A 72,089-nucleotide genomic window follows, 5' to 3' on the forward strand; every position below is an offset into this window, starting at 1 on the left:
GCACATATTTATGTCAAACCACCACCAAAGACACAGCTAATTTGAATTAGCCACGTTGAACAAAATATGCAATCAACAACCGCAGGATTAAAAGAAAAATAATTCACTAACCTTTTGAAAATCTTCATCAGATGACAGTAATAGGACATGTTACACAGTACATTTATGTTTTTTTTTCAATAATATGCCATTTATATCCATAAATCTCTGTTTACAATGACGCCATGTTCAAAAATGCTACTCAAATGTCCGGAGAAATGATGATATCTGCCGGAGCTAACGTCAGATAACAAGCAATACACATCATAAACTTTGACTAAATATACATGTTCTACATATAGTTAGAAAGATACACTTCTTCTTAATGCAACCGCTGTGTTACATTTATTTTTAACGTTACAGAATTCGTTCACTAGGCTATAATATGAGACGGCGCTCAGAAATTAGCATTATGTCTCCTCTATCTCGGAGTCCACAGAAACCCATAATTAACACATAAATATTCCCTTACCTTTGATGCTCTTCGATCAGAAGACGTGGAAGGAGTTATACTTACCAAAAACTGCGTTTGGTTTTCAAGTCTGTGTCTTTAGGTTATCAAACACGACAAATTCCGGTCGAAATGCAGGCAAAATTCGAGTGGATGCGCATCAAAACTTCAAAATTACATATTATATGTCGACTAAACTGGTCACTAACTAAGTGCAGAATCGAGCTTTAGCATGTTCTAAACATAGAAAACAATCCTTAGCGTGAACAGACAAACCTACATCGTTTGGTGAATCTTGGAACAAAGAGAGCTCCGGACCCGACGTGCGCATGAAAGTGCATGTATTTTCGTGTGACCCGGAGGTTTCAGCCCGCCAAAACTCGAGGGAGCACGCGATTCTCACAATGGCAGGCCCCACTGAAAGGGGACATCGCGCTGAAGAGATAGAAACTGTTCCCAGATCTGTAGCTGGTTGGGAAGGGTGGGGGCGATGACGTCAAAGTTGTCCCAACTTTTCTGTTGCCAAGAGAGAGTTTGGGAGAATGGCTGCCCTGAGAGTTCTGCTTTACATAGAGACATAATTTGAACGGTTTTAGAAGCTTTAGAGTGTTTTCTATTCAATATTCTTTATGGAACAAAAGGAACATTTGTTGTGTAACTGGGAGTCTCGTGAGTGAAAACATATGAAGATCATCAAAGGTAAACGATTAATTTGATTGCTTTTCTGATTTTAGTGACTGAGCTACCTGATGCTAAGTGTACTTAATGTTTTATCGTGTGATCGATAAACTTACACAAACGCTTGTATTGTTTTCGCTGTAAAGCATAATTTCAAAATCTGAGACGACAGGGTGATTAACAAAAGGCTGTGCTGTGTTTTGTTATATTTCACTTGTGATTTCATGAATATGAATATTTACTAGTAAGATTATTTGACCGTTGCGCTATGCTATTTAGCGTAGTTGATGACAATTATCACGGATCCGGGGGGGGTTCCAAGAGGTTAAGTCTGTCTTCTGTCTGTGAAAGCGTGTGTGATTTCTTCTTTATCCGTCTCTCTCTGTGTGCTCTCTCTCCCTCTTTCCCTGTGCTCTCTATTAGCTCTCTTTCATTTTTGTATACCTGTTCTAGTGTTAGTCTATTCACACTCCCTCCTTCCATCTCGCTATTTTTTATTTAAATTTTATTTATTTATTTTTTGTATTTTTTACTCTACGTGGGTGATGGTACTACATCAGTGACCTTGCTAGCAGCTGAGTTTCTAAAGCAGTTGAAGCCGTACGTGGAGGAGGGTCTCCATCCTCAGACCATTATCAGGGCCTTTCGCAATGCTATGCACCTGGCCGTCAAGAAGATCAAAGACATATCTGTCACCGTCAAGAAGGACGACAAGAATTGAGTTTGAGTGTGTTGTTGCTGGTGTGTGTGTGTGTGTAAGAGGGAGAGATCTTCATTAATGTCAATAAGGATGACAAGCATTAAGTTGGAGGGTTGGTCATCACTCTCATTTTCCTCTCTTCTAACTATCCTCACACTCTCCCTATAAATCCTCCCTCTGTATGTATGTTTTTCTGAGGGGATGGAATAAAGTGGAAGACAAGTTCTGTTGGGCATCAATGCACATTGAAGAATAACGTCTTCATCTTATTTTTCTTCTTCTGGAGAACAGAGGGAACTCCTTGTGAAGTGTGCAGCCACAGCCATGAACTCCAAGCTGATTGCAGGGCAGAAATGTATTTTTATTTTTAATAAAAACAAGGTGATGCAATTAGCTAAACTAAACGGGCACTTACAAAATTACACTAATTGGCCCAAAGGGGGCACTATAGTAATCAACTGAAATTCCAGACCTGGGAGAGGCTATACGTACACCTCTGGTGCCCATATTTATGACGTACAGTACCAGCCAAAGGTTTGTACACCTACTCATTCAAGGTTTATTTTTATTTTTATACTATTTTATGTGCTTAACAAGTTGCATGGACTCTGTGTGCAATAATAGTGTTTAACCTCTAGTGACACCTCATCCCGGGTCCGGGAGCGTAATCATCGACTGACACTAATTGGCATAACGCAACGGACATAAATATTACGAGAAAATATTCCTATTCATGAAAATCACAAGTGAAATATATTGAGACACAGCTTAGCCTTTTGTTAATCACCCTGTCATCTCAGATTGTCAAAATATGCTTTACAGCCAAAGCAAGACAAGCATTTGTGTAAGTTTATTGATAGCCTAGCAAAGCATTATGTCCAGCTAGCAGCAGGTAACTTGGTCACGAAAATCAGAAAATCAATCAAATTAAATCGTTTACCTTTGATGAGCTTCGGATGTTTTCACTCACAAGACTCCCAGTTAGATAGTAAATGCTCCTTTTTTCCAAAAATATTATTTTTGTATAGCTCCGTTTGTTCTTCACATTTGGCTGAGAAATCGACCGGAAATTGCGGTCACGAAAAAGCCGAAAAATATTCCATATTAGCTCCATAATATTGACAGAAACATGGCAAACGTTGTTTATAATCAATCCTCAAGGTGTTTTTCAAATATCTATTCGATAATATATCCACCGGGACAATTGTTTTTTCAGTAGGACCGATTGGAAAAATGTCTACCTCTGTATTTTACGTGAGAATCACTCTGAGAACCATCAGGTGACCACTTACACAATGTAGCCGCTTACGGGCTTCAACATAAATGTGTAAAACTACGTCACAATGCTGTAGACACCTTGGGGAATACGTAGAAAAAGTAATCTGGTTGATAGACCATTCACTGCTCAATAGGGACGCATTGGAATGCAGAGCTTTCAAAACGTGGCACTTCTGGATTGGATTTTTCTCAGGCTTTCGCCTGCAATATCTGTTCTGTTATACTCACAGACAATATTTTTACAGTTTTGGAAACTTTAGAGTGTTTTCCTAAGCTGTCAATTATATGGATATTCTAGCATCTTGTCCTGACAAAATATCCTGTTAACTTTGGGAACGTTATTTTTCCAAAAATGAAAATACTGCCCCCTAGTCACAAGAGGTTAACATAATTATTTTTATGACTATCTCATCTCTGTACCCCACACATACAATGATCTGTAAGGTCCCTCAGTTGAGCAGTGAATTTCAAACAGAGATTCAACTACAAAGACCAGGGAGGTTTTCCAAGGCCTCGCATAGAGATTTATGGTTCCAACCTCCATGTTTCGACTGGTCTAATGTCCATTGCTCGTGTTTCTTGGCCCAAGCAAGTCTACTCTTATTATTAGTGTCCTTTAGTAGTGGTTTCTTCGCAGCAATTCGACCATGAAGGCCTGATTCACGCAGTCTCCTCTGAACAGTTGATGTTGATGTCTGTTACTTGAACTCTGAATCATTTATTTGGGCTGCAATTTCTGAGGCTGGTAACTCTAATGTACTTATCCTCTGCAGAGATAACTCTGGGTCTTTCTTTCCTGTGGCGGTCCTCATGAGAGCCAGTTTCATTATAGTGCTTGAAGATTTTTGCGACTGCAGTGAAATGTTCAAAGTTATTGAAATTGTCCGTATTGACTGACGACAGACTCTTGTTTCTCTTCGCTTATTTGAGCTGTTTTTGCCGTAATATGAACTTAGCCCTATTTGGTAAAGGACCATCTTCTGTACACCAACCCTACCTTGTCACAACACAACTGATTTGGATCAAATGCATTAATAAGGAACGAAATTGCACACTAACTTTTTACAAGGCACATCTGCAGAGGGGAAGGAGGACAACCTGTGCAGCAAGCAGGCACACAAGGTAGCCCACAAGTGATGGTACTCCCCTGTGGTACACATCAGGGTCTACCAACAACCAACCGTGGAATGAACAAACATGAGGAGGAGGATCACCTGGGTGATCCCTGATGTTCCTTGTCTCCCACAGGTCTGGTGTTTGGTCCCCCAGGGGTGATCCTCCTCCTCATGGTTGTTTGTTCCATGGTTGGTTGTTGATAGACCCTGATGTTCCTTGTCTCCCACAGGACCTACTTGACAGTGCCGATGATCCTCCACTGCTGGCGGAGCTGTGTGGTGCTACATCCGCCGGGAGGACCGTTGAGAATATTCTCTGCCGTCAAGCAAGGTAGGGTTAGCAACCTGTTTGGTGGAAACGAGGGAACAAACAAGGCCCAGACCCGCCTGGCCATGGTGCACTCAGAAAACAGGTGATAGATATTTTCAGTGTCAGTGCATCCGTGGGGGCATCATTCTGTACGTGCTATGTGCCGTCTATACGTTAATTCCATAATGGGGAGGCAACCATGAACAGCCATCCATGAGACATCTTTCTGTTTGTTTGTGATGCCGTGGTGTTTGACGTTTAACCATAGCTGTTAGTTGTACGGCTGATCTGGCTCTCAGGTGGGCAATGGTGTTCTTGGAGCAGATGTGGGCCATGATGTCCTTGTACTTTCAGGATGCCTGCCCAACCTGTCCAGCCGTTAGGACACAGTGTGGTCAATGGTGCTGAGTCTGAGGGTTCTGAGGATGGGGGTGGCAAAGTACCGTTCGAAGTACCTGGCTTTCCTGTCTGTCTTGTGGATGTTGGTGACCAAGTTGGATAGTCCCTTTGCCCTAATGATGTTAAGGATGTCTGGGACCCCTTTCCTCCTGTTCTCAACTGCTTTTTACATGGTGCAATGCTTGAGTCGCTCCATCTGGCTCCCCCAGACAAACGTAAACATCATGCATTCTATCTTCTTGCTGGTCGCGCTGTCTGGGGGAAACACTCTGCTTAGGTACAGGAGAATGGGGAGAATGATGGCCTTCAGGACCAGGAGAGGGGCGGCAGGGTAGCCTAGTGGTTAGAGCGTTGAACTAGTAACCAATAGGTTGCAAGTTCAAATCCCTGAGCTGACAAGGTACACATTTGTCATTCTGCCCCTGAACAGGCAGTTAACCCACTGTTCCTTGGCCATCAATGAAAATAAGAATTTACTCTTAACTGACTTGCCTAGTTAAATAAAAGTTAAAATTTTTAAAAAAGCATGTGTAGATTGTGAGAGTCTCCCCTTTCAAAATTTATGAGATATTAGTTTGTAGCTCACACAGTTCTGGTTTTACAGACGATTATGTGATGACTTTGTTGTCCGGAGCCTCTCATGTGTACAAAAAGGTCTCTTTCACAAGCCCCATGTTATGGAAAAGGCACAAACTTTATATTGGCAGATTACGCTGCAGCCACAACGGTAAGTCTCTAGCATAAACACATAGGGAGATATTCAATATACAAAATGACATCACCATGTGACGCATGGGTGCGTCAATCGACTCTAGGGGGTTTTAAGTCATGGATCAAATTCACTGCAAAACACTTGTCTCAAATATAGAGTGCCTTGCGAAAGTATTCGGCCTCCTTGAACTTTGCGACCTTTTGCCACATTTCAGGCTTCAAACATAAAGATATAAAACTGTATTTTTTTGTGAAGAATCAACAACAAGTGGGACACAATCATGAAGTGGAACGACATTTATTGGATATTTCAAACTTTTTTAACAAATCAAAAACTGAAAAATTGGGCGTGCAAAATTATTCAGCCCCCTTAAGTTAATACTTTGTAGCGCCACCTTTTGCTGCGATTACAGCTGTAAGTCGCTTGGGGTATGTCTCTATCAGTTTTGCACATCGAGAGACTGACATTTTTCCCCATTCCTCCTTGCAAAACAGCTCGAGCTCAGTGAGGTTGGATGGAGAGCATTTGTGAACAGCAGTTTTCAGTTCTTTCCACAGATTCTCGATTGGATTCAGGTCTAGACTTTGACTTGGCCATTCTAACACCTGGATATGTTTATTTTTGAACCATTCCATTGTAGATTTTGCTTTATGTTTTGGATCATTGTCTTGTTGGAAGACAAATCTCCGTCCCAGTCTCAGGTCTTTTGCAGACTCCATCAGGTTTTCTTCCAGAATGATCCTGTATTTGGCTCCATCCATCTTCCCATCAATTTTAACCATCTTCCCTGTCCCTGCTGAAGAAAAGCAGGCCCAAACCATGATGCTGCCACCACCATGTTTGACAGTGGGGATGGTGTGTTCAGGGTGATGAGCTGTGTTGCTTTTACGCCAAACATAACGTTTTGCATTGTTGCCAAAAAGTTCAATTTTGGTTTCATCTGACCAGAGCACCTTCTTCCACATGTTTGGTGAGTCTCCCAGGTGGCTTGTGGCAAACTTTAAACAACACTTTTTATGGATATCTTTAAGAAATGGCTTTCTTCTTGCCACTCTTCCATAAAGGCCAGATTTGTGCAATATACGACTGATTGTTGTCCTATGGACAGAGTCTCCCACCTCAGCTGTAGATCTCTGCAGTTCATCCAGAGTGATCATGGGCCTCTTGGCTGCATCTCTGATCAGTCTTCTCCTTGTATGAGCTGAAAGTTTAGAGGGACGGCCAGGTCTTGGTAGATTTGCAGTGGTCTGATACTCCTTCCATTTCAATATTATTGCTTGCACAGTGCTCCTTGGGATGTTTAAAGCTTGGGAAATCTTTTTGTATCCAAATCCGGCTTTAAACTTCTTCACAACAGTATCTCGGACCTGCCTGGTGTGTCTCCTTGTTCTTCATGATGCTCTCTGCGCTTTTAACGGACCTCTGAGACTATCACAGTGCAGGTGCATTTATACGGAGACTTGATTACACACAGGTGGATTATATTTATCATCATTAGTCATTTAGGTCAACATTGGATCATTCAGAGATCCTCACTGAACTTCTGGAGAGAGTTTGCTGCACTGAAAGTAAAGGGGCTGAATAATTTTGCACGCCCAATTTTTTAGTTTTTGATTTGTTAAAAAAGTTTGAAATATCCAATAAATGTCGTTCCACTTCATTATTGTGTCCCACTTGTTGTTGATTCTTCACAAAAAAATACAGTTTTATATCTTTATGTTTGAAGCCTGAAATGTGGCAAAAGGTCGCAAAGTTCAAGGGGGCCGAATACTTTCGCAAGGCACTGTATTAGCATAACTACACAGAACTGCCCCAGTGAACAAGCAACAAGCCTCTGCCCACTGGGGCATGGTTTACAAAGCGCTCTTTGCAATGGACGCTTTATCTTATCACACTGCATCAACCACTGTATTATATCGACTGTCTGAAAGCGTCTTCAGCTAAATGTGACCCTTTGCTAAAGTCTGGGTACAGATTGGTTGTTTTAGATAACATTCCACTCCTTGCCACTCCATTTGCCAAAAAGATTAGCCTTTCAGTAATCTCAACATTCAATATGCAGTAGTGATGTGCAGTTCGCGTTTTAAATCACTCTTTTTACAGACTCAAGAGTCATGATGTTTTTTTGAGTGACTCATTTAATTTTAAGCTTACTGAATGCGCAAATATATATACAGTACCAGTCAAAAGTTTGGACACACCTACTCGTTCCAGGAGTTTTCTTTACTTTCACTATTTTCTACATTGTAGTGAAGAAATCAAAACTATGAAATAACACATATGGAATCATGTAGTAATCAAAAAAGTGTTAACAAATCTAAATATATTTCATATTTAAGATTCTTCAAAGTAGCCACCCTTTGCCTTGATGACAGCTTTGCACACTGTTGGCACTTTCTCAACCAGCTTAACCTGGAATGCTTTTCCTTCACTCTGCGGTCCAATTCATCCCAAACCATCTCAATCAGGTTAAGGTCGGGTGATTGTGGAGGCCAGGTCATCTGATGCAGCACTTCATCACTCTCCTTCTTGGTAAAATATATCTTACACAGCCTGGAGGTGTGTTGGGTCATTGTCCTGTTGAAAAAACAAATGACAGTCCCATGCTCTCATTCAACACCATAGAAGTCTCATTCAAATTTCTATTATTGGTTGACATATAGTAGAACCCCTAGGCAGTGCAACATCATTAATATCTCAATGGGATTTCATTGGGGACTCTGGTGAATACATACAAAGCTCAGATTTCTCACTTCCTGTTTTGATTTCAACTCAGGATTTGCCTGCCATATGAGTTCTGTTATACTCACAGACATCATTCAAACAGTTTTAGAAACTTTAGAGTGTTTTCTATCCAGTGCTAATAATAATATGCATATATTAGCAACTGAGACTGAGGTGCAGGCTGTTTACTTTGGGCAACTTATTCATCCAAGCTACTCTATACTGCCCCCCAGCCATAAGAAGTAAAAATGGGTTCTACTGATAATTGAGATGTACAAACTATGGAATAAGGGGACGATTAGCGGATAAGAGATAAGAGGCAATCCAGTCATTTTGATTAAGACATTAATGAACGAGCTAAGACGGACATAGTTAATATAACTATTTGTTCAGCACTTTTGAAATGTACATTAACAGAATTCAGAACATAGGCTGTTCTTACAGTATTATCCCTGTACACCAAGTCAGAACACTAGGATAAATAAAGGGGGCATATAAGCAGACAATAAATGCTCATGTACATACAATGATGACATTGATCTAAAATCAGTTATAGGCTACATGTGCACCACCAACTTAGAACGGTAGACTAAGTTATGAGGGGGAAAAGGACCAAATTATTAGGGTGAGGCACATGGGCTACTAAAAGCTTTTTACACACCATACACTTAGTATTACATTCTTAACTACAGTATGTGAAAGATGGCGCCGGAGAAGATTGCTGCCGTTTTATTGGCTCTTAACCAACCGTGCTATTTTTTTTTTTTTCGCATTGTTTGTAACTTATATTGTACATAATGTTGCTGCTACCACCTCTTATGACCGAAAAGAGCTTCTGGACATCAGAACAGCGATTACTCACCTCAAATTGGATGAATCATTTTTCTTTAATGAGTTGGACGGGAAGGATATACTCCAAACACCCGAACAGGCCCTCATCCCCGTCATTCGTTGGAGAAAGAAACAGAGATTTTGTGAGGTTCAGGCGACAAGTGGCTAATCTGCCTTTGCCGTCTGTACTGTTAGCCAACGTTCAATAGCTGGAAAATAAATGGGACGAACTGAAAGCACGTATATACTACCAACGGGACATTAAAAACTGTAATATCTTATGTTTCACAGAGTCGTGGCTGAACAACGACATTAATAACATACAGCTGGTGGGTTATACACTCTATCGGCAGGATAGTACAGCAGCCTCTGGTAAGACATGGGGTGGGGGCCTATGTATATTTGTAAACAACAGCTGGTGCATGATACCTAAGGAAGTCTCAAGGTTTTGCTTGCCTGAGGTAGAGTATCTCAGGATAAGCTGTAGACCACACTATCTATCTTGAGAGTTTTCATCTGTATTTTCCATAGCTGTCTACATACCACCACAGACTGATGCTGGAACTAAAACCACACTCAATGAGCTGTATACCACCATAAGCAAACAGGAAAATGCTCATCCAGAGGCAACACTCCAAGTGGGCTGGGACTTTAATACAGGGAAACTTAAATCCGTTTTACCTAATTTCTATCAGCATGTTAAATGTGCAACAAGGGGGAAAAAACTCTTCATTTACTCCACACACAGAGACGTGTACAAAGCTCTCCCTCGCCCTCCATTTGGCAAATCTGACCATAATTCTATCCTCCTGATTCCTGCTTACAAGCAAAAATGAAAGCAGGAAGCACAAGTGTGTCAGTCTATAAAAAAGTGGTTATATGAAGCAGATGCTAAACTACAGGACTGTTTGTTCTGGGAATCTTCTGATGGCATTGAGGAGTAGACCACAATAGTCACTGGCTTCATCAATAAGTGCATCGATAACGTTGGCCCCACAGTGACTGTATGTACATACCCCAACCAGAAGCCATGGATGACAGCTGGATGACAGCTGCCGCTTTCAAGGAGCGGAAGATTACAAGAAATCTCGCTATGCCATCCGACGAACCATAAAACAGGCAAAGACTACAAAGGGAAGCACAGCTGAGAGCTGCCCAGTGACACGAGCCTACCAGACGAGCTAAAAAACTTCTATGCTCGCGTCGATTCAAGTAACACTGAAACATGCATGAGAGCATCAACTATTCCGGACGACTGTGTGATCACGGTCTCCGCAGCCGATGCGAGTAAGACCTTTAAACAAGTCAACATTTACAGGGCCGCAGGGCCAGACGGATTACCAGGACCTGTACTCCGAGCATGCGCTGACCAACTGTCAAGTGTCTTCACTGACATTTTCAACCTCTCCCTGTCTGAGTCTGTAATACCAACATGTTTCAAGCAGACTACCATAGTCCCTGTTCCCAATAACACCAAGGTAACCTGCCTAAATGACGACAGACCCGTAGCACTCACATCTGTAGCCATGAAATGCTTTGAAAGACTGGTTGTGGCTCAAATCAACACCATTATCCCAGAAACCCTAGACCCACTCCAATTTGCATACCGCCCCGACAGATCCACAGATGATGCCATCTCTATTGCACTCCACACTGCCCTTTCACACCTGGACGGAAAGGAACACCTATGTGAGAATGCTATTCATTGACTACAGCTCAGCGTTCAACACCATAGTGCCCTCAAAGCTCATCAATAAGCTAAGGACCTTGGGACTAAACACCTCCCTCTGCAACTGGATCCTGGTCTTCCTGACGGGCCGCCCCCAGGTGGTAAGGGTAGGTAACAATCCACCACGTTGATCCTCAACACTGTGGCCCCTCAGGGGTGTGTGCTCAGTCCCCTCCTATTCTCCTTGTTCACTCATGACTGCACGGCCAGGCACGAATCCAACACCATCATTAAGTCTGCCGATGACACAACAGTGGTAGGCCTGATCACCAACAACAATGAGACAGCCTATAGGGAGGAGGTCAGAGACCTGACCGTGTGGTCAAGGACAACAACATCTCCCTCAACGTGATCAAGACAAAGGAGATGATTGTGAACTACAGTAAAAGGAGAACCGAGCACGCCCCCATTCTCATCGACGGGGCTGTAGTGAAGCTGGTTGAGAGCTTCAAGTTCCTTGGTGTACACATCACCAACAAACTAACATGGTCCAAGCACACCAAGACAGTCATGAAGAGGGTACGACAAAAGCTATCCCCCTCCCCAGGAGACTGAAAAGATTTGGCATGGGTCCTCAGATCCTCAAAAGGGTTTACAGCTGCACCATTGAGAGCATCCTGACAGGTTGCATCCGTGCCTGGTATGGCAACTGCTCGGCCTCCCATCAGTCTATTCTTGTTCTAAGAAATGAAGGCTAAACCGTGCGAGAAATTGCCATGAAACTTAAGATCTCGTACAACGATGTGTACTACTCCCTTCACAGAACAGCGTAAACGGGCTCTAACCAGAATAGAAAGAGAAGTGGGAGGCCCCGATGCACAACTGAGCAAGAGGACAAGTACATTAGAGTGTCTAGTTTGAGAAACAGATGCCTCACAAGTCCTCAATTGTCAGCTTCATTAAATAGTACCTGCAAAACAGAGATCTCAATGTCAACAGTGAAGAGGCGACTCCGGGATGCTGGCCTTCTAGGCAGAGTTGCAAAGAAAAAGACATATCTCAGACTGGCCAATAAAAAGAAAAGATTAAGATGGGCAAAAGAACTCCGAGATGGGACAGAGGAAGATTAGAAAAAAGTGTTATGGACAGACAAATCTAAGTTTGAGGTGTTCGGATCACAAAGAAGAACATTCGTGAGATGCAGAAAAAATGAAAAGATGCTAGAGGAGTGCTGACACCATCTGTCAAGCATGGTAGTTGCAATGTGATGGTCTGGGGGTGCTTTGGTGGTGGTGAAGTGGGACATTTGTACAGGGTCCAAAAGGCACTCACACATCTTATTTGCAGGTGCATGGCAACAATTGAACACGATGAAGGAAAACGGAAGCCGCACACTGCTCTTGGTAGTATCACTGATCTTTAATAAGCTTACGTATCGGCCTCACGGCCTTCGTCAAAAGCTCTGATGAAGGCCGTGAGGCCGATACATAAGCTTATTAAAGATCAGTGATACTACCAAGAGTAGTGTGCGGTTTCCTTTTTCCTACATTTGTACATGGTAAAAGGGATCTTGAAGAAGGAAGGCGATCACTCCATTTTGCAACCCCATACCATACCCTGTGGACAGCGCTTAATTGGAGCCAATTTCCTCCTACAAACAGGTCAATGACCCAAAGCACAGCACCAAACTATGCAATAACTATTTAAGGAAGAACTAATCAGCTGGTATTCTGTCTATAATGGAGTGGCCAGTACAGTCCCCGGATCTCAAGCCTATTGAGCTGTTGTGAGCTGTGGCCCATCTTCGGATGGGACCGCAGTGTCTCCTGACCCCTCCTGTCTCAGCCTCCAGTATCTATGCTGCAGTAGTTTATGTGTCGGGGGGCTAGAGTCAGTTTGTTACATCTGGAGTACTTCTCCTGTCTTATCCGGTGTCCTGTATGAATTGAAGTATACTCTCTCTAATTCTCTCTCTCGGAGGACCTGAGCCCTAGGACCATGCCTCAGGACTCCCTGGCATTGATGACTCCTTGCTGTCCCCAGTCCACCTGGCCGTGCTGCTGCTCCAGTTTCAACTGTTCTGCCTGCGGCTATGGAACCCCGACCTGTTCACCGGATGTGCTCTCTAGAGACAGCAGGAGCGGTAGAGATACTCTTAATGATCGGCTATGAAAAGCCAACTGACATTTACTCCTAAGGTGCTGACTTGCTGCACCCTCGACAACTACTGTGATTATTATTATTTGACCATGCTGGTCATTTATGAACATTTGAACATCTTGGTCATGTTCTGTTATAATCTCCACCCGGCACAGCCAGAAGAGGACTGGCCACCCCTCATAGCCTGGTTCCTCTCTAGGTTTCTTCCTAGGTTTTGGCCTTTCTAGGGAGTTTTTCCTAGCCATGCTTCTACACCTGCATTGCATGCTGTTTGGGGTTTTAGGCTGGGTTTCTGTACAGCAATTTGAGATATTAGCTGATGTAAGAAGGGCTATATAAATACATTTGATTTATTTGATTTGTGGGAGCAGCTTGACCGTATGGTACGTAAGAAGTGTCCATCAAGCCAATCCAATTTGTGGGAGGTGCTTCCGGAAGCATGGGTGAAATCTCTTAAGATTACTTCAACAAATTGACAACTAGAATACCAAAGGTCTGCAAGGCTGTAATTGTTGCAAATGGAGGATTCTTTGACGAAAGCAAAGTTTGAAGGACACAATTATTATTTCAATTAAAAATCATTATTTATAACCTTGTCAACGTCTTGACTATATTTCCTATTCAATTTGCAACTCAGTTCATGTATGTTTTCATTGAAAACAAGGACATTTCTATCTGACCGCAATCTTTTGAACGGTAGCATATATATAATATATATATATATAATATTTATATATCGATTGATTCTTGAAGAATATAACTTATAAATGCCTCATGAGCTTAGTTCAACTGTCATACTCCATGAGAACCCAAAATATAAGCTTGTTTTACTCCAATGTTTGCAAACAAACACTGTATAGCCTCATAACATGGTTAACGCAACAATTTTTATATCATGGATGTAAAAAAAAATCTGTTAACCATGTTATGAGGCAGTCCTTACATCCATAGCTCTGTCTATTAATCTGAGAGTGGTTACATTTCTCCAGGCCCATCCCTCAGCTTTTTACCAAAGTGCCTGTACAGAGTGCCTGTACAGATCCACTACTGCCCTAAATGTTTACATTAAGAATCACAGAGAACATCATATCAAAAAATTATTTTGCTTTCTTGTTGGGCAACCGTTTTGTTATTGTTTCATGAATTTGCCCTTCAAACAGCTACATATTAGAAAGACATCAAAGTGTCACCAACTAAAAGGTAAACAATAGGCCTGTAGCAAATGCAGCATATGGCATTCATTTTTCACATGTAAATAGCACTTTTCAGTAGTGCTCAAAGCATGCCATTCCATGAGCGCAGCATTTATTTTTCAACTTCAATCAATGAGTCAATTTGAGTAGAGTAGGGCTGGCTAATAAGTCCTTAGTTTTTGGGTCATGCTCAGGTAAAACAATTTGGTTAATCTATACTTCCATATTTCCAAGTCCTATTCTTGAAGATCAAGGGGTATAACATGAATTGGAATGACTGGAATTCTGATATACTTTGGTTTCTAATGTAAATATATAATTTAATCGTATTATTATATGTAGTAGAAAGCAATTGGGTTAGAAGAAGCCTACAAAACCAACCCATAAAGTAAAATGTAACATCCATATATGGCCAGCTATGTAAACTTTAACGTTGATTTATCCTGCAATAGATGTTGTTCAATTGGTAACATACATCGATGTCTTCTTCTAATGCCTCTTAAGGGGGAAAGTAATTTAAAAGTAACGGAATGTAATTAGTTTACGTTACTGAGTTTGGGGTAATCCAAAAGGTACGTTACTGATTACAATTTTTGGACATGTAAGAGTAACGGATTACACTTAGAAAGTAACAAACCCAACACTGTCAGCACCCCTACTTCCCAAGGCTATGGAAATTTAGCTTCCCAGGAAAATGTTGTCTGAGGTTGCAACAGTAACAAAGGAGGCGGGGCTTATCGAAGGTTCTGTGTGTACAGTTGGACAATCGGTACCACGTGACCGTTTTCCTGGCTCGCCTTTGTGGCACAAATCGTGATTTTCGAGTCTCTCTATGGACAATAATGGGAGAAAACTGACAAAGACGCATATTTTACGAGGCTTAAACGGATGTATACCATTGTTTTGTGGTGTGGTTCTTTCGCATTTCCGGGAAGATAGGAGACGCCGCCGTTGTTCAGTTTTTAGGACGGGTTTTGTTTATCACGTCTCAATTTGGTTGGTGAGTAGTTATTGGTAAGTCGCTATGTTGCTAAGTTAATTGCTGTGCCTGTTTATTTTTATTCAGAATGCTCGTATTGTTCGTTTTGCTTGACAGTTGAATATAAAAACAAAGTTAAGTAGGTAACTATAAAGGATATAACGTTAGTGATTTTCAGAAAACACACTTTGCATTGTCCGTTAGCTAGCTAACATAACTTTGTTTACTCTGCTAGCCAACAAAGTGCTCTTTTTTTAAATACTAGCATTGCTTTGAACTAGAGCTATCCACTGTGTCACAAGCAACAACTGTTTAGTAACAGTCTGGTATACTTTTGTTTCTATTCCAATATTCAACAAATAAAGCCCATAGACCCACCTTTTCTTACCACTCCGCTACACGCGCGTGTGTTTTTGGTGAAAGAGACTGGAGGGGGCGCGTGTTTGATGTTTGTTCAAGCATACAGGCCACTGTGTTTCTAATGTCGTTTAGCTAGCCTCGCCAGGAAAGTGTTGTTGGAAATACGTTATTTGTCTGCTTGAAGTAACGCGAAAGCACGAGATGCCAGGTACTACTTTCGAACACCCACGGTCAGTTATTACATGGATTTCACAGCCACGCACTTGAACGCTGAGTCTTGCGTTTTGAACGGATTCCTTTCTAAAATCCCATTCACTTAACTAGCCATGCTAGTTTTCCTAACTAGTTGCGTCTCTGACGCATCAATCCATTGTGCCATGTGAATGGAATCCGACTGGTTGTTACATTGCTTTGTGGAGTTCTATAATTTAATATTGCTGTTCCATTTTCCAAAACATGTTCACTGTCGATGTTTTGTGAAATTTAGCTTGCTAGTTAACTCCTTTAGCTAGCGTTCCGTTATGTTTTCCTTGTAGGCCCATCCGTGGTAGTGGTCGCATGGTTATGGTGTTTGTTGCCAGTTAGTATTACCTAGCTAAATCCTCTATTTTAACTAACACTTCGCTAATGTCATGTAACTATTGTTATGTTATAACTTAATGTACAGGTCCTGTGTGTTGTAACCAACCTTGATGTTAGCTAACTAGCCTTTTTGACAAGCTGTGACACTGGTCTATTATAAACTAGCATTTAATCCACCACCACGAATTTAGAAGATTTAGCCAAAGTCTTAGTCGAGAATTAAGCATTTCACAAGGCAGAGAAGAACCCGTGGTGTATTAATTCCGCCGATTGGGCAGGGGTCTAAATACATTTGTCCAATAGAAACCTAAAGTTTTGGTTCTTAAATCGTAAACTGTTATCCTAATGAATACACCAGACTAGTAAAAAAATTAAGGATAATCAGATCGAAAGCCAGTAGCAACCTACAGGTGTAATCCTGGCATTGTGGATTGTAAACACGTGGTTTCATTTGTGACGTTAGATAGCTCTAGCTCATTGTCCAACACTTCATTAGCATGATTTTACTAAGTCACGAGAACAGAAAATGTAACCGTCTGTTAGGACTGATGTTGATGTATTCAACATCACCAAGCAAACGTTGGGTGGGTGTCATGACTAGCATATAAACTTGCCCGTGTTGTAGCTGAGTAGCCTAGCTACTGTAGCACGCTAGATCTCTATATAGCTACAACTGCCTCTTTTATATACACTGCTCAAATAAAGGGAACACTAAAATAACACATCCTAGATCTGAATGAATGAAATATTCTTATTAAATACTTTTTTCTTTACATAGTTGAATGTGCTGACAACAAAATCACACAAAAATTATCAATGGAAATCAAATATATCAACCCATGGAGGTCTGGATTTGGAGTCACACTCAAAATTAAAGTGGAAAACCACACTACAGGCTGATCCAACTTTGATGTAATGTCCTTAAAACAAGTCAAAATGAGGCTCAGTAGTGTGTGTGGCCTCCATGTGCCTGTATGACCTCCCTACAACGCCTGGGCATGCTCCTGATGAGGTGGCGGATAGTCTCCTGGGGGATCTCCTCCCAGACCTGGACTAAAGCATCTGCCAACTCCTGGACAGTCTGTGGTGCAATCAGGTCTGGGGAACGGGCGGGCCAGTCCATAGCATCAATGCCTTCCTCTTGCAGGAACTGCTGACACACTCCAGCCACATGAGGTCCAGCATTGTCTTGCATTAGGAAGAACCCAGGGCCAACCGCACCAGCATATGGTCTCACAAGGGGTCTGAGGATCTCATCTCGGTACCTAATGGCAGTCAGGCTACCTGTGGTGAGCACATGGATGGCTGTGCGGCCCCCCAAAGACATGCCACCCCACACCATGACTGACCCACCGCCAAACCGGTCATGCTGGAGGATGTTGCAGGCAGCAGAACGTTCTCCACGGCATCTCCAGACTCTGTCACGTCTGTCACACGTGCTCAGTGTGAACCTGCTTTCATCTGTGAAGAGCACAGGGCGCCAGTGGCGAATTTGCCAATCTTGGTGTTCTCTGGCAAAAGCCAAACGTCCTGCACGGTGTTGGGCTGTAAGCACAACCCCCCCCCTGTGGACGTCGGGCCCTCATGCAGACACATGCACATTTGTGGCCTGCTGGGGGTCATTTTGCAGGGCTCTGGCAGTGCTCCTCCTTGCACAAAGGCGGAGGTAGCGGTCCTGCTGCTGGGTTGTTGCCCTCCTACGGCCTCCTCCACGTCTCCTGATGTACTGGCCTGTCTCCTGGTAGTGCCTCCATGCTCTGGACACTACGCTGACAGACACAGGAAACCTTCTCGCCACAGCTCGCATTGATGTGGCATCCTGGATGAGCTACTCTACCTGAGCCATTCAAAAGTGACCAATACATCAGCCAGGAAGCTGAGAAGTGGTCTGTGGTCCCCACCTGCAGAACCACTCCTTTATTGGGGGTGTCTTGCTAATTGCCTATAATTTCCACCTGTTGTCTATTCCATTTGCACAATAGCATGTGAAATTTATTGTCAATCAGTGTTGCTTCCTAAGTGGACAGTTTGATTTCACAGAAGTGTGATTGACTTGGAGTTACATTGTGTTTAAGTGTATTTTTTTTGAGCATGTATGTATGTGTGTGTATGTATATATCACACCAGTTTCATTTACTTAGATTTGTGTGTATTGGGTACATGTTGTGAAATTGATAGATATTACTGCACTGTCGTCGCTAGAAACACAGGCATTTCGCTACACCTGCAATAACATCTGTATGTGACCAATACTTTTGATTTGAATGCAATCTTATGCGATTGCTACACTCCCATGCAAGTCTCTAGCTGGCTAGCTATGGGGAACACACTTTTCATGCCACTTCGATACTGAAGTTACTTTTTTGTAGAAGGTTAGGAGACTAAGGTTAGGGTTAGAAAAATTCTCTCCTAACCTGCCAAGAAAATCACTTTGTATTGAGGTGGTGTGAAAAGTGTGTCCCAGCTAGCTACATTGGACTAGTAACTGAAGGTTGCAAGACCGACTCCCTCGAGCTGACACAGTAAAAATCTGTCGTTCTGCCCCTGAACAAGGCACTTAACCCACTGTTCCTAGGCCGTCATTGAAAATAAGAATGTGTTCATAACTGAGTTGCCTAGTTAAATAAAGGTCGAATCAAATTACATAAGCACCATTACATGGCCCGTTGTGTTGACATCATAGACCAGATGTTTTTCCTTGGGCCATGTCACTTAATTATAACGCCAGAGTTTCCTTTAGCAGATAGGTGGCTTTTTGCCATAGTTGTTAAAAAAATAAAAATAAAAAAAAAATTCGTTTTTTTTGAAAACCTAATTAATACAATTTTCCCCATCATCCAGTTGTCTGGGAGAAAAACACATCTCATTTGCAAAATAGGCGAAAGGAAACTATTTATCCTCTGTGGCTATATTATGCTCTCTGGTGTATTTTGAACATTGAGAGCGGGCTCCTGTGGTTGGAATGTTTGGCCTCCTGGGCCCAGGGGTTCGTGGGAGTCTCACCTTTCCACAGAGGGGTCATAATAGTTTGTAGCCCAAACCGTTCGGACTCTACAGGCGATTTTGTGAGAAGACCTAATGTCTCATTGTTCTGCCCTCACAATGTGTAGGCTACAAAGCTTGGCAGACAGTTTACACTCTTCCAGTAAAGAATCAGGGAGGCACTGGTACCGTTAAGTATCTTTAGTAAAATATATTTGGTTTTTAACAGATACAGAAAGGAGAATGTATTCAAAAAAAATCACTATATACTTTCATACAAATAAAGAACAGCGTTTCTATCATGAGCTAGCAACAAGAAAATAAGCCTAGTTAGCCAACATGACTACAGAAATTAGGACAATTTACATCACAGGGAAGGTGCCACAAAACATATACACACACAACATATACACACAAACTAAGTGTCCATACAACTGAATAACTAATACTTTAGCTCTGTCACGAGGAATCTGAACACATTATTTTCGTCCAAAACCCCAAAAAGCTCAATTCTGTCACAAAACATTAGCTAGCATGCTAACACATAATGTTAAGTGAATGGACGATAGTTAGCGCAATTAGCTTAGCAATTTCGGAACATAGAAAACATGTAAATAACATAAATTATAGAAACACAATTTGAATTAGCAAACGCATGTCCTATTAACTCAAAGTACTTAGACGTATCTTTAACCAAGGCCTAGTAAGAGACTATCTCTGTTGTTCTGACAGGAAATAGCTCTGCACCAAGAGTTAGAAAATGTAAAGCTACAGTACTAAACTTCTCCACTAGATGACAACACAGCTGTACAAAGTCTTATTGTCCAATCAGAACACTCATGGTCTGACAAACACCACTCTCTCCGTCTTGCTCTGTCACCTTTCACCGCATTTAATCTGTATATACTGTTCTATACTATGCAACGGTTTCTCATTCACTTAATAGTTATCTTGCATTACTCATCTCATATGTATATACAGTATTCTATACTATTCTACTGTATCTTAGTCCGTTCTGCTCTGACATCGCTCGTCATATGTATATAGTCGTAATTCATTCCTACTTAGATTTGTGTGTATTGGCTATATGTGCAATTTGTTAGCTATTACTGCACTGTTGGAGCTAGAAACACAAGCATTTCGCTACACCTGCAATAAATAACATCTGCTAATCATGTGTATGTGACAAATACAATTTGATTTGATGGAGAAGTGCGACATTAGCTGATGTGGTGGAGAAAAATGGATGTGTCGAACTGCTTTGCTTTATCTTGGCCAGGTCGCAATTGTAAATGAGAACTTGTTCTCAACTTGACTACCTGGTTAAATAAAGGTGAAAAAAAAACAGATCTGTATTTTAAACTGACAGTTTGATGGAGATGTTTTATTATGGTAGTTAGATTTCCACAGGGGCGCGGACATCTGCTCTTAATCCGGCCTTGCACAGGGTCTTAATCCGGCCTTGCACAGGTGTTACCTCCCTCTAAACTAGTACGCTGCTAAAAGGCTAGTGCACTACTTTTGACTTGTGTGTAGCCCTTTATGATTGGAATGATCTTAAACAAAATACATTTATGGAATTGTATTCAATTTGTCATTATCGGGGTTAATGGAACTCTTACAACAACATTGACAAAGCTATACACACATTGCACCCATGTTTATCTAGTTTCATCAGTGAATGGGAGAATCTCCATCACACGATTTTCATTTAACAATTTTGATTGGATTTTTTTCTAGCTCATGGCTGAAAGAAGCACAAACAACAATTTCAGAGGGAAAAATGCTGATGAAATCTGTGTTGCAGATGGAATCCAGACATGTTAAAATCATAAAACAGTTCTGCATTAACTTTTCATGCACACTGGGAACAAACAACACAAGCTTTGCTGTGAAGTCTGGAGTTCATCAAGGTTGTGTGTTATCTGCCTTACTCTTCAACCTGGCAATAGACTCGGTCATCCGGTGAACAACAGAAGATCAGGCGAGACCTTGGCTTCGCCGATGGCCTGGCTCTTTTATCACACATACCAACATCTAGGCCTACAAGAAAAAAACGGACAAGACTCCACTCCAGTGGTTATCAACTGCAGCGAAGCAAAGGTCATGCCCAGGGCTGTTACGGTGACCGTGTGACCGCCTGTGTGGCGGTAATGAGTCATGGCCGCAGTCGAATTCTATGTGACCATTTAATCACTGTAATTAGGCTTCTCTGAGCTCTGATGCTGCCGATGGTCATTTAGTGGACTATCAAACTTGCTAACTGCCTTGTACTCAGCACTATTGTCCCTTTAATCACTCTGACATCAATGTTTTGAAAATCAAATCAAACGCTTAATGAGCTCATGTTCTGCAACATTTCTATGGGCTATGGATTTGCGTGAGAAGTGTTTTGATCGCCTATTAAAAAGCAGATCCCAACAGTTTCCTATAGGCTTGGCCTACTTATTTATGAACCTTCCTAATATTAAGTTATTTGCAACAGCAATATAGCCTACCAGGCTGGCATGAAAATGAACCACGGGAAAAGCGTCATCCGTTCGCCATTTAAGTGCATAGATTACATATTGTTTTCCCCTACACCCCTGTTCCGAGACAGGTGCATGATAACGGTCCATTCTAAATCAAAACTAAGTTCACACATATTATTTAGTATATAAAGACCATATTAAATGTGAGTAGTCAGATGGGTGACAATATTAACTTGTGAATGATGCCCACTGTTGACAAGCAACAGCGCATTTAAAAAAAAAACTTTTTCAAATCAGTCAAACATCTCATGTAGCCTAGCCCATAGGCGTATATCATTTTTTAATGTATTTTTTTGTATTTTACCTTTTTTTCTTTCTCCAAATTACGATCTTGTCTCACCGCTGCAACTCTTCAATGGGGGAGGCAAAGGTTAAGTCATAAACAATCTCTCAAGCACAAGCCCACATGCTAGTGAGTAGCCAGCAAAAAAACACAAAAACATTAATCTATCTATCCCGCCCAATCAGAGCCGTCGGAGATGAGTGGTCCCGAGGTAGCGAAGACGCCGGGGGGCAGGGCGCCGGGGAAGGAAGGCATGGAGGCTGTAGCCAATGGCCATGCAGGAGAGGGTGAACAGGGAGGAGACGATCCCTTCGCTGAGTACATGTGGATGGAGAACGAGGATGCGTACAACAGACAGGTTGGTACACACACAGTAAAATATAATTGTTGCATAAGTATTCACCCCTTTAGGCAATCCTAAATTAAAATGTGGTGACAAGTCACGGGTTACATGGACTCGCTCTGTTTGAAATGAATGACTTCCCCTTCCTCTGTCCCCCATAGACATCTGTAATCTCCCTCAGTCAAGTATTGAGTGTGAAACTTGTTAGGGAGAGGGGGAAGTATTTGGAATTTTGGATGACTGAGGTCCAAAGTAAACTACCTGTTACTCAGGCCCAGAAGCTAGGATTTGCATATGCATGGTAGTATTGGGTAGAAAACACTAAAGTTTCTAAAACTGTTATAATTATGTCTGTGAGTATAACAGAAATGATTTGGCAGGTGCAAACCCAAGGACAATTTTTTTTTTCTGTTGACCTGCCAGCCAATTCCAAGTTGAAGTTATTGAAACCAAAGACTTCTGCCTCCCAAATTGCAGTTCCTATGGCTTCCACTATATGTCCACAGTCTTTATACATGGTTTCAGGCTTGTATTCTGAAGAACCAAAGGGGAATAGTTGTTTATCCTCAGGAAGACCTATGGCAAAACTAGTCTAATTGAGCACGTGACCGAGGGCGTGCGCTGCATTCTTTTCCATTCCTATTGAAAATGGTTTGCTCCGTATGAAATATTGTTTATTTAGATTGGAGTACCTAATAATGAATTAGAAACGTTGTTTGGATAAACTTTACTGGTAACTTTTGGAACTCCTATGTCTGCATTCTGAACGGGTGGATTACTGAACTCAATGACGCCCACTAAACGCACTATTTGGGATATAAAGAAGGAATTTATCAAACAAAACGACCATTCATTGTGTTCCTGGGATTCTTGTGATTGCGATCAGAGGAAGATCTTCAAAGGTAAGTGACTTTATTTTATCGCTGTTTGGGATTTTGTGACCCTTGTTTGGATAATATGCTGTTGTGGGGCGCTGACCTCAGATAATCGAATGTTGTGCTTTCGCCGTAAAGCCTTTTTGAAATCCAACTATGCGGTTAGATTGCCAAGATTCTAAGCTAAAGAATCATGTATGACACTTGTATTATCATGAAGGTTTAATATTACGTTTTCTGTATTTTGAATTTGGCGCTCTGCAATTTCACCGGATGTTGTCGAGGTGGGTCGCTAGCGGGACCCCTGTGCCAGAAAGGTTCAATCACAGATAAAATTCCAAAGGCCAGGGAGCTTTTCGAAAGCCACAAAGAAGGGCAGTGATTGGTAGATGGGTAACGTAATGTCTTTTAACTTCTTATGGTATAGGGGACGCTTGCGTCCCACTTGGGCAAAAAACTGGGAAAATGCAGCGTGGGAAAAAGAAAAAAAAAAGATATAAAAATCAAACTTTCATTAAATCACATGTAAGCTACTCTACACTCGTTGTGAATCCAGCCAACATGTAAGATTTTAAAAAGGCTTTTCGACGAAAGCATAAGAAGCTATTATCTGATGACGGCACAATAGTAAACAAAGAAGGTAGCATATTTCAACCCTGCAGGCGCTACACAGAAATAAAATATAAAACATGCATTACCTTTGACGAGCTTCTTTTGTTGGTACTCCAATATGTCCCATAAACATCACAATTGGTCCTTTTTGTTTGATTAATTCCGTCCATATATATCCAAATGTCCATTTATTTGACTCGTTTGATCCAGAAAAAAACAGCTGCAACGTCACTACAAAACTTAAGTTGCCTATAAACTTTGCCAAAATATTTCAAACTTTTTTTGTAATACAACTTTAGGTATTTTTAAACGTTAATAATCGATCAAATTGTATCGGGTCTATCTGTGTTCAATACAGGAAGAAAACAAACCATGCTACTTTTCACGTCTTGCGCACTCAACAGTGTTACGTTGCTCCTAGATGACCTACTTCTTCATTGCACAAATGAATAATCTCAACCAAATTCCACAGACTGGTGACATCCAGTGGAAGCGGTAGGAACTGAAAACGGCTTCCAAAGAAATATAATTTGCCAATGAGAACTCTGAACAGAGAGAGACCAAAAATAAATAGATTCTGAACTGTTAGTCCTCGGGGTTTTGCCTGCTACATAAGTTCTGTTATACTCAGACATGATTCAAACAGTTTTAGAAACTTCAGTGTTTTCTATCCAAATCTACTAATAATATGCATATCTTATATTCCTGGCATGAGTAGCAGAAAGTTGAAATTGGGCACACTATTTATCCAAAAGTGAAAATGCTGCCCCCTATACCTTAACCTGTAGTGACGCCCAGCCCGTGAACGGGACCGTTATCATCATCTGACACTAATTAGCATAGCGCTACAGACGTAAATCTTCCTAGAAAATATTCCTATTCATGAAAATCACAAGTGAAATATATTGGAACACAGCTTAGCCTTTTGTTAATCACCCTGTCATCTCAGATTTTCAAAATATGCTTTACAGCCAACGCTAGACAAGCATTTGTGTAAGTTTATCATAGCATAGCATTATGCCTTGCTAGCAGCAGGCAAACTTGTCACGGAAATCAGAAAAGCAATCCAATTAAATCGTTCACCTTTGAACTTCGGATGTTTTCACTCACGAGACTCCCAGGTAGACAGCCAAAGTTAATTTTTCCCAAAATGTAATTTTTGTAGGCAAAATAGCTCAGTTTGTTCTTCACGTTTGGCTGAGAAATCGCCCGGAAATTGCGGTCACCACAACACTGAATAATATTCCAAATTAGCTCCAAAATATTGACAAACATGGCAAAAATTGTTTAGAATCCATCCTCAAGGTGTTTTTCTAATATCTATTCGATTAATATATCCGTCGGGACAATTCCTTTTTCTCTAGGACCGATTGGAGTAATGGGTACCTCTGCACTTTACGTGAGAATCTCTCTCGGAGCCACCATGTGACCACGCAATGTGCCCCCATACGGCTATTCTTCAACGGAAATGCGTAAAACTACGTCACAATGCTGTAGACACCTTGTGGAATATGTAGAAAGCGTAAGCTCGTTGATTGTACATTCACAGCCATATAGGGAGTCATTGGAATGCAGCGCTTTCAAAACCTGGGGCACTTCCGGATTGGATTTTTCTCAGGCTTTCGCCTGCAACATCAGTTCTGTTATACACAGACAATATCTTTACAGTTTTGGAAACGTTAGTGTTTTCTATCCAAAGCTGTCAATTATATGCATATTCTAGCGTCTTTTCCTGACAAAATATCCCGTTTAAAACGGGAAAGTTTTTTTTTCTCCAAAAATGAAAATTACTGCCCCCTAACACCAAGGGGTTAAGAAGTTAAGCATGCTCAAGTTAATAATTATCCTGTGGATTATTGTCGTCCTCCTGAACTGAGCTGCAGGACAGGAAGGAAACTGCTCAGGGATGTCACCATGAGGCCATTGGGGATTTTTTTTAAAGGCTACGCAGTCAAATGGCTGTGATGGGAGAGAGCTGCGGAAGGATCAACATTGTAGTTACTCCATAATAATGAGTTTAAAGAATAATACTAATATTCCAAAACGTGCATGTATGCAACAGGGTACTGTTATACTGTAAGAATGTACTTTTTGGCCTAAATGCAAAGCCTTGTTTGGGGCAAATGACGCATAACTGACTCCTTATTTTCATGCATGGCCGCATCATGGTATGGGTATGCTTGACATTGTCAAAGATTAGTTTTTTTGGAATAAACAAGATGTAGCTAAGCACAGGCAAAATCCTAGAGGAAAACCTGCTTCAGTCTGCTTTAAGTGGCCAAGTTTAGTTTGGACATAAATTGCATGAAAATCTATGGCTAGCCATAGATGATCTATATTATATATATTTATTGCTGCCAAAGGTGTTTCTAACATGTCCTGACTAGGGGGTGAATATTTTTCTAATGCAGGTGTATTAGTGTTTTAGTTTTTCATAACTTTTAAAGAAATTGTGGATTTCCCCCAATACTTTGACATTAGTATTTTGTGTAGATTGTTGCCAAATGCATTTTAATCCCACTTTGTAACACTGTAAAATGTGAAGAAATCCAAGGGGAGGTGAATACTTACACACAATATTAATGCTAGGCCAATGCTTCTGACAGCGGTATGAGACAAACTGTTTCTCATTGTTTGGGGGAGGCTAGATTAGCTTCAATATTGTGGTTTCAATCAATGTAATTGTCTGCATTTCCAATCCCCCATATATTTGTGTGTGTATTACATACGCACAGTGCATTTGGAAAGTAATCGGACCCCCTGACATTTTCCACAATTTAAGATACAGCCTTATTCTAAAATGTATTTAAATAAATATTTTTCCTCACACAATACCCCATAATGACAAATCGAAAATATATATATATAATTTTTTTAGAAATGTTTGTGAATGTATTATATAAACTGATACCTTATTTACGTACAGTACTAGTCAAACGTTTGGACACCTACTCATTTATATTTTACTATTTCCTACATTGTAGAATAATAGTGAAGTCAAACTGAAATAACACAATCATGTACTAACAGTGTAAAACAAATCAAAATATATTTGAGCTTCTTCAAAGTAGCCACCCTTTGCCTTGATGACAGGTTTGCACATGTGTGGCATTTTCTCAAACAGCTTCACCTGGAATTATTTTCCAACTGTCTTGAAAGAGTTCCCACATATGCTGAGCACTTGTTGGCTGCTTTTCCTTCCCTCTGCGGTCCATCTCATCCCAAACCATCTGTTGGGAAGAGGTCGGGTGATTGTGGAGGCCAGGTCATCTGATGCAGCACTCCACCAAGCTCCTGCTTGGTCAAATAGCCCTTACACAGCCTGGTAGTAGTGGATTCTTTGCAGTAATTTGACCACGAAGGCCTGATTCACACAGTCTCCTCTGAACAGTTGATATTGAGATGTCTGTTACTTGAATTCTGTGAAGCATTTATTTGGGCTGCAATTTCTGAGGCTGGTAACTCTAATGAACTTATCCTCTGCAGCAGAGGCGACTCTGGGTCTTCCCTCTTTTGCACACCAGTATTTCTAATTGCACATCTATCACTCCAGTGTTAATTGCTAAGTTGTAAGTAATTTGCCACAATGGCCTATTTATTACCTTACTTCATTTGCACACACTGTATACAGATTTTTCTATTGTGTTAATGACTGTACGTTTGTTTAACTCTGTTTTTGTCACACTGCTTTGCTTTATCTTGGCCAGGTCGCAGTTGTAAATGAGAACTTGTTCTCAACTGGCCTACCTGGTTAAATAAAGTCGATCAACCAAACTTCTAAAATATGTATTTTTTTTTTTGCACCATTCTCTAAACCCTGTGTGTGTGTGTGAGCGTGTGAAGCCCAGGAGGCCGTCCGTTTTCTGAGATACTGGAACTAGCGCGCCTGGCATCGACAATCCTACCACGCTCAGTCTCTTTGGTCACTCGTTTTGCCCATTCTGACGTTCAATCAAACAGCAACTGAATGCCTGCTTTATATAGCAATCCATGGCCACGTGACTCACTGTCTGTAGGAGCGAACCATTTTCGTGAACAGGGTGGCTTACCCAATAAACAGGTCTCTGACTGCATATTAACTATTTCCTCCTCTCTTGGAGGAATTTTCAGAGCAGGGGTTCCTAGAGCATTGCTTCTCAGTCTCCCTCCATATACAGTGGGGAGAACAAGTATTTGATACACTGCTGATTTTGCAGGTTTTCCTACTTACAAAGCATGTAGAGGTCTGTCATTTTTATCATAGGTACACTTCAACTGTGAGAGACGGAATCTAAAACAAAAATCCAGAAAATCACATTTGTATGATTTTTAAGTAATGTCATGCAATAAAATGCAAATTAATATGTATTTGATCACCTACCAACCAGTAAGAATTCCGGCTCTCACAGACCTGTTAGTTTTTCTTTAACCTCTCTGCGCACGGAACCCGCTAGCAGGCTGAAATTCCACAACATACGGTGATCGCTACATAAATAATCATATTAAACATTCATGAAAATACAAGTGTCTCACATGTATCGAAAGCCTAGAATCTTGCTAATCCAACTGCGTTGTCAGATTTAAAAAAGGATTTACTGCAAAAGAATGCGATGCGATTTATCTGACCATAGAGCCCCATTAAAAAAAAATATATATATATATATATATTTTAACCAGCACAGGCGTAACAATCACAAACTGCATTAAAATAAATCGTTTACCTTTGACGATCTTCGCCTGTTTGCAATTCCAATGCTCATTGTTACACAATGAATGATCTTTTGTTTGATAAAATCCGTTTTTAGCCTAACACGAAACATTTTGTGAACCGCTTGTGTCGTGAATTCCATCTCGTTCCATTTTCGACGACACATTCCAGGTAAATAACCCACACAGAACGTGACTTTTCCAGTCATGTTTGGTTTCACTGCAATCAACTGGTTTGTTTGTAACACAATCAAACGTGATGGGCCATTTCGCGGGACGTATTGACTGAAAGAAACCGATTTGAAGACAACAAGTCATGACATCATTGTGCACCAATGATTTGCCCGCTGTTTCGTTGATTGACTGTCTTTTAACCCAATGACCACTGATCGTCTTGAAATCTAGCTGGGTAGATAGCCAATGAGCTGAGCTAAACGGCAATACGCCATGTTTATGTGTTGCAAGACCAACCCATGTAGTAAGCTTCAGCGTAAAGTGAGTCGTTCGCTATTGAAGTTTCTTACCGGAAGAAGCTACGCATATTACGCACTGCATTGTTTGGTGAACGAGCAGATTCTGCTGTTTATATATCAATAATTATGGCGACTAATTCAGGGAAAGCTAAATCTAAGTCTAGATATACAATGTACACACAATTTTAGAATAAATTGATTGGGAAGGTGAGACAGAGATTGTTGTAGGATGCTTCATTTAGCGATTGTGGAGGAATATTTTTTTTGAACGGGAGAGGACATTGTTTTGGACTGGTAAGTTCTTATCATGCTAATGCCATTGTTTGAAATTAATAATATAAAGTATTATTTGGAATATAAAAATAAAAAAATTAGAAGCAATATATAAACATGTATTGTCATGAAATGTGAGATGCGTGTGTCTGCCGCCCCACCCCAACCCACATGAAATAGCCTATTTGAGGCTGTTGAGGAAAGGGCAGGACCACATCAAAGGCCAAAGTGAAATGGAGACAGACACAGCTGGTCTGTCATAATATAAAAAAGACAGTAGATCTAGCAGGTTATAATAATATATTCAACCTAATATATTCAACCTTCAACCTTAAACTCTATATATATATATATATATATATATGAGTTTATCTGTTTATTATACCTGTTGATACAGGGCTCATATGTGAAACTATTCTAACTGAACATTTTCTTTCACAGTGACACTGACTCCGAATGGGAGTCTTAGCCGGTGTCCTGTGTGAATTTAAGTATGCTCTCTCTAATTCTGTCTTTCTCTCTCTCGGAGGACCTGAGCCCTAGGACCATGCGTCAGGACTACCTGGCATGATGACTCCTTGCTGTCCCCAGTCCATCTGACCTTGCCACTGTTCCAGTTTCAACTGTTTTGCCTTCGGCTAAGAAACCCTAAACTGTTCATTTTTACTCTTGAGGTGCATAGCCTGGTTTTTGCCTTTCTAGGGAATTTTTCCTAGCCACCGTGCTTCTATACCTGCATTGCTTGCTGTTTGGGGTTTTAGGCTGGGGATATATATATATATCTCTATATCTCTATATCTGTATATCTCTATATATATAGAGATATATAGAGATATATATAGAGATATATAGATATATATATAAATATATATAAATATATATATATATATCTATATATATATATAAATCTCTATATATATATATATATAGAGATATATTTATAGATATAGATATATAGATATATATATATCTCTATATAGATAGAGATATATATATATATATAAATATTGATAGATATATAGATATATATTATATAAATATAAATATATCTCTATATCTCTATATCTCTATATCTCTATATCTCTATATAAATAAATAAATAAATAAATAAATTTGATAGAGGACTGAGGGTCTTCCAAATGTTGAAAGTGTGTAAATAGTTACCCATGTTATTTTTAAGTGTGTGTGTGTGTATTATATATATATATATATATATTTTTTTCCCCATTTTTTTTTTTTCCCCATTTTTTTGGGTGTGTTAGAATACCATTTTGTATATAGTTATTTGTTTCAATGTGTGGGACACCTGGGTGACTTCATGAAAAATGTCATGTATAGCACACTCATTTTGGAAGTTATCATTCTGAAACTTTGCACAAGTTTGTTGCCCTTTTATATTTTTCACTGATTGTCCCCATCATCCTATCTGAATGTTTGTTTTATCTTGTTCATTTTAAAGATGATACAACAATAAATAAAAAAAACATTTTTTTTCATTGTATTATCTAAACCAGATCTATTGTTATATTCTCCTCCCTTAAATTCACATTTACACAAACTTCAGTGTTCTTTCAAATGGTACCAAGAATATGCATATCCTTGGTTCTGTGCCTGAGCTACAGGCTGTTAGATTTGGGTATGTCTTCAGGCGGAAATTGCACAAAGTAGGGGGGGAGCTGCAAGAGGTTTTAAGAAGCCCTCCTGTTCTCCACTCATGGCCTGTATTAACTGCACCTGTTTGAACTCGTTACCTGTATAAAAGACACCTGTCCACACACTCAATCCAACAGACTCTAACCTCTCCACTATGGGCAAGACCAGGGAGCCATGTAAGGACATCAGGGATATAATTGTAGACCTGCACAAGGCTGTGATGGCCTACAGGACAGTAGGCAAGCAGCTTGGTGAGAAGGCAACAACTGTTGGCGCAATTATTAGAAAATGGAAGAAGTTCAAGATGACGGTCAATCACCCCCTGTCTGGGGCTCCATGCAAGATCTCACGTTGTGGGGCATCAATGATCATGAGGAAGGTGAAGGATCAGCCCAGGACTACACAGCAGGACCTGGTCAATCTCAAAGACAGTCTCAAAGAAAACCATTAGTAACACACTATGCCGTCATGGATTAAAATCCTGCGGCGCATGCAAGATCCCCCTGCTCAAGCCAGCACATATCCAGGCCCATCTGAAGTTTGCCAATGACCATGTGGATGTTCCAGAGGAGGAATGGGAGAAGGTCATGTGGTCTGATGAGACACAAATAGAGCTTTTTGGTCTAAACTCCACTCGCTGTGTTTGGCGGAAGAAGGATGAGTACAACCCCAAGAACACCATCCCAACCGTGAAGCATGGAGGTGGAAACATCATTCTTTGGGATGCTTTTCTGCAAGGGGACAGGACAACTGCACCGTATTGAGAGGAGGATGGATGGGGCCATATATCGCGAGACCAACAACCTCCTTCCCTCAGTAAGAGCATTGAAGATGGGTCATGGCTGGGTCTTCCAGCATGACAACGACCCAAAACACACAGCCAGGGCAACTAAGGAGTGCCTCCGTAAAGAAGCATCTCAAGGTCCTGGAGTGGCCTAGCCAGTCTCCAGACCTGAACCCAATAGAAAATCTTTGAAGAGAGCTGAAAGTCTGTATTGCCCAGCGACAGCCCCGAAACCTGAAGGATCTGGAGAAGGTCTGTATGGAGGAGTGGGCCAAAATCCCTGCTGCAGTGTGTGCAAACCTGGTCAAGAACTACAGGAAACGTATGATCTCTAATTGCAAACAAAGGCTTCTGTACCAAATATTAAGTTCTGCTTTTCTGATGTATCAAATACTTATGTCATGCAATAAAATGCAAATGAATTACTTAAAAATCATACGTGACTTTCTGGATTTTTGTTTTAGATTCCGTCTCTCACAGTTGAAGTGTACCTATGATAAAAATTACAGACCTACATGCTTTGTAAGTAGGAAACTCTGCCGATTTTGCAGGTTATCAAATACTTGTTCTCCCCACTGTATATTGAAGAGAAATGCAACATATAAAGTGTTGGTTTCATGAGCTGAAATAAAAGAACCCAGAAGTGCTCTTCACAGACAAATCCCATTTCAACTGTACCGGGCACATGGTAGACGCGCATGGCGTCGTGTGGGTGAGTGTTGACATCAACAAATCAGAGTTCCTTGTGGTCTTGGGGTTATGGTATGGGCGTGCGTGCGTAAGCGATTGACAATGAACACTATTGCATATCGATGGAAATTTGAATGCGCAGAGATACTGTGATGAGTTCCTGAGGCCCATTGACATGCCATTAATTTGCTGCCATCGCTTTATGTTTCAGCATAATGATCTGTACACAATTCTTGGAAGCTGAAAATGTCCTAGTCCTTCCATGGCCTGCATATTCACCAGACATGTCACGCAAGAATAATGTTTTGATGCTCTGGTTCGACGTGTACAGCAGCGTGTTCCAGTTCCCGCCAATATCCAGCAACTTTGCACAGACATTGAAGAGGCGTGGGACAACATTCCACAGGCCTCAATCAACAGCCTGATCAACTCTATGTGAAGGAGATGTCACTCTGCATGAGGCAAATGGGGTTCACACAAGATACTGACTGGTTTTCTGATCTTACGCCCCTACCTTTTTACATTTTTTTTAAAGGTACTGGATCTGTGACCAATTGAAAAAGAAAAGGCGAGCTTCACACTAGGAGCTCAGATGCAATAATTTAACCTAATAACCAACATTTCGACAGACAAGCTGTTTTCATCAGGGTTGTCTCCAACAGATGCATATCTGTATTCTCAGTAATTAGAAATCTAAATATTAGGGCTTAAAACATAAAAACAATTATTGACAGATTTCCTTTCTATGAACTGTAACTCTAAAATCTTATTGTTGCATGTTTTTTATTTTTGTCCAGTGCAGATACTAAACCCTCTCTCCTTTGTCACTGTTAGGTTGAAGAGGAATTGTTGGAGCAGGAGTTCTTGGAGCGTTGTTTCCAGGAGATGTTAGATGAGGAGGACCAGGATTGGTTCATCCCGGCCAGAGACCTCCCCTCAGGGATGGGGCAGCTCCAGCAACAGCTCAACGGCTTGTCAGTCAGTGACAGAGGAAACGCAGAGGAGATGGCGGTGAGCATGGAACACACACACACAGCGTGGAACAAATATATATATATATATATATATCTATATATGTGTATGTCAGTCAGCCAGATCCAGCAACAGCTTAAAGGCCTGTCAGTTGGTAATGGGGGAAACGCAGACAATATGGCGGTAAAGGGAAGTGCTGAAGACACGCACAGCGTCAAACACACACGGCATGTTATGTTTTCTGTGGAAGGTACTACGCAGCGCACAGACCCTCCTCACGCAATCAACTTCGCCAAGATGTGTTGAGTTTCCTTGTAGCGTTATAAAATGTTACCTCAGCTTTATATCCTGTCTCTATCGAGTCTTTTATTAAAGTATGTTAAACAATGTTTCTGTTTGCTGCTTTTCGTTAAATCATGCATAGCTGTTTATATTGCTTAAAATAAATGTATTCATATGGGCAGAATATTATCTACGCTAAACATCTAAACATTCGGACCACCTAATGCACTACCTTCTGCCCCCAGCACAGCCTCAATTTCTTAGGGGCATGGACCCTACAAGGTGTCGAAAGCGTTCCACAGGCATACTCGCCCATTTTGACTCTCCATTTTGACTGTGCTTCCCACAGTTCTCAAGTTGGCTCAATGTACTTTGGGTGGTGTACCATTCTTGATACACACAGGTAACTGTGGAAAAACCCATCAGCGTTGCAGTTTTTGAAACACTCAAACTGGTGCGCATGGCACCTTGTACAATACCCTGTTCAAAGGCACTTAAATATTTTGTCTTGCCCATTCACCCTCTGGCACACACAATGTGGTTTTTAAAATAATTTTCCTCCCCCTACAGCTACATCAAACTCAGTCCTCAGGACCACAAGGGGTGCAGGTTTTAGTTTTTTCCCTATCACTACACAGCTGACTCAAATAATCAACTAATTATCACACTGGGCTCCTGAGGACTGTTTGGGAATCACTGATCTACACGGCTTGGAAGTGGATTTAACAATTGACATCAATAATGGATCAGACTGACCAGGGGAATGCTGTCATTGAAAGAGCAGGTGTTCTTAATGTGTTGTACACTCCGTGTATAACATACTGCATTTTGATCCGTTTTGAAGAAAAAAGTAATGCTGGAAACATTTCTTGGAAAAGGCAGACCTTTGGATGTTTCATGACTAGAAATGGAAACATTGATTTTTAGAGACTAAGTAACAATAGCTTATGATTATAGGGTGAGGCTATACTGGGTTCTCACTGACATCGTCATTCCAGTTCAATCAGTCACAATTATCAGCTTTGGTATTGACATCAGTGAGCAGGCATTCAGAGTGAGGTGTAAGACATTGGTAGGCCTACCAACGGAAAACATTGAAAACAAAAATTATGAAATTCAGACCACAGAAATCTAATGTTTATATAAAATGTCTGCCTTTTCCCCTACATTTTAAAGTCTGAATCAATTTAATATAGTGGACATTCTTGGGCTCGGGTAATATTTCAGTCTCTCTGACTTTTATTTTATTTTGGGTCACCAAAATGAAATGTTACGAGTTTTTATATATAAATTGAAATATTCAGTATAATGAGTTGAACTAAATAGCATTAATTGAAACTTTTATTTAAAATCATATTTTTTAACTGACATGAAGAATTGTCATGTCCCCTAGGCGGTTCACTTAATTTTTACTTGGGAAATTAATATTAAAATGTGCACATAATTAACTTTTTTTTGCCATTAATGCAAACATTTGTTTTGTTTAAAGTATTTTTTAAATCAAATAAATGCATGATTATTGATTTAAAATCACACAATTTTAGCACTGTCCCTCAGTCTACACTCAACCCCGTCACGCCAACCAAACTCCATCAATAATGGTCAGTTCACCCTTATGTGCCATCATTAACAGGAAGTGACATTTTTCAACTGAATGGTACAGAAACAGGCAAGTAATCACATTATGTTATGTTTTTTTAAAGTCCGATGGGGATCGTCGAGCTGACCAACTCAACCCTGTTAGATGAAATAAAGATGGAAAACGAGTACTTATCAATGTGTATTTTCATGGGTTGAAGTATAAATCTATCAATATCATGCACACGTGGTATCCTGTTTTTCTCCACATGAGGAGCAGAGGCCATTTGAGCCCAAAAAAACTCAACCTGTCACGTTTCATTGTAACAGGGTTGTTAACCAGTGACAGGATTGATTTATTTATGAATATCGCATCTAAACAAATTAATTATTCAATATTATACATATTGTTTATATTCACTTATGAAACATGCTGTAATGTTCCATGTGCATTTTATTTTAAAGCATGTAGCCTGGTGGTAGAGTTGGGCAAGACTTCGGTTGTTCTTTTTAAGTCGCTCTAGATCCTAAATTACTCAAGGATTATAGTGTATATATTCTAAGAATCTTTGCTTTAACATTATTCATTGAAACGTCTAGGGAATGACGGCGCCCACATCAGTAGCAGAAAGACAAAGGCAGTGTCAAGCACGTCAAAATGCTGACCCAGAAAAAAGGGAACAATACCTTGAGAGAGCGCGTCAGAGATGGAAAAGAAAGGTTGAGGCAGGGAACAAGATAAAGATCAGTGATTTAAGTGAGAGACCAGTCTAAACAGTGGAACAGCATACACAAGAAGCAAGGAGAGGAAATGAGCATGTGCGATGGAGATGATGCCAAGCCCCATTGACAGCATTGCCCTCCACCTTGAGAATACATCAGGTCATCATCCTTGCTCCTGGTGAGCTGATGTCTCGTGATGTCAGCTGCCTTTGTTCAACAAAGAAGGACCTAAACTGTACATGCTTTAACACACATCACTTCAATTTCAGGCAGAAGGTCCTGGCTGCTCCAGAACAGCCAGCCAATGAGGAAAATCCACAACCTCTAGATGAAATCCAGTGGGGAAATCCAAGTCTTCTTGGGTAGTGGTGTGGAATATGATAACCTGTATTCAGGCAGGCATCATCCTCGGCACGGATGGAATGAGTGTATAAGTGAAATGTATGCATCGTGAGGACCAAACAGATTTTTCTGGCCTTCTCAAGTCGTCATTCTCTGGTATCAGTTGGATGAAGGACTTGATCAAATTTGTCACATGTGCCGAATACAACAAGTGTAGACCTTACAGTGAAATGCTTACTTACTACAAGCCCTTAACCAACAATTCAGTTTAAGAAAATGCCCCCCCTAAAAAAGAAAGAGGTGAGAAAAAGAGAGCAGCAGTAAATAACAATAGCGGGGATATATATACAACACCGGGGTTGCCGGTACAGAGTCAATGAGCGGCGGCACCGGTGTCGACGATTCCACCCCCACAGCGTGTGACATCCCGCCTCGTTAAGAGAGAGATGTGTGGGCCAGACTCTCAGGAAGAAAACCAAGAATGAATGAATATGGTGCTCCAGAGAAGTATAGTCATGCTGACACTAGTGCTGTAGTTAGCTGTTCTAGCATTCTAAACGCCCTTGGAAAATGTTCCTACAGTTTGATGACACGTTGAACTTTTCTGATAACCTGTTGAATGTTAATTACCCTAATGCGTGATGTTTATGTTTGTTTCGATATTTACTGCAGTTTGGTTAATAAAACCCAGATTATTCTAAATATATCTAATGTCCTTATTACGTGGTTGCATACAATGAATGCAATGTTTTGGGGTAAATCTTGGAGGGATTTTGATAGTAAACTAATTTATATGGAAACCAATGTCTCTCTAACCCTTTCACAGTTTTCAACCCTAGTCTCAACCCTGTCAAATGACAATATTTGGTAAATAAAATGGCAAAGAAGAATATGAATTCAGTCTGAAATGTTAAGCACAATGTCAAGAAGATTAGTTCTTTCTGAATTGAAAGCATTTTATTTATATGATGAGCCTGCTGATGATGTGTATTTCAGGGTTTAATATAGTAAATTTGAGGTTTTACATGAATTGTATATTATAATACTTGGTTTGGGGGACACATGAGCATTAGGTAAATGTTGCTTTTATAACAAGTATATTTTTATAATCATATTCCGACAACGTCCATATTATCTGTGACGGGGTTGAAGATAAATGGTGTCCATATCAGACACAAATTGACAATAAAAGGGCTTTAATGCCGGAGTTGGGGAATATGTTTTCTTGAAGGTTTAATATGTACTTAACGTTGTGGGGTGTTCAGAAAATGCATTTTCTCTTAAAATAAAAGTATATTTCTAAAATATATTACCGCAGCTCAAGAATGACCCATCGGTCAAATGAATTTTGTAATGGCCTATGTCGTTTCATTATGATACGGAAAATCTAAGCTATTTCAAAAGAACAGAATCCCTTATTGAGTTGACCTTAATGGCTATTATACTAAAGATCTATCCGAGGTTCAACTTTGAAGGCAAGGGCATCTTTTAAAAATGTTTTGATACTTACCTCATGTCTTGGTAATGAGAATGTAGTCCGTTTGTTTTGAAATCAGTATTTGTCAATCTCCCAATTGATCCCATTTTCAATCAAAAAGTATGCATGAGAGATTCACAAGACTAACACTGTAATAACAGTAATTACAAGGAAATAAAGCTTTTATTTGTTGAAACAGGGTTCAAGTTCATTGTCTAATTTCACAAATAAATGCTTTATTTATTTTTTATTTATGCTTTAAATGCTTTAGGCAAACACTGCCATTAATACAAAGAACACTTATTTTAATGCACACGATTTTGGACAAGTACATTTTGGGGGGGGGATAATGTGTTACATTCCCATGACACCCAAAATACGTTTCTCTTTAAGTCATACTTAAATGTTAAATAATAGGCACACAAACTAAAGTATGCTGCTAATGAACAATAATTAGGCCTAGTTGATTACCTTTGAAACTATCCTCTGAACTGCCGGATCTGAGTAGAAGGGTTGGATAGATGGCTTTGAATAGTCCAGCAATTGAATTGCAAGTTGTTCATATGTTAATAATCCAAATAGTGTGCTTAAAATGAACTTGCACTACTACCCTCAGCATTCATTATTCTTAGAAGAGGTCAGAACAAGCAATGGAATCTGAATTTGTCCTCTGTGCATGGATGGTGCATGAAGGTGAACACCCACAAACATGACCAAAAGAATGTGGACACCTGCTCGTCAATTCCCATTTCAAAATCCTGGGCATTAAATATGGTGTTAGTCCCCCTTTTGCTGCTATAACAGCCTCTACTCTTCTGGGAAGCCAGTAGAACATTGCTGTGGGACTTTCTATTCTGCTACTAGAGCTTTAAGGAGGTCGGGCACTGATTGTGGGCTGTAGGCCTGGCTCGCAGTCGGCGTTCCAAAGGTATTCGATGGGGTTGAGATCAGGGCTCTGTGCAGGCCAGTCAAGTTCTTCCACACCGATCTCAACAAACCATTTCTGTATGGACCTTGCTTTGTGCACGGGGGAATGGTCATGCTGAAAGAGCCCTTCCCAAACTGTTGCCACAAAGTTGGAAGCACAGAATCATCTAGAATGTCATTGTATGCTGTAGCGTAAAGATTTCCCTTCACTGGGAGCTAAGGGGCCTAGTCCGAACCATGAAAAACAGCCCCACACATCATTCCTCTTCCACCAAACTTTATTTTCGGCACTATACATTGGGGAAGGTAGCGTTCTCCTGTCATCCGCCAAACCCAGATTAGTCCATCGGACTGCCAGATGGTGAAGCGTGATTCATCACTCCAGAGAACGAGTTTCCACTGCTCTAGGGTCCAATTGGGGTGAGCTTTACACCACTCCAGCCGACGCTTGACATTGTGCATTTTAGTCTTTGGCTTGTGTGCAGCTAATTGATCATGGAAACCCATTTTTCATGAATCTACAGACGAACAGTTATTGCTCTGACGTTGCTTCCAGAGGAAGTTTGGAACTCGGCAGTGAGTGTTGCGACTGAGGACAGACTATTTTTACGCACTTCAGCCCTCTGTGAGCTTGTGTGGTCTATCACTTTGCATCTGAGCTGTTGTTGCTCCTTGACGTTTCCACTACACAATAACAGCACTTACAGTTGACCGGAGCAGCTCTAGCAGGGCAGAAATTTGACATGAACTGACTTTTTGGAAAGGTGGCATCTTATGACTGTGCCACGTTTTGAAGTCCCTGAGCGCTTCAGTAAGGTCATTGTACTGACAATTGTTTATCTATGGAGATTGCATGGCTGTGTGCTCGATTTTATACATTTGTCAGCAACTGGTATTGCTGAAATTGCAGAATCCACTTTGAAGGCGTATCCACATACTTTTGTGTATATACATGCATGTCGTTTTGGAAGTGCACCGAGTATGATGCTTTCCTATGCCAAAGTTGCCTAATCCTCACTGATGGTTATCTAGAGAATGCTCGGCTTCAGATCCGAAAGGTGAATGTCCTGAAGGAGAAAAGCCTGGAAACCCAGGAAGAAACCAATCAAGTTGTGGACCGTGGTACACATGGATGGCCTGTGTCTATTTGGGGAGAAATGCTCTCTCTGGAAAAACATGAAGTTGATGCATCTACAAAAGAACTAACCGGCATGGCCCCTGTACCTACATCCCTCTCTGAACTCGTCATCCCTGACAGCTATAAGGGCTACAGCGGAGAGCTGTTACTCCAGCAAGACAAAATTCAGATATTTACAGCCACATGCAATTTAGCATCCCTGTGCGACTAAGTACTGGTTTACAGATGGAATATTCAATACAACCCCCTCCTTTAGTATAGATATAGTATAGTCTGTTTTTAGCCTTCAGCCTTTATATAACCATATGAATGAATTTATATACAAAAGTCTGCCCTTATGAGCAAATATTTATATAGGCCTAGGCTACAATATTCTGACTTTGGTGATATTTGAACCAATTTCTGTAAGATGTACATGCATATCGATATTTTGTATGTGTATGTACAGTTGAAGTTGGAAGTTTACATACACCTTAGCCAAATACATTTGTACAATTCCTGACATTTAATCCTATTAACAATTTCCTTTTTTGGGGCAGTTAGGATCACCACTTTATTTTAAGAATGTGAAATAATAATAGTAGAGAATGCTTTATTTAAGCTTTTATTTCTTTCATAACTTTCCCAGTGGGTCAGAAGTTTACATACACTCAATTAGTATTTGGTAGCATTGCCTTTAAATTGTTTAACTTGGGTCAAACGTTTCGGTTAGCCTTCCACAAGCTCCCCACAATAAGTTGGGTGAATTCTGGCCCATTCCTCCTGACAGAGCTGGTGTAAATGAGGCCTCCTTGCTCGCACATGATTTTTCAGGTCTGCCAGCAAACTTTCTATAGGATTGAGGTCAGGGCTTTGTTGGCCACTCCAATACCTAGACTTTGTTGTCCTTAAGCCATTTTGCCACAACTTTGGAAGTATGCCATTTGGAAGACTCATTTGCGACCAAGTTTTAACTTCCTGACTGATGTCTTGAGATGTTGCTTCAATATATCCACAATTTTCCTCCCTCATGATACAAATGTATTTTGTGAAGTGCACCAGTCCCTCCTGCAGCAAAGCACCTCCACAACATGATGTTGCCACCCCCTTGCTTCACGGTTGGGATGGTGTTCTTCGGCTTGCAAGCCTCCCCCTTTTTCCTCCAAACATAACGATGGTTGTTATGGCCAAACAGTTCTGTTTTTGTTTCATCAGACCAGAGGACATTTCTCCAAAAAGTACAATCTTTGTCCCCATTTGCAGTTGCAAACCGTAGTCTGGCGGTTTTGGAACAGTGTTTTCTTCCTTGCTGAGCAGCCTTTCAGGTTATGTCGACATAGGACACGTTTTATTCTGGCTATAGATACTTTTGTAACCATTTCCTCCAGCATCTTCATAAGGTCCTTTGCTGTTGTTCTGGGATTGATTTGCACTTTTCTCACCAAAGTACGTTCATCTCTTAAAGACAGAATTGCGTCTCCTTCCTGAGCGGTATGACGGATGCGTGGTCCCATGGTGTTTATACTTGCGTACTATTGTTTGTAGAGACGAACGTGGTACCTTCAGGCATTTGGAAATTGCCCCAAGGATGAACCAGACTTGTGGAGGTCTACCATTTTTTTCTGAGGTTTTAGCTGATTTCTTTTGAATTTCTTGTGATGTCAAGCAAAGAGTGATACAGTGAATTACAAGTGACATAATCTGATGGTAAACAATTGTTGGAAAAATTACTTGTGTCATGCACAAAGTAGATTTCCTAAACGACCTGCCAAAACTATAGTTTGTTAACAGGAAATGTGTAAAGTTGTTGAAAAGAGTTTCAATGACTCCAACCTAAGTGTATATATTGATATACACACACACCCATACAGTTGAAGTCAGAAGTTTACATATACTTAGGTTGGAGTCATTAAAACTCGTTTTTCAACTACTCCACAAATTTCTTGTTAAACTATAGTTTTGGCAAGTTGGTTAGGACATCTATTTTGTGCATGACATGTACTTTTTTTCAACAATTGTTTATTTCACTGTATCACAATTCCAGTGGGCCAGAAGTTTACATACACTAAGTTGACTGTGCCTTTAAACAGCTTGGAAAATTCCAGAAAATTATGTCATGGCTTTAGAAGCTTCTGATTGACACAAATTATGTCAATTATCCTATTGGAGGTATACCTGTGGATATATTTCAAGGCCTACTTCAAACTCAGTGCCTCTTTGTTTGACATCATGGGAAAATCAAAAGAAATCAGCCAAAACCTCACGAAAAAAATTGTAAACCTCCAAGTAATGGTTGCTTTATTGAATGCACTTTGGTGCGAAAAGTGCTAATCAATCTCAAAACAACAGCAAAGGACCTTGAAGTTGCTGGAGGAAACAGGTACAAAAGTATCTATATCCACAGTAAAACGAGTCCTATATCGACAGAACCTGAAAGGCCGCTCAGCAAGGAAAAAGCCACTGCTACAAAACCGCCATAAAAATGTGCAACTCCACATGGGGACAAAGATTATACTTTTTCGAGAAATGTTCTCTGGTCAGATGAAACAAAAATAGAACGGTTTGGCCATAATGACATTGTTATGTTTGAGGCTTTGCAAGCTAAAAGCTTGTGGAAGGCTACCTGAAACATTTGACCCAATTTAAAGGCAATGCTACCAAATACTAATTGAGTATGTAGACTTCTGACCCACTGGGAATGTGATGACAGAAATAAAATAAATCATTCTCTGTACTATTATTCTGACATTTCACATTCTTAAAATAAAGTGGTAATCCTAACTCACCTAAGACTGGGAATTTTTATTAGGATTAAATGTCAGGAATTGTGAAAAACTGAGTTTAAATGTATTTGGCTAAGGTGTATGTAAACGTCCGACTTCAAGTATGTATGTATGTATACATACATCTTCCCACTCATATGAACAAATGTATACTTTTGCAAAAATATATGCAACATTTTCAAAGAGTAACGGTTTATATATGGAAATCAGTCCATTGAAATATATTCATTAGGCCCAAATCTATGAATTTCATATAACCGGGAATACAGATACCTTTTACAAAAAAAAGGGTAGGGGCGTGGATCAGAGAACTTATCTGACGTGACCACCATTTGCCTCATGCAGTGCGACATCTTCGCATAGTTGATCAGGCTGTTGATTGTGGAATGTTGTCCCACTCCTCTCTCAGGAACACGCTGTAGTACATGTTGATTCTGAGCATCCCAAACATGTTTAATAAGTGACATGTCTGAGTATGCAGGCCATGGAAAAACTGGGACATATTCAGCTTCCAGGAATTGTGTACAGATCCTTGCGACATGGAGCAATGCATTATCATGCTGAAACATGAGGTGATCGCGGCGGATAAATGGCACGACAATGGGCCTCAAGAACTCGTCATGGTATCTCTGCATTCAAATTGCCATCAATAAAATGCAATTGTGTTTGTTGTCCGTAGCTTATGCCTGCCCATACCATAACCCCACCGCCACCATGGGGCACTCTGTTGACAACGTTGACATCAGCATACCGCTCTGCGGTTGTGAGGCCTGTTGGACATACTACCAAATTCTTTACTATATTATGCATTGTGGTGATGCTTCTGCATGGAACACACACACATTGGAGAAAACCCATTCACTTATACACACCATATTCTGTTCAACAATGGTCTTCTCATTGTAAAATGTAAATTAGTTTGTACAATTTGAGGGTTCTCACACTTTCTCTCTCTCTCCTTAATCACTCCACTCCTCCGTCCCTCAATCTCCTCCCCCCCTCCATCTATCTCTGCAGAGGAAAAGCAACTTGAACCCTGATGCGAAGGAGTTCGTTCCGGGAGTGAAATACTAGGAGTCCCCCTCAACCTCAGGGAGCATGAACATTCACGCTCACATAACCTTGCAGAGACTCTGGCGGCCTTGACCGCAAAACACACACAGGTCCAGGGTGTGTAGGTAGAAACCTGTAAGGGGGTGGGGGAACTTATTTTCTTTAAGATTTTTATTTTATTTGTTTCAACTTGTAATCTAAAGGACAGGGGCGGGGTATCAGTATCAACAGAGCCCTACAGAGGGCGCTGCTGCATTTACATTCGAGAATGTATCCCAAATAGTACCCTATTCCCTATGTAGTGCACTACTTTTGACCAGGTCCCAGATTCACAAAACATTTCTAAACGCAAAAACTTACGAACTAGGCTGTTTTTATTCTTAAGTGTATTATCTTAAGATTTAATGATTTTCTTATGAACTTCTCAATCTTCTTAAGATGCTTGTTGCTAGGCAACCGATTTAGCAAGCAATGGCAATCATGTTAGCATATTTATTACTGTTCTAAAACTTGGGTTTAAAATGATCAATACTGAAACTTTTAGATGACGTTTGTGTGAAATAAACATGTTCAATTGCTTTTTTACATTTTTTTTTTTAGCTATCTTGGAATTAAGAACATTTCCAATGAAATTTATTTTCAACTTTTTACTTAGGGAGAAAATGTGCAATAACATTTCCAATAACCTTTTTGAGGAATAGCAACTTTGCTTAACTTTCTTCTTAACTACCATTTTGTTCCTTAAGACTTTTCGTCTTAAATCTATATTTAAGGTTTTGTGAATCTGGTCCCAGGGCCCTACCATTGTTGGCCCAGGGCTCTACCATTGTGGGCCCTGATCTAAAGTAGTGCACTCCATAAGAAAATGGGTGCTTTTTCGGATGCATATAAAGGCGTACATATACAGAGAAATTGCAAACTCTTGAGATTTTACAACTTTATTTTTTGCTTGTCATGGTTGCCATGTTGGCACCTAAAAGTTCCATGTGAATACAACAAGCGAATTGCAAATGATACCCTGTTCCACTATAGAGTGCACTACCTAGTAAAAATAGGGTGCCATTTTGAGATCTGCATTTATACTTTTCATGGCGGCCTTGTTGGCGCCAGAATGTTCCACAACGTTACCATTCTAATTGGAATCCAACTACGAATGTAATTATTGTTAACGAACGACGACTGGAGCCAGCGTGGACGACACGGTTGGCCGTTCTAGATTTCTGTAACTACGTACCTCTGGTCACAATATGACATTACTCTTCTGTCTCGTTTCCCGTTATGACATCATCATCATACAGACTCACTCTGTGTAGAGCTGTTTTTATTTCTCATGGGCCTGGTTCCAAACCAATTATTCATATTTCCTATCCCCTACACCCTTTAAACTCAACTCTTGACCTCGAAGCCAGTTCCGCTGCATTTTTTGTTTTTATCTTTCCCTCTAATCAGGGACTGATTTTAGAACTGGGACACCAGGTGAGTGCAATTAATTATCAGGTAGAACAGGAAACCAGCAGGCTCTGACCCTCGTATGGTAAGAGTTGAATACCCCTGCCCTACACCATTGTTCACTCCCTCCTTGTGGGTGAAAAGGTTGAAGTTTTATTCCCCATAGGCTGCGTTTACACAGTCACCTGAATTCTGGTATTTTTTTCCCAGTAATTGGTCTTTTGACCAATCACATCAAATATTTTCCAATCAAATATTTTTCAGAGCTGTTCTGATTGGTCAGAAGACCAATTAGTGAAAAAAATATCAGAATTGGGCTGCCTGTACAAACGCTGCAATATAGTCCTACTTTTAATCAGAACCTGGAGTCCTGATCTAAAGAAGTGCATCATTTGAGGTGTCACGTGATGGGGAATTGGTGTTTGGTTTGTAACTAGGCCGTTCCCTGTTATGCGTCTCAAATGGCACCCTATTCCCTTTATAGTGCACTACTTTTGACCTGTGCTCTGGTCAAAAGTAGTGCACTCAATGGGGAATAGGGTGCCATTGCCTCTCGCAGTATTGAAGGAATGGAAGCATCATGTTGAACTTTGTTGGATCAATAATGTTGATCAATACATTAACAGGTTTATCTGTTAATCGATCTCTTGTTTTTAGAGGAACAAGGTGTTTGTCTCTTGGGTTGCCGTAGCTTGTGGTCAAAACGGGAATGGATGTGTCCCCCAAATAGCACCTTAAGCCCTTTTTTTTTTTTATTTAACCTTTACTTAACTAGGGCCCATAGCACTCCCTATGAGCTCTCAAAGGGTCCTGGTTAAAAGTGGTGCACTACATAGGCAGTTGGGTACCATTTATGAATCACACTAATCTTAACTGTTACGGTGGGGGGAACGCTAGATTAGTGTCTAGGGGAGGTTTAAAATGAATGGGTGGGACTTGAGCGAGGGTTGACTAACCACAGGCCACGTGCACCCTGGGTCAACCAATAGGAATTGTCTGCCAGTTGGATTTACATGAATATAATGGATTTTGAGTTGGAAAAAGTCCCAATGACCCAAAGTACGAATTTCAATACAAAAAGATGAATAAAAATGTGAAACTGCAGGTATGTCTGGTGGTCTTAATAAAAATAAAAAGTGAACTTGTTAAAATCAGTGATTTGATAAAATAAAGAAGTTAATCTCAAGGAAAGGATGTAGGTAAACAAGGGAGTGGGGAAAATAGGTATTGGGGAAAAAAAGGCATGCAGATCTCAACCAGGACCAAGGTCCAAAATAGTTGCTTCGACCTTCCCATTCATCTGAGACACGCTCGCACACAGTGCGAAGGTTTCCTTGAACGTCTTTCAGTGAGATTGGTTTATATGAGGCTGCTCTGTTCTACATCATCACTGCCATTATCACATCATTGGATACATGGACCTTCTACACCCTACTCAAATATAATTGAGAGAAGGTTTATAAGTTACTATTCCTAAGGTTAATGGAGAAATGTATTGTAGAACAGCCCTCATTAGCATAGTTAAATACACTGCTTAAAGGGAACACTAAAATAACACATCCTAGATCTGAATGAATGAAATATTCATTCAAATACTTTTTTCTTTACATAGTTGAATGTGCTGACAACAAAATCACACAAAAATTATCAATGGAAATCAAATATATCAACCCATGGAGGTCTGGATTTGGAGTCACACTCAAAATTAAAGTGGAAAACCACACTACAGGCTGATCCAACTTTGATGTAATGTCCTTAAAACAAGTCAAAATGAGGCTCAGTAGTGTGTGTGGCCTCCACGTGCCTGTATGACCTCCCTACAACGCCTGGGCATGCTCCTGATGAGGTGGCGGATGGTCTCCTGAGGGATCTCCTCCCAGACCTGGACTAAAGCATCTGCCAACTCCTGGACAGTCTGTGGTGCAACGTGGCGTTGGTGGATGGAGCGAGACATGATGTCCCAGAATCAATTGGATTCAGGTCTGGGGAACGGGCGGGTCAGTCCATAGCATCAATGCCTTCCTCTTGCAGGAACTGCTGACACACTCCAGCCACATGAGGTCTAGCATTGTCTTGCATTAGGAGGAACCCAGGGCCAACCGCACCAGCATATGGTCTCACAAGGGGTCTGAAGATCTCATCTCGGTACCTAATGGCAGTCAGGCTACATCTGGCGAGCACATGGATGGCTGTGCGGCCCCCCAAAGAAATGCCACCCCACACCATGACTGACCGACCGCCAAACCGGTCATGCTGGAGGATGTTGCAGGCAACAGAACGTTCTCCACGGCGTCTCCAGACTATCACGTCTGTCACATGTGCTCAATGTGAACCTGCTTTCATCTGTGAAGAGCACAGGGCGCCAGTGGCGAATTTGCCAATCTTGGTGTTCTCTGGCAAATGAAAAACGTCCTGCACAGTGTTGGGCTGTAAGCACAACCCCCACCTGTGGACGTCGGGCCCTCATACCACCCTCAAGGAGTCTGTTTCTGACCGTTTGAGCAGACACATGCACATTTGTGGCCTGCTGGAGGTCATTTTGCAGGGCTCTGGCAGTGCTCCTCCTGCTCCTCCTTGCACAAAGGCAGAGGTAGTGGTCCTGCTGCTGGGTTGTTGCCCTCCTACGGCCTCCTCCATGTCTCCTGATGTTCTGGCCTGTCTCCTGGTAGCGCCTCCATGCTCTGGACACTACGCTGACAGACACAGCAAACCTTCTTGCCACAGCTCGCAATGATTTGCCATCCTAGATGAGCTGCACTACCTGAGCCACTTGTGTGGGTTGTAGACTCAGTCTCATGCTACCACTAGAGTGAAAGCACCGCCAGCATTCAAAAGTGACCAAAACATCAGCCAGGAAGCATAGCAACTGAGAAGTGGTCCGTGGTCCCCACCTGCAGAACCACTCCTTTATTGGGGGTGTCTTGCTAATTGCCTATAATTTCCACCTGTTGTCTATTCCATTTGCACAACAGCATGTGACATTTATTGTCAATCAGTGTTGCTTCCTAAGTGGACAGTTTTGATTTCACAGAAGTGTGATTGACTTGGAGTTACATTGTGTTCCCTTTATTTTTTTGAGCAGTGTATTTTTTAATTCAGAAAGTGCAGAGTTTATTGAAATAATGCATGTATAACTTCAGCAAAATTGTGGAATTTGAAACGACAGATGAAGGGTGTATCATCTATATGTTTTTAATTTGCAGAAAATAAAGATAAAAAATAAATAAACAATATAGATTTAACTTGAAAGATGAAGATAAAGTTAATTATGATGATGGAGGCTAGTCAGCGACTGTTGTACTGGTAGTACACCGGGCTGGAAATGAGTGGCTGGTGAGGAAGAGGATGAATAAGAAACTGATGGGCTGCATCTGAAAAGGCACCATATTCACTAGATAGTGCACTACTTTGGACCATAGATTTTTGTGCACTATGTAGGGAATAGGGTGCCATTTCAAACGCAGCCATGGTGTGTTACTGGGAACGGTATAATACTACCTATGTAGCTATTTACTACAGCTCTGTTCAACATGGGGCCAATTCAGACTAAGGAAATGTCCTATGCACGCCTTTCCAATGCACTTCTCATTATTTGGTATTCAGACATTACAATGTAACTAGGCAAGTCACTTGCCTAAACAAATTCTTATTTACAATGACGGCTACACCGGCCAACCCAATTGTACAGCGCCCTTATTCAGTTGCGTAACTCGCTCTGCAGGTGTGGCTACCTTGTGCATTCTGAATTAATTTAATTCAACCCCTGAAAACATTCCCACTTGCTGGCCAACATATTTTCTCATGGAGTTTTCATTCAATAAGGTTTTCATTACATGTTATCTTAAGCCATCCCTTTAAATACAGTGTACCTTTTAAGTTAGAATTTATTTAGAGAATGGGTTCAGAATATTTGGGATCAATGAAAGAACATGCATCATTCATCACTGTTTCAGCACCAATTGGTAGATTAAAAAAATATTAATCATAAACCAGTTAGGAGAGCCTTTATGCACGAAAGAATAATAGAATTGTATTCCATCTGTAAATATGAATACAATTGTTAAATTACGAGCCTATAGCCACAGAAAAAGGGAGCAAACCTTCCCTCTAGCCATGATTGGCCATGAGTGGGCTGGACATGCAGAGATTTAAAAAAAAAAAAAAAAAAAAAAAAAAAAAAAAAACGTTCAAAGATGGCGCCGACAGAGATGGTCGCCTCGCTTCGCGTCCTTTCGAAATTATGTAATATATTGTTTTTTTAATGTTTTATTTCTTACATTGTTAACCCAGGAAATCTTAAGTCTTATTACATACAGCCGGGAAGAACTATTGGATATAAGAGCAACTTAAACTTACCAACATTATGACCAGGAATTTGACTTTCCTGAAGTGGATCCTCTCTTCGGACCACCACCCAAGACAATGGATCTAATCCCAGCAGCTGACCGAAAACAACGCCGATGCAGAAGGGGCAGACGGAGTGGTCTTCTGGTCAGGCTTCATAAATGGGCACATGCCCACCACTCCTGAGTACACTACTTGCCAATGTCCAGTCTCTTGACAACAAGGTAGAGGAAATTCGAGCAAGGGTTGCCTTCCAGAAAGACATCGGAGATTGTTACATTCTCTGTTTTACGGAAACATGGCTCTCTCGGGATATGTTGTTGGAATCGGTTCAGCCACCGGGGTTCTCCATGCATCCGCCGACAGAGATAAACAGCCCTCTGGGAAGAGGAAGTGAGGCGGGGGTGTATGATTTATGATTAACAACTCATGGTGTAATCATAACATCATACAGGAACTCAAGTCCTTCTGCTCACCCGACTTAGAATCCCCCCCCCTCAAGCGAACACCAAGACGGCCCTCAAGTAACTTCACTGGACTCTATGTAAACTGGAAACTATATGTCTGGACTGCTCTACTCTAACTTCCACGATGCATACGAAGCCCTCCCTGCCCTCCCTTCGGCAAATCCGACCATGACTCCATCTTGCTCGTCCCGGCTTACAGGCAGAAACTCAAACAGGATGTACCCGTAACGAGCACCATTCAGCGCTGGTCTGACCAATCGGAAGCCACGCTTCAATATTGTTTTGATCACACCGACTGGAATATGTTCCGGTAAGCCTCAGAGAACAACATCAATCTATACGCTAAATCGGTGAGTGCGTTTTATAAATAAGTGCATTGGAGATGTTGTACCCACAGTGACTATTAAAACCTACCTTAACCAGAAACCGTGGATGGATGGCGGCATTCGCACAAAACTGAAAGTGCGATCCTCCGCATTTAACCATGGAAAGAGGTCTGGAAATATGGCTGAATATTAACAGTGTAGTTATTCCCTCCACAAACGAGAAATGCCGGTACAGGGACAAGGTGGTGTCGCAATTCAATGCCTCAGACACGAGATGTATGTGGCAGGGTCTACAGGAAATCACAGACTACAAAAACAAAAACAGCCACCTCACGGACACCGACGTCACGCTTCCAGACAAACTAAACACCTTCTTTGCTCGCTTTAAGGAGAAATACAGTGCCACCGTCACGGCTCGCTAACAAAGACTGCGGCCCCCCCTCTCCTTCTCAGTGGCTGACATGAGTAAAACATTTAAACTTGTTAACCCTCACAAGGTTGCTGGCCCAGACGGAATCCCTAGCCGCATGCTTAGAACATGTTCAGACCAGCTGGCTGGTGTGTTTACGGACATATTTAATCGCACCCTATCCCATTCTGTTGTCCCACATGCTTCAAGATGGCTACTATTGTTCCTGTACACAAGAATACCAAGATAGCTGAACTAAATGACTACCACCCCATAGCACTCACTTCTGTCATCATGAAGTGCTTTGAGAGGCTAGTCAAGGATCATATCACCGCCACCTTACCGGCCACCCTAGACCCACTTCAGTTTGCATACCGCCCCAACAGGTTCACAGATGACGCATATCGCCATCACACTGCACACTGCCCTATCCCATCTGGACAAAAATAATACCTGTAAGAATGTTGTTCATTGACTACAGCTCAGCATTCAACACCATAGTACCCGCCAAGCTCATCATCAAGCTGGAGGCCCTGGGTTGTTCATTGACTACAGCTCAGCATTCAACACCATAGTACCCGCCAAGCTCATCATCAAGCTGGAGGCCCTGGGTCTCAACCCCGCCCTGTATAACTGGGTCCTGGACTTTGACGGGCCGCCCCCAGGTGGTGGTAGGAAACAACATCTTCGCTGACCCTCAACACTGGGGCCCCACAAGGGTGTGTGTTCAGCCCTCTGCTGTACTCCCTGTTCACCCACGACTACGTGGCCATGCACGCCACCAACTCAATCATCAAGTTTGCAGACAACACAAGAGTAGTGGGCTTGATCACCAACAATGAAGAGACGGCCTACAGGGAGGAGGTGAGGGCACTCAGAGTGTGGTGTCAGGAAAACAACCTCTCACTCAACGTCAACATAACAAAGGAGAAGATCGTGGACTTCAGGAAAGAGCATTGGGAACAACCCCCTATCCACATCGAAGGGACAGCAGTGGAGAAGATGGAAAGTTTTAAGTTCCTGGGCGTACACATCACAGACACTGAAATGTTCCACCCACACAGACCGTGTGGTGAAGAAAGTGCAACAGTGCCTCTTCAACCTCTGGAGGCTGAAGAAATTTGGCTTGTCACCCAAAACCCTGACAAACTTTTCCAGATGCACAATCGAGAGCATCCTGTCAGGCTGTATCACAGCCTGGTACGGCAACTGCACCGGCCTCAACCATAAGGCTCTCCACAGGGTGGTGCGGTCTGCACAATGTATCACCGGGGGCAAACTAACTGCCCTCCAGGACATCTATGGCACCCAATGTCAAAGGAAGGCCAAAAAGATCAAGGACAACAACCACCCGAGCCACTGCCTTTTCACACCGCTACCATCCAGAAGGCGAGGTCAGTACAGGTGCATCACAGCTAGGACCGAGAGATTGAGAAACAGCTTCTATCTCAAGGCCATCAGACTGCTAAACAGCAATCACTAACTCTCAGAGAGGCTGCTACCTACATTGAGACCCAATCACTGGACACTTTAATAAATGGATCACTAGTCACTCTAAACACTTTAATAATGTTTACATATTAATAATCATGTTTACATACAGTATATGCTAGGTAATGCCCTGCCTTATCTTGGCTCACTGGTCACCATAGCAACACCCACCCGTAGCACGCACTCCAGCAGGTATATTTCACTGGCCATCCCCAAAGCCAACACTTAATTTGGCCGCCTTTCCTTCCAGTTCAGTGCTGCCAACACTGGAACGAATTGCAAAATTCACTGAAGCTGGGGTTTTATGTCTCCCTCTCTAACTTTAAGCATCAGCTGTCAGAGCAGCTTACCTGTACACAGGCAATCTGTAAATAGCACACACAACTACCTCACCCCCATATTATTTCTTACCGTCTTGCTCTTTTGCACCCCAGTATCTCTAATTGCACATCAACATCTGCACATCCATCACTCCAGTGTTAATGCTAAATTGGAATTATTTCCCCTCTAAGGCCTATTTATTGCCTACCTCTTCTACATTTGCACACACATTACATAGATTTTTTTCTATTGTGTTATTGATTATATATAACTGTTTGTTTTTGTCACACTGTTTTGCTTTGTCTTGGCCAGGTCGCAGTTGTAAATGAGAACTTGTTTTCGACTGGCCTATTTGGTTAAATAAAGGTGAAATGAAACACATCTTACATTGCTCATATCACATGTATCTACTGTAATTTATACCATCTACTGCACCTTGCCTATGCCGCTCGGACATCGCTCATCCATATACTTTTATGTACATATTCTCATTCACCCCTTTAGATTTATGTGTATTAGGTTGTTGTTGGGGAATTGTTTGATGAGACTTGTTATATTACTGCACTGTCGGAACTTGAAGCACAAGCATTTCGCTACACTCGCATTAACATCTGCTAACCATGTGTATGTGACCAATAAAATTTGATTTGATTAGTTCGGATTGGTCTGCCAAATAGCATGCTTCTGCCTCTTGGAGCTGGTCAGTATGTGTATGTAATCCTGTCTAACGTGTCTTCTTTAAGAATGTATTGCATAGTAGAACTGCATAAGTTGCTCTCAACTTTCTGGAGGACCGCGTTTTAAAATCAGTGGAATTAGAGTATGATAGCTAAGGAGATGGAGAAAACACCTGTCTCCGGACAGGCTAATGGCATCCATCCATGATGTATACGGGTAAGATAGTCAAGTTAGCTACATTTTCAGATATTACAAGTTTCTTATTTTGAAAAAGTTGTTTTCATTCCAAATTAGAGTACTGTTGGCTAGCTAGCTAATGTTAGTTGGCTGGCTCGCTAGCTAACGTTACATGTATGATATTATTTGTATCTCAGAGCCATTTGCTTTGCTAGTCATTGCCGTATGTTAGCTAGCTAAGATGCTCAGATCAACCCTTAAAGAGATGGGTGGGTCTAAAGCTTAAGAGGGTGTGAACAGTACTGAATGGGTGTAGACAAAGAAAAGCTCCCCAGTAAGTACCAAAACATTCAAATGTCATTTTCTCAAAAGTGAGGTTTCAAGTTTATCAACTTTCAAAGCATAATTACTTTCCCATTGTTCCCCAAATTAAGTTTTGACCATTTTGTAGCTCAGAGTCTGCTTTTATCCAATGTAATAAACACCATTTCAAATTTTGCTACATAAGACCGAATCAAGGCAATCAGTCACAAATTATTAGGGTGAGGCACATTGGCTACTAACAGCTTACTACACAACATACACTTTATTACTTTCTTAGCTACAGTATACATATCTCCCTTGCATATTATATAATTTCTGCAGCATTATACAATACATTTTTGGACTCACCTTGTTGTGCTGTGCTCAGTTGAACAGGAAGGTGGCGCGGCGGTCCTTCGTGGTCAAATTCTGTCAAAGTTTGGCATTCTCTGGATTTATGATGCTTTCAAGACAACTGGGGAAAAAGCAAGGTCAAATCGTGATGACGTCAGTGATCTTCAGGTCAAAGCTCAAGAAAGAGGCCTGAGTTCCCGACTTCAATAACGAATCGGATGACCGTTCAAAACGTATTTTCCCAGACGGAGTTAGTTTTTTTCAGAGTTCCCAATTGTCTTGAACTCACTGATGTCGGAGATTTCCCAGTTCTCAGTTTCCAGTTGTTTTGAGCGTGGCAGAAGTCATGCTGGATTGACAGCATGGCCAATATTGAATGTTTATCCTCTTAAGCTTGTAAAAGAGACCCTTAAACCCAGACTTGGACCACACACCCGCTCCACTGAATAGGAGGCTAATGATTGCTTTGCAATGCTTGCAGTTAGCCACTGATTCCGTCCAAACCGCTCATTGTTGACTTTGCGAACTTCTGTAATGTTTATGGCCGATGAGCACCGATACGTTTTATCTATAATTTCTCTTCATTTTTCTCTTCATTTGAAAAGGATTTGCCAGTATTTTATCGACTTGATTCATGACGATGCTTGCTAGCTACGATTTAGCTAAGATGTTGACATGATCAGTCCAATCAAAGCCGCGTTAGATATAACGTGATTTGACGCCACCCATCTTTTTGGATGGGCACTTATAATGTAACTCTATGGCAGCACCCACGGGGCTTGAATTTGAGCTCTACCCGTAGATTTTGCGGTGACGTAGTGTCCCCATGAGTGACAGAACACTGAGCCAATCATGGCGCAACTAGAGAACACACTCTGTATTTTCTGCTGGCTGCCCCTCCACCACAGAAAGCACTGTGCTAGGCTGAAACACCTGCATTTTGGAGCTGCCTTACTCAAGAAAGCAAAAAAAGAGACCAAGTTTGTATGCAGCTTTATTATATAGATTATTTTTTGTGTGACACATATTAATGCCAAAATAACATGAAAAACAGGCTCTGTCCCACCTGCCCTGAATGTTAAAGACGACAGAGTTTTTCAGGATAAAAAAGAAACGGAATGGAGCTAAGCAAAGGCAAAGTCCTAGAAGATTTAGTCTGCTTTCCACCAGGAACTGGGAGATGAATTCACCTTCCACCAGGACAATATAACCTAAAACACAAAGCCATATAATATATGGGTTGTAATTGCGCTGAAGGGGATGGCTGCCGTTTTATGGGTTCCTAACAAATTGTGCTATTATGTTTGTTTTTTCACCATTGTTTGTAACTTATTTGCACATAATGTTGATGCTACCGTCTCTTTTGACTGAAAATAACTTTTGGATATCAGAACAGCGATTACTCACCTTGAACTGGACAAAGATTTTTTCTTTAATGAGTCTGATGCAAATTCTATAATTTTGCTCAATTCCCACTCATTCGCATGAAAAAAGAAGGAAATACAATCAAATGCAAATTAATTACTTAAAAATCATACAATGTGATTTTCTGGATTTTGTTTTAGATTCCGTTTCTCACAGTTGAAGTGTACCTATGATAAAAATTACAGACCTCTACATGCTTTGTAAGTAGGAAAACCTGCAAAATCGGCAGTGTATCAAATACTTGTTCTCCCCACTGTACATATTCCAACCAGAAGCCATGGATTACAGGCAACATCTGCACCGAGCTAAAGTCTAGAGCTGCCGCTTTCAAGGAGCAGGAAACTAATCCGGACGAACCATCAAACATGCAAACCGTCGATACAGGACTAAGATTGAATCCTACTACACCTGCTCTGACGCTCGTCGGATGTGGCAGGGCTTGCAAACTATTATGGACTACAAAGGGAAACCCAGCCGCGAGCTGCTCAGTGGCGCGAGCCTACCAGAGGTGCTAAATTACTTTTATGCTCTGTTAGGTTCTAAATAAACATTGTAAAAACTCAGATGACTAGTAAAGCTGAAACCAAGTTTATTCCCCACTGGGTCACACAGCTGCATAAGACAAAGATGTATTTACACAAGCACGGGTATTTCATCCTCTCTCCTATACTGAGTCTCCTTACACATCTTGACAGCCAATACATGGCTGTTGCCAGACAGGGCTTTAGTGATGCCTGTTCTTTCTCAATTCATCTGACCTGACCTCGGCCCACATTCCTCACTCCTCCCTATCTCATGGCTGTCCTGTGTACTTGTACCAGACTATGGCCCTTCTCCTTTCCATAGGATACCTGAAGTCTAACGATAACATGTTCTGACAAAATGTAAATGTTCTGCATTCCCCTCTCTCCCTCAGTAACATGAATAATGATGTTTCAAGTTTAGAACCCATCAGTACCCCCTTTTGAACATGAACTCCATACTGTTCAACATGAAATAAACTTGGAAATTACTTATAAATGAACAAAAAATAAAATGTGATTTAACATTCACAGTTGATTATTAGGTTTGCACTGCTGAGACAAATGTCCTCTGATCTATAATTACACTATGCACACTTACGTCCATCTCTCGTCTGATAACTGAGAATGACATTTCAGCTGGAGCTTTTGACTTCCACCATTTTCTCCTTCTGGTTCCTAAGAGAGTGATAGCACAAAACTTGAAAAGCAAAGATAAACACAAAACACAAGTATTAATAATGTATTAAGCTATGCATCATCATATATACAAAGAAAAAACTAAGTTTGATAACATGACGATGTCCACACTCTCTTCACCTGACTATGCCTTCCGGAATTTTTTTCTGCTGGTTTGCACAAAAATGAAGGCCCTAAAAAACCTCCTCATTCTTTCATCCAGTCTTCCCCCATCCGGCAACAGGTTCCAAGAGGTGTTCCCAAGCCATGTAATTTTCACTTCACTCCCCATCTCATTCTTCCTCCATGGCCACCCAATATAAACGTTCTGTGGCCTTAATCAACTTGACCTCATCTTGAGGTAACTCAGCACTGTATATACGTTTCACATCAATGCCCTCAAAAGATGATATCCCAACAATGCTACGAAGGTAACCCCTGCTACTACTAACACTGCCCATGATGCATACCTCAAAATCCCCTCATTTGCGCTCTAGTCCAGTTCCATGCTGTTACTATAGCAACCTTCAATCGTACTTTCTTTGATGAACCCCTCACTGAAAGTTGACAATAGTGTCTGAAATGATCACACTATCTCTGCTACTCCCACCATGATCTGAGTGTGTGACGCTCAATTTAAATTCATAGTAGTCTCTATATTGAACACAGTTAGCTGTCCTTCCTCTCCAGCTAGCTATTTCCTGACATAACTACACAGCAGAGTCGTATTGTTCCCCAGATTCTACTACGACCTTCCTTAATTTATGAACCACACAGATCTCCGCCCCAGTCACATTCCATTCCGCTCTCCCCATTCCATATAATGTTAATGCCTTGGTTTTTGGGACTCCACATACAGTACCAGTCAAAAGTTTGGACACACCTACTCATTCAAGGGTTTTTCTTTATTTGTACTATTTTCTACATTGTAGAATAATAGTGAAGACATCAAAACTATAAAATAACACACATGGAATCATGTAGTAACCAAAAAAGTGTTAAATAAATCAAAATATTCTTCAAAGAAGCCACCCTTTGCCTCGATGACAGCTTTGCACACTCTTGGCATTCTCTCAACTAGCTTCACCTGGAATGCTTCTCCAACAGTGTTGAAGGAGTTCCCACACATGCTGAGCACTTGCTGGCTGTTTTTCCTTCACTCTGCGATCCAACTCATCCCAAACCATCTCAGTTGGGTAGAGGTCATCTGATGCAGCACTCCATCACTCTCCTTCTTGGCCAAATAGCCCTTACACAGTCTGGAGATGTGTTGAGTCATTGTCCTGTTGAAAAACAAACCATATGGGATGGCATATCGCTGCAGAATGCTGTGGTAGCCATGCTGGTTAAGTGTGCCTTGAATTCTAAATAAATCCTCTAACACTGTCACCAGCAAAGCACCATCACATCACCACCTCCGTGCTTCACGGTGGAACCACACACGCAGAGATCATCCGTTCACCTACTCTGCATCTCACAAAGACACAGTGGTTGGAACAAAAAATGAAACATTTGGACTCATCAGACCAAAGGACAGATTACCACTGGTCTGATGTTCATTGCTTGTGTTTCTTGGCCCAAACAAGTCTCTTCTTATTATTGGTGTGCTTTAGTAGTGGTTTCTTTGCAGCAATTCGACATGAAGGTCTGATTCACACAATCTCCACTGAACAGTTGATGTTGAGATGTGTCTGTTACTTGAATTCTGTGAAGCATTTATTTGGGCTGGTAAATCTAATGAACTTATCCTCTGCATCAGAGCTAACTCTGGGTCTTCCTTTCCTGTGGCGGTCCTCATGAGAGCCAGTTTCATCGTAGCGCTTGATGGTTTTTGCGACTGTACTTGAAGACACTTTCAAAGTTCTTGACATTTTCCACATTGACTGACCTTCATGTCCTAAAGTAATGATGGACTGTCGTTTCTCTTTGCTTATTTGAGCTGTTCTTGACAGAATATGGACTTGGTCTTTTACCAAATAGGGCTATCTTCTGTATACCACCCCTACCTTGTCAGAACACAACTGATTGGCTCAAACACATTAAGATGGAAAGAAATTCCACAAATTACCATTTAACAAGGCACACCTGTTAATTGAAAAGCATTGCCGGTGACTACCTCATGAAGCTGGTTGAGAGAATGCCAAGAGAGTGCAAAGCATTCATCAAGGCAAAGGGTGACTACTTTGAAGAATGTCAAATTTAAAATGTGTTTTGATTTGTTTTACCCTTTTTTGATTACTACATGATTCCTTATGTGTTATTTCATAGTTTTGATGTGTTCACTATTATTCTACAATGTAGAAAATAAAGAAAAACCATGGAATGTCTAGGCGTGTCCAAACTTTTGACTGGTACTGTATATGCTCACCTTGGTTTTCCTCATTTATTGAAGAGGGTTATGTGTTTTTTTGATCTGGGTTTGAAAGACAAATAGTGGGTGCGTTCGAGCACATTATTTATTCAGTGTATGGTAATGTGATAGTAGCTTATTCCCGGTGGGATGTTGGCTACATGTTTATATCCTAGGTTTTATGTACAGTGCCTTCAGAAAGCATTCTTAACCCTTGGCCTATTCCACATTTTCTGTTAGTCTGAATAAAAAAAGGATTACATTTATTTATTTAGTTTATTTAACATGTTTTTAGAAGAGTTTGCTAATTTATTGAAAATGAAATATCAAATGTACATACTGTAAGTATTCACACTCCTGAGTCAATACTTTCTATATGCACATTTTGGCAGCGATTATAGTCTTTCTGGGGAAGTTTCTAGTATGAATGGTGAAAATATGTTGTTACAGCCTGAATTTAACATTTTTAAAACGTCTATTTTTTTGGTCACTGACCTTCACACAATACCCCAGAATGTCAAAGTGGAATTTTGTATGTAGAAAATGTTTGAAATTAATTTAAATTAAAAGCATAACAAAAGGCTAAGCTGTGTTTCACTATATTTCACTTGTGATTTCATGAATATGAATATTTTCTAGTAAGATTATTTGACCGTTGCGCTATGTTAATTAGTGTAGTTGCTGACAATTCTCCCGGATCCGGGATGGGTAGTTCCAAGTTAAATGTCTTGAGTCAATAAGTATTCAACCCATTTGTTATGGCAAGCTTAAATAAGTTCATGAGTACAAATGTGCTAAACAAATTACATAAGTTGCATGAACTCATTCCGTGTTCAATAATAGTGGTTAACATGATTTTTGAATGACTACCCCATCTCTGTACCTCACACGTACAATTATTTGTAAGTTCCCTTAATCGAGTGGTGAACTTCAAGCACGGATTCAACCACAAAGTTCAGGGAGGTGCTGAATATCCTTTTGAGCATGATGAATTTATTAATTACACTTTGGATGGTGTAGCAATACACCCAGTCACTAACTCAGTTGCTGGAGAGGAAGGAAACTGCTCAGGGATTTCACCATGAGGACAATGGTGAATTTAAAATTGAGTTTTTTTATTTTTTATTTCACCTTTATTTAACCAGATAAACTAGTCCAAGATAAAGCAAATGCAGTGAGACAGAAACAACACAGAGTTACATGGAATAAACAAGCATACAGTCAATAAAAGAATAGACAAAACATAAAGTATATACAGTGTGTGCAAATGGCATGAGGAGGTATGGCAATAAATAGGCCATAGTAGCAAAGTAATTACAATTTAGCAGATTAACACTGGAGTGATAGATGAGCAGATGATGGTGTGTAAGTAGTGATATTGGTGTGCAAAAGAGCAGCAAAGTAAATAAAAACCATATATGGGGATGAGGTAGGTAGGGTGGGCTAAACAGCAGTATACAATGCATATTGACATTTGAGAGACACATAAAGCGAGGCATAAAGCAATCACAGGTGTTGAGTGGGAGAGCTAGCTAAGTCAACAACAACAGCTAATCAGCTAAGTCAACAACAATAGGTAAAATGGCGATGAATGGGCAGGGAGGGTCGGTTAACTACACACAGGGCCTGATTTCGGGGCTAGGACAGAAACAAAGGTAAACAAAGTGGAGTACTGTGATAAATGAGCAGTCCAGCAGGCATCAGCTATGTAGCCAAGTGATCATAGGGTCCAGTGTACAGCAATAGATGAAACAGGAAAACCGCTAGGTAGTCGTTACTACGCTAGCATGCGGGAGATACGGCGTTTAAAGTTAGCAGTCTGGGGTAAGTAGAAGCGTCTGCTCCGTCATCCGGCAAAGGCCGGTTGAAGGCACAGCTGATGGAATTACGTCTGTGGACCAGTCCTGGTGGTACGGCGGGGCCTTGTGTCGACGAAGGGAATGGGCCAGATGGTGAAAGAGGTATTGTAGTTGTGGGAATTTTGTTTGCTAGCCGGGAGATGCGCCTGGCTCAGGGCTAGCTTCTGGGCTGGGTCACTAAGTTGAAGATAGCTAGCTGTGATGATCAATGGTCCAGGGGTTTATGGCAGGAATCTGGTGTTGTAGTGGAGAAAAACAGTCCGAGGCTGGCAGGTATTATCCATCCTAAATAAAACAGCTGGTGCCTGAGCAGAGGGTAAAGGCCGCTAGCTGTGGCTAACAATGACTAAATGGCTAACGTAAACTCACCCCATTCCGTACAAATGTGCGCAACCGCAACACTCAAACGAGACTACAAAGAAAACTAATGGGACTGTAGCGACTGTGTTGCCTTCAAAATCGGGGGTGTGAACTACGTTTCTATTCAAGCATTGATGGACATTAATCGGCTCTATAGTATTGGAGAAAAGTTGAAAAAAACTGACCTTCCGTTACATCGTGACGTGTCATGTCTTAAGTCTTAACATACAGCACTCACAAAGCAACTATTTCTGTCTTACAATCTCTCTCCACCAGGTGTAGCACTTCTCTCATCCTTTAAAAACAAGAAATGGACAGTGACAGGGGTAAGGGGGGATACCTAGTCATTTTTGCGTCATCATTGCATGCGATCATCATTCTCGAAGTCGCTGTTTACTTCTAAGATCACTTTAGCACCGCCCTAAAAACCCGATTCAAATTCGACACAAACCTTCAAATAGGTATGTAATGACACATTATATAAACTCTTTATAGTGTTTTATTTACATTTTAGAGGCGATAAGGTGATAAGTTGGACAGATCGATCACGCATTAGTGATCACTATCACGCATTAGTTTCGCTTCCCCACTCGCCATTGCCTTCTTGATTCATGCAGAAACGGGCAGCGTGGGGGTCATGTAATTGATTCTGTTGGGAAGGGGAGAAAGCTATAGGATCTAAAAAAATAGCGGATCCATGTCACATTGAGTGAGGCGGGTTACCGGAAGGTATATTTAATTTAAAAATGGAAAAAGAGATTGAAAAATAAATTGGAATATATACAAAAAATATACGAAAAAGACGAAAAATACAAAAAGTAAACGAGAGGACAACAAACTACGTCTGCACTGCTACGCCATCTTGGATACTAACACTTGACTCACACACAATAACTGTCAGTCTTAGAATGATCAAGTGTAAAAATGTTAAAATACTTGTGTTGTATAACATGACTGATCCCTGTGTGTCCATCTCCTCTCCCTGAAGCTCTGAGGGCAGTTTAATGGTTGTTATAGGAGAATTGAGGATGGATTAACAACATTGTGTTTACTCCACAATACTTACACGTTGACCACACCGCTCGCATGGTTCTATTTGTGATGCTTGACACGCTGCAAGTCCCGCCTCTCCCATCTCCTAATTGTTTTTTAGCAGCATATACCCACGTGGGTGATTGAATGATGAACTGAGATCCATACTCCAGTCCAGTTGTTAGTGGTAATGCACCTTAAAGTTGGTTGCCATCTGCCATATAAAGTTCAAAGAAGAAGAAGAAGAAGCCTGAAGGAGGAGAGATTACTAGAAACAAACTCGTTTTACCCTTTTATCTGTGGATTAATTGTTGGAGTACAGGACCTTGTGCATTTCATTTAAAATAACACAAGTAATACTGCAAAAGATGTGGCCAAGAAATTAACTTTTTTTCTTGAATACAAAGCATTATGTTGGGGCAAATACAACACATCACTGATCACCACTCTTCATATTTTCAAGCATGGTGGTGGCTGCATCATGTTATGTGTATGCTTGTCATTGGCAAGGACTGGGGAGTTTTTTAGGGTAAAAAGAAGCGTAATACAGCTAGCTATAAGCACAGGCAAAATCCTAGAGGAAAACCTGATTCAGTCTGCTTTCCAACAGACACTGGGAGACAAATGTACCTTTCAGTAGGACACTAACCTAAAACACAAGGCCAAATCTACACAGGAGTACTTACCAAGACGATATTGAATGTTCCGGAGTTGCGTAGTTACGGTTTTGACTGAAAATCTATGACAAGACTTGATAATGGCTGTCTAGCAATGATCAACAATCAACTTGAAGAATTTAAAAAATAATAATTGTACAATCCAGTTCTGCAAAGCTCTTAGAGACTTCCCAAAAAAACTCAAAGCTGTAATCACCACCAAAGGTGCTTCTACAAAGAATTGACTCATATCTGTATTTCATTTTCAATAAATTTGCAAACATTTCCAAAAACATGTTTTCACTTTGTAATTATGGGGTGTTGATGAGTGAGAAAAAAATGATGTAGTTAATCCATTTTGAATTCAGACTAACACAATATAATGTGTAATAAGTCAAGGGGTATGAATACTTTCTGAAGGCACCGTACATAATAGGCTATAAAACATTTATTCTCTTGATGGAAAAACTGTATTGTGTAAAAAAAAAAGGGATTTTTAAAAAGATGATTGAATAGCCATCAAATATTTAAGACCTACAGCGAGCTCTTTAGCCTGTATTCTGGAATAATTTTCAGCACTAGACAGCTCCTGTAACGACACAGTTAAATTGAACTTTGTAACGAGTGCACTGTGTGGTGTTTTGAGAAATGTGAGTGACATCTTCAACTGTTATTTTTACGATGCATCTTTAAAGCCAGACTCTGTACGTCCCAAATAAAATGTCATTTTTTTATCTGGTTTAATATATCTCAAAATGTATAGATGAAAGAGTAATTTATCATTTGGGTCCCTTCAAAGTGACAAAAATGAAGGTTTTACTAATTATAAGTACAGCAGCTTTGTTTACATATTGAAGGTCAGATTTCTCCAGGTAATTATGACGCATAGGCATATTGATCATTTATCTTGTGCACTTTCTGTCACGCCCTGAACTGTTTCGTCTTGTCAAGTCAACCAGCGTGTTTTTCCGTGCTCCTGCTTTTTCTAATCACTCTTTTGCTAGTCCTCCCGGTTTTGACCCTTCCCTGCCCTGACTCTGAACCCGCCTGCCTGACCATACTGCCTGTCCTGACCTCGAGCCTGCCTGGACTCTGACCTTGTTATGATCTTTTTGCCAGTCCATGACCATTCTCTTGCCTGCCCCTTGGATACTAATACATTTCAGAGACTTGAACTGTCTGCCTCCTGTCTGGGTCTCGCCCTGTGCCCTTATACTTTCTTACTGTTCCTCTGATCCATCCACAACTACAGCAACAATACATACCTATATCAAATTGTATTGTTCCATACACATATTTAGCAGATGTTATTGTGGGTGTATATCACTCTCATTACAAACGAGAGTTGAGTGATACAGAATAAAATTGTAATTTAGCTGACAAAAACATGTAACGGTTAATAATATTGTCTCCTGGCTGTCAGTCCGTCTGAGCATCTGCCTTTCTGTGCGACCATTGACGATGTGCAAGAGCGCAGATCAGAAAACACTGGTGGGCCTGTCAAAGTTGCTTTGATGTTGCTAGCTTAAGATTCTGAATAAAAATTTGACACAATTCCACTTTTCATTCAGCAAGGGATTGAGAATATTTTCCTAGTGCAACACTCGCTAGTTGGACCACATTTCAGACTCCTCAGCACGGCCTGCTGGACACTATGGCCTTTTTTGGGGGACGTCAGCTAACTTCCTGCATTTCAACACATTTTGCCATGATACAAAGAGAAACGTGCAGTTTTATAATGCTACTTGTCATGACGTGGCCCTTTCTGGGTATAGATCATGTCTTCCCCCTCTCTCACTCTCTCCTACACCCAGGTTATGTTATCTCAGGTCGTAAATTCTTGGTGGAGACTCTCTCCCCCTTTTCATGCAGATAGTCCAGAGTGAACAAAGGATTTCACGTGGCCGAACTCCTAAATCCCCAAATGAAAATGAAGCTATATGTCCACTTGTGAGAATGTGGGAAGGGTCCGTGGACACTTAAGGGGATTCATTTCGTGACCTCACGAAGGACAGGAAACACACACAACTACAGTGGGGCAAAAAAGTATTTAGTCAGCCACCAATTGTGCAAGTTCTCCCACTTAAAAATATGAGAGAGACCTGTAATTTTCATCATAGGTACACTTCAACTATGACAGACAAAATTATAATTTTTTCCACAAAATCACATTGTAGGATTTTTAATGAATTTATTTGCAAATTATGGTGGAAAATAAGTATTTGGTCACCTACAAACAAGCAAGATTTCTGGCTCTCACAGACCTGTAACTTCTTCTTTAAGAGGCTCCTCTGTCCTCCACTCGTTACCTGTACTAATGGCACCTGTTTGAACTTGTTATCAGTATAAAAGACACCTGTCCACAACCTCAAACAGTCACACTCCAAACTCCACTATGGCCAAGACCAAAGAGCTGTCAAAGGACACCAGAAACAAAATTGTAGACCTGCACCAGGCTGGGAAGACTGAATCTGCAATAGGTAAGCAGCTTGGTTTGAAGAAATCAACTGTGGGAGCAATTATTAGGAAATGGAAGACATACAAGACCACTGATAATCTCCCTCGATCTGGGGGTCCACGCAAGATCTCACCACGTGGGGTCAAAATTATCACAAGAACGGTGAGCAAAAATCCCAGAACCACACGGGGGGACATAGTGAATGACCTGCAGAGAGCTGGGACCAAAGTAACAAAGCCTACCATCAGTAACACACTACGCCGCCAGGGACTCAAATCCTGCAGTGCCAGACGTGTCCCCCTGCTTAAGCCAGTACATGTCCAGGCCCGTCTGAAGTTTGCTAGAGAGCATTTGGATGATCCAGAAGAAGATTGGGAGAATGTCATATGGTCAGATGAAACCAAAATATAACTTTTTGGTAAAAACTCAACTTGTCGTGTTTGGAGGACAAATAATGCTGAGTTGCATCCAAAGAACACCATACCTACTGTGAAGCATGGGGGTGGAAACATCATGCTTTGGGGCTATTTTTCTGCAAAGGGACCAGGACGACTGATCCGTGTAAAGGAAAGAATGAATGGGGCCATGTATCGTGAGATTTTGAGTGAAAACCTCCTTCCATGAGCAAGGGCATTGAAGATGAAAGTGGCTGGGTCTTTCAGCATGACAATGATCCCAAACACACTGCCCGGGCAACGAAGGAGTGGCTTCGTAAGAAGCATTTCAAGGTCCTGGAGTGGCCTAGCCAGTCTCCAGATCTCAACCCCATAGAAAATCTTTGGAGGGAGTTGAAAGTCTGTGTTGCCCAGCAACAGCCCCAAAACATCACTGCTCTAGAGGAGATCTGCATGGAGGAATGGGCCAAAATACCAGCAACAGTGTGTGAAAACATTGTGAAGACTTACAGAAAACGTTTGACCTCTGTCATTGCCAACAAAGGGTATATAACAAAGTATTGAGATAAACTTTTGTTATTGACCAAATACTTATTTTCCACCATAATTTGCAAATAAATTCATTAAAAATCCTACAATGTGATTTTCTGGATTTTTTTCTTCTCATTTTGTCTGTCATATTTGAAGTGCACCTATGATGATAATTACAGGCCTCTCTCATCTTTTTAAGTGGGAGAACTTCCACAATTGGTGGCTGACTAAATACTTTTTTGCCCCACTGTATATTGATTGCAATTATTCCCGAATGAGTGAGCGTTCAGGTGAGCGTTCAGGTGCAAAGGATTAGCATTTCAATTAATATAATTATCAACTGTGTGTAGTGATCCCTTTTGACTTTCCCGCTTCTTTCTCAGTTCACACCCACTTCCCTTTGTCCACCAAGCCGTCATATCGGCTTAGCCCACTAGGGAATCTTCCCTATCCTTGTTTAAACCAATATCTACTGTTTGTTTGTTTGTTTAAGAATTGATGTGATTATTTAGTTAGTTAGTAAATAAATGATTAAGCCAATTGGTGTATGGATGATTTATATTAAAGGCTGGGTTCGTGTAGGTAACCAACAATTTACAACGTTCAGATGAGACTGACGTGAGGTAAAGAATCATTGCTTAATAGAAGACTAATTGATCAGATATTAAAATATTAACTTTGTAATATGAAGATTTTCCGTGGTGCCACGACTTCCTAGTTATTTACATGATTAGTTTTTATCACACAATAATAATTACAGAGAATTGATTTGATAAAATAACAGTCTTCACTTTTAATGTTGCCAAAGACACAACATACTCTACGCATTTTGTCATGAGATTAAGAGAAAATGTTGCAGTTGTTTTGCTAATTTCCTGCTATTCTACACCTTCTCCAATGGGGCAGGGAGAACATTTTTCCTGGGTTTGTTTACATCATGTCTTGCCTGGGTTTGTTTTGTCACCCCGACAGTTTGACATTTCATAATCACAAATGACTTAAATGAGACTTACTGAGTCTGCCTTTGACACACTTAAGCCTAAATTCCATCGCTATCAGGAATCCGGGCCATGGTCTTTCGTCAGCATGATGTCCCTACATTGTCTTTTCTTTATTTCCTTTATTTAACCTTTATTTAACTAGGCAAGTCAGTTAAGAACAACATCTTATTAACAATGTCGACCTACTCCGGCCAAACCCTAACTCGGACGACGCGGGGCCAATTTTGTGCCTCCGTCTTGCCGCCTCCATGTTAAAATCCAAGCACATTGGTCACCCTTTCACAGTTACTATGATGAGATTTGACTTCAAATATCTTGATTTTGTGAAATTGTGTTAATGTAATGAAAGATTACTTTTTGTGAAAAACGTATGTTACCTGGGTCACTGGCGGTTGCCATGGTGTATCAGTAGTCATGCAATAATCAAAACAACTCAGAAATCTACGACTTCCGAATTCAGTGTGTTCAAGACAACTGGGAACTCTGGAAAAAAAATTGCACCAACTGGGAAAAACTGTTTCGAACCGTCATCCAACTCGGAATTCCAAAATCGTGAATGCGGGACTATGTCTTGAAAGCACCAATACGCCAAGTCGATATTCATGTCATAAGAAGGAATTACCCTCGAACATGCCCACAAATTGTGGAAAACAATAATTCTTACCCATTGACCCCCATTGTAAAAGAGCCAACTTCGTTATCGATGTTTAGTTATACAGAAATAACAAAACATGCAGAAAAGCTGCTGTGTTGTTCAATGTACATGTAACCAGGTGAAAAATCCCAACCTAAGGTTCACAATGCTCCCACATAGGGAAATAGAGCCTGTGAGAAGAGCCTTGTGGCTTCAGGCTATTCGGTGTGGAGAGTGGGAAATGGGACCCGGTGTCCAAGTAGGCTACATGTAGCTATGTGTGTGGAAGACATTTAATCTCAGGTAAGACATTTAGCTAACTTGTTTAGTATAGTCTGTTTGTAACTCCACTCACTACTTCTAGCTGTATAGTCTGTTTGTTTGTGTTGTTGGTCTTGGCCAGCTGAATTTTCCAGTCGGTAGCTAGCTAGCATTCACGTGGCTGCTGCTAGCAAGTCATGAAAAGGGGCATGAGAGAAGCCCAACAATATTACATTTTTCTAAGTAGTGAGAAAGACCAGGAGTAGGCATGTTATACTTTTATTACGTGTAGTTTTACAATTGACTAAAACAAGCACACAAGAAAATTGCATTAGAAAAAGGTAACATTTTTGCTGTGAGCCAACGGGGTAACCTAGCTAACTACAGGTTGTTTTCTCCACAAGCGGGTGGGCCGCAACATTCTATCTAATACTGACTTGGACTATGGTCTTGAGCTTATCTATGGCATCCTTCTGTTCTCTTCCACTCAGGGTCAAGTACTAGGGTCAAGTACTAATGTTAGTTCACGAAATACAAAAAAATATACATTAATTGAGGGGTGTGTTGGGTTTATTTAAGATATGCTTTATAAACTTGATGCAAGTACTTAGGACTGCCATTCTGAGTAGCTAACATAATTATTGCCTTGCGTACGGTATACATTCTGATTATTATTATTATTATTTTACATTAATTGAAAATGATTAGTTGATTCAACAGTGGTCCAGCCAGCCTTTTTCTTGGCTCTCTGCACCATGCCATTGATGGCCTTGATACACTTGTCCATGCCCACCAACTGCAAGACAACACACACACACACACACACACACACACACACACACACACACACACACACACACACACACACACACACACACACACACACACACACACACACACACACACAACACAAACGTATCAGGAGAAGTGGAAGTCTAGAAAAGCTCCTCCTTAGTTGAATAGCTTCACTTACAGTTTTATTTCATCATGCTCAGATCTAGGACCAGCTTATCCTCTCCAAACCATGATGTTAACCAGTAGGAGTGAAAAAAAACTTGTCTTCAGATCAGCATCTGTAGGGGCAACTTCATCCTGCTCAAAGCTGTGTACTAGTAAACTCAGCAAAAAAATAAACAGCCCTTTTTCAGGACGCATGAGGACTGCAGATGTGGCCAGGGCAATAAATTGCAATGTCCATACTGTGAGACGCCTAAGACAGCGCTAGAGGGAGACAGGACTGACAGCTGATCGTCCTCGCATTGGCAGACCATGTATAACAACACCTGCACAGGATCGGTACATCCGAACATCACACCTGCAGGACAGGTACAGGAAGGCAACAACAACTGCCCAAGTTGCACCAGGAACGCACAATCCCTCCATCAGTGCTCAGACTGTCCACAATAGGCTGAGAGAGGCTGGATTGAGGGCTTGTAAGGCAGGTCTTCACCAGACATCACTGGCAACAACGTTGCCTATGGGCACAAACCCACTGTCACTGGACCAGACAGGACTGGCAAAATTGCTCTTCACTGACAAGTTGCGGTTTTGTCTCACCAGTAGTGATGGCCGGATTCGCTTTTATAGTCGAAGGCTTGAGCGTTACACCGAGGCCTGTACTCTGGAGCGGGATCGATTTAGAGGTGGAGGGTCCGTCATGGTCTGGGGCGGTGCCTCACAGCATCATTGGACTGAGCTTGTTGTCATTGCGGGCAATCTCAATGCTGTGCATTACAGGGAAGACATCCTCCTCCCTCATGTGGTACCCTTCCTGCAGGCTCATCCTGACATGACCCTGCAGCACGACAATGTCATACTGCTTGTTCTGTGCGTGATTTCCTGCAAGACAGGAATGTCAGTGTTCTGCCATGGCCAGCTAAGAGCCCGGATCTCAATGCCATTGAGCACTTCTGGGACCTGTTTGATCGGAGAGTGAGGTCTAGGTCCATTCCCCCCAGAAATGTCCGGGAACTTGCAGTGCCTTGGTGGAAGAGTGGGGTAACATCTCACAGCAAGAACTGGCAAATCTGGTGCAGTCCATAAGGAGGAGATGTACTGCAGTACTTAATGCAGCTGGTTACTTAATATTGACTGTTACTTTTGATTTTGACCCCCCCCTTTGTTCAGGGACACATTATTCAATTTCTGTTAGTCACATGTCTGTGGAACTTGTTCAGTTTTAGGTCTCACTTGTTGAATTTTGTTATGTTCATACAAATATTTAAACATGTTTAGTTTGCTGAAAATAAACACAGTTGACAGTGAGAGGACATTTATTTTTTGCTGAGTTTAGTTTAGGGGCTGTACTTTCCATCTTGCGGCACTGTCACAATTACTTTTTACAGACCTAGTTATTTTTCTGACATTGAAATCTGACATTGAAATCTTCTAAAATTCAGCTGCCTCGACGGGCTACACCACCACCAAAGTTTTTTATGACTAACCCAAGATAGACCAGAGCCTGTCATTTCCAATGGGAGGAAATCAATCATAGTGGGCAGAACAAGCAAGGAGGTGGGCAGAGGACGAGCTAGCAAAATCCTATTGATGTGTTTTGGCATTTATTAGGAAACGCCTACTGTGTGAAGTGCACGTGTACAATAACTCAATTCGCTCTTGCCCTCCTAAACAACTACATTTTTTACAACTTTGACAAAGGGTAAAGCCAACAAAACTAATACACTCTTTCACAGATTCTAGTTTTGGAAACAGAAAACTGTGTTAAAATCAAATTTTTCATCAAGGAGAACATTTGCCGGCCACTGGGCTTTCTCACATCTGTGCCACCACTGCAGCCATGACTTCTCTCTCTTCCTGTTTAGATCATGTGAGGCGTCACAGAAGTTTCCCAGCTAAGCAGATCTCTCCACAGATGTGGATGAGCTCTTTGTGACATTTGCTGATGTAAAAAGGGTTTTATAAATACATTTGATTTGATGACATTATACCGTTTAGACTTCGACATTTTGCATCACTTATATATAATCTGTTTTATTGTAGGAGGCTTTCATGACATCCACACCTTGTATTTAATTATTTTAAACCACTCACTATCTATTATAGTATCAGTATCGCAGTATTGCATAATATCCACCAGGTGGCAGAATTACACAAGTAACTGATGGCAAAACTTGAGAGAGAGAGATAAGAAAATTGTGCTGATATTTTGATGATAAAGATCTGGGTACAAGGTGTGTTGAGAGGAGAGTGATTATGTTAACTATAGAAAGAATACAAATAATTCCCCTGTGACATATTGGTGAGAGACACAAGCACTGTCTGCCTTAGCCCTCGATCATAACTCTTAGTTCCATTACATTACACAATAATTGGACGAAGGCGTTTTCTGTACTGGGGGAGTTTTAAGAGACCGACACTCAGTCTGAACATTAACACACGTCACTTGTGGTACAGTTTTGGAAGCATAGCAACCTATTTTAGTATTAAGGTTAGGATTAGTGTTCCCACACAGCCATATCTCCAAGTTACAGCGCATGCTTACGGAAGACAGACAGTGGGACCATTTGTGTTAGCTATCTAATTAGCTATCTGGCATACTCTGAACACCTGTGTGTAATGGAAACATGTTATCACTCAGCTGCCACTGTGATACAGCACAGTAAGTGTTATTTTGCATTTGTGGAATTATTTTGATGTGATATGAAGATAAAGGGCTTTATTTTTTATTTTTTTATTTCACCTTTATTTAACCAGGTAGGCTAGTTGAGAACAAGTTCTCATTTACAACTGCGACCTGGCCAAGATAAAGCATAGCAGTGTGAACAGACAACACAGAGTTACACAGAGTTATGCTTCTAGAACTGTATTGCAATTGAGAACTGATTCAGGTTTATATGGAGTGTTTGGCTGTCGGAGACAGTTTACCTCTGAAAATAACATACAGGACCTTGGACCTCAAGGAGTAACGGTCGGCAAAACCACAAGCCAAACTCTAAGGCTATCTGTCCAGCAACTTGGGTGGTGGACAAT

General features: G+C 41.0%; 1 protein-coding gene across 4 annotated transcripts; it reads left to right on the forward strand.

The window, feature by feature from the left end:
- Positions 1-15,029: 15,029 nt before the first annotated feature.
- On the forward strand, positions 15,030-44,961 carry LOC112214488 (polyadenylate-binding protein-interacting protein 2B). 4 transcript variants are annotated; one of them, XM_024373269.2, is made up of 4 exons: positions 15,030-15,259; positions 22,162-22,334; positions 33,200-33,376; positions 43,584-44,961. In XM_024373269.2, the coding sequence occupies exons 2-4, from the start codon at positions 22,173-22,175 to the stop codon at positions 43,638-43,640; spliced, it is 396 nt and encodes a 131-aa protein (XP_024229037.1). In that variant the 5' UTR covers positions 15,030-15,259; positions 22,162-22,172; the 3' UTR covers positions 43,641-44,961. The 4 variants fall into 4 exon arrangements, with proteins under 4 accessions (XP_024229037.1, XP_024229034.1, XP_024229033.1 ...); XM_024373266.2 differs by having other exon boundaries at positions 15,032-15,273; XM_024373265.2 differs by lacking the exon at positions 15,030-15,259 and adding an exon at positions 15,660-15,806.
- Positions 44,962-72,089: the final 27,128 nt, after the last annotated feature.

Source organism: Oncorhynchus tshawytscha, linkage group LG15 (genome assembly GCF_018296145.1).
Source record: "Oncorhynchus tshawytscha isolate Ot180627B linkage group LG15, Otsh_v2.0, whole genome shotgun sequence".
In the NCBI taxonomy this organism is placed as follows: domain Eukaryota; kingdom Metazoa; phylum Chordata; class Actinopteri; order Salmoniformes; family Salmonidae; genus Oncorhynchus; species Oncorhynchus tshawytscha.

What these genes read in the sequence shown, in the direction of transcription:
- LOC112214488 (XM_024373265.2), top strand. An exon ending in AGGATGCGTACAACAGACAG is followed by an intron (nt 22,335 to 33,199) that starts GTTGGTACACAC and finishes TGTCACTGTTAG; the next exon opens with GTTGAAGAGGAATTGTTGGA. An exon ending in GAAACGCAGAGGAGATGGCG is followed by an intron (nt 33,377 to 43,583) that starts GTGAGCATGGAA and finishes CTATCTCTGCAG; the next exon opens with AGGAAAAGCAACTTGAACCC.